Source organism: Ptychodera flava, chromosome 11 (genome assembly GCF_041260155.1).
Source record: "Ptychodera flava strain L36383 chromosome 11, AS_Pfla_20210202, whole genome shotgun sequence".
Lineage (NCBI taxonomy): Eukaryota > Metazoa > Hemichordata > Enteropneusta > Ptychoderidae > Ptychodera > Ptychodera flava.
The window spans coordinates 28,288,928-28,341,609 of record NC_091938.1 but is presented as its reverse complement, the minus strand read 5'-3'; the positions used below and the strand labels follow the sequence as shown (position 1 = coordinate 28,341,609).

At 36.5% G+C, this 52,682-nt stretch overlaps 1 protein-coding gene and 2 long non-coding RNA genes across 3 annotated transcripts; all 3 read left to right on the top strand.

The window, feature by feature from the left end:
- The first annotated feature begins 5,825 nt into the window (after nucleotides 1-5,825).
- LOC139143100 (uncharacterized) lies at nucleotides 5,826-10,721 on the top strand. The gene is made up of 3 exons (XR_011554529.1): nucleotides 5,826-5,946; nucleotides 10,229-10,310; nucleotides 10,607-10,721. It is a non-coding gene; the product is annotated as an uncharacterized lncRNA (long non-coding RNA).
- Nucleotides 10,722-11,536: 815 nt separating this feature from the next.
- On the top strand, nucleotides 11,537-15,810 carry LOC139143098 (uncharacterized). The gene is made up of 4 exons (XR_011554528.1): nucleotides 11,537-11,647; nucleotides 12,418-12,528; nucleotides 13,775-13,888; nucleotides 15,483-15,810. It is a non-coding gene; the product is annotated as an uncharacterized lncRNA (long non-coding RNA).
- Nucleotides 15,811-16,218: 408 nt separating this feature from the next.
- On the top strand, nucleotides 16,219-49,646 carry LOC139144466 (uncharacterized). The gene is made up of 32 exons (XM_070715164.1): nucleotides 16,219-16,267; nucleotides 16,940-17,278; nucleotides 19,121-19,459; nucleotides 19,952-20,038; nucleotides 20,450-20,572; nucleotides 22,377-22,595; nucleotides 22,968-23,174; nucleotides 27,720-27,818; nucleotides 28,317-28,439; nucleotides 28,782-29,058; nucleotides 32,144-32,211; nucleotides 32,813-32,932; nucleotides 33,513-33,632; nucleotides 34,395-34,514; nucleotides 34,970-35,124; nucleotides 35,736-35,829; nucleotides 36,479-36,799; nucleotides 37,042-37,227; nucleotides 37,870-38,265; nucleotides 38,983-39,408; nucleotides 39,535-39,744; nucleotides 40,396-40,465; nucleotides 41,318-41,532; nucleotides 42,159-42,581; nucleotides 46,333-46,455; nucleotides 46,713-46,832; nucleotides 47,221-47,337; nucleotides 47,587-47,871; nucleotides 48,161-48,277; nucleotides 48,847-48,963; nucleotides 49,201-49,306; nucleotides 49,574-49,646. The coding sequence occupies exons 1-32, from the start codon at nucleotides 16,219-16,221 to the stop codon at nucleotides 49,644-49,646; spliced, it is 5,844 nt and encodes a 1,947-aa protein (XP_070571265.1).
- The last annotated feature ends 3,036 nt before the right edge of the window (nucleotides 49,647-52,682 follow it).

The window sequence follows — 52,682 nt, the reverse complement described above, 5'->3', positions numbered from 1 at the left end:
ACATGCGTTTTTCTAGCAGTCACACTGTGAACTTAAGAATACCAAGGATAAAAATCTTCGGCGCCTTTCTTTAAATAATTGGGTAGAGAAAGTCACAGTACGCACTGACATTTCAAAATTATGTTGTAATTATTACTTGCCATGATGAATAGGTCGATTAAGTTTGGTCCCGATGGAAATCATCGACTTTGGCTCTACTGATTAGTTTGAATGGTCGCACGCTCCTAATGTCAATGTGTAGGTTTTTTTGTCTAGAGATGTAGTAATTGCTGCAACGTTCTTTGTTTATTTCCGGATGATAGATTTTCATCGTTGGAGTTTGAATTGAATAATCTTCATTAAACATTCATTTTTTTGCAATCCATTTATCAAAGGTTTGAAAAGAGTCTTCCGCAAACATTTATCTGAAGCACAAAAACAGAGTTGATTACATATATTGAGGGAGATCATGTGAGTAGGCAAATTTGTACAAAAAGCAGGTAGTTGACCTTCGGTTTGATCCCATCGGCGTCTTCAATAATTTACACCAAATAGGATAAATATTAAATATACATGCAATTTGCGGCAAATACGCATGAAATTTAGTATTTCAAGCTCGACAGCGCCTTACAGACTATAGGTCCTTTGAGTGGATGACCACGCAATATATACAAGCATACATCTAACGTAAACAAGGTACAAGAAAATCTTTGTAGGAACATCATGAAAAGGTTGACAAAGACTTGTAATAAAGCAGAGTTTTAAAAGCTTGGACACTGGATTCAATATTGTTAAGGTGAAAAGAGTATTTTAGGTTGGACCTCAGATGTATTCCAAGTCGTTTACGCTAGAAACACATTCAAGAAGTTTGTTACCGATTTTTCCTTGAACTAAAATTTAAACTTACTAATTTTCAGTGACAATTTCCAATTTTATACCAAAGGACAAGTATATCGAAACCCATTAGTAGCATCAGTGTAACGGTTCACAATCAACGGGAGGAGGAGATGTCACATGATAGTACCTTAAAGCGTAGTAGCCTTGTCGTTCGTTCTTTGATGGGCAGAATGAGCTACTGGTGAAAAGCGGTAGTGGTAGTGAAAGTGGACCCCGTTGCACTCCTGATGTGGCAACAGACCAACTTCTGACAAGTTACCGCCGAATACTCCTTACTATCGTCCCATATACTGATTAGAAACCAGTCAGCTATAGAAACCTCTCAGATATTAAATGTGGCTTCTTAGTACATCATACACTGTCAAATCCTTGCTGACATCTTTACAGTTTGGATCAAGTTAGTGTTTGTTTTTATTGAAGTGGAAATTATATGTGTAAGTCACTCATTTTCTCGACGGAACGTGATATTAGATCCTGCTAAAGTGGGATATGTTTTTTCTTGCGACTTTCCAACACTTACATAATATATATTACGTATAAATGCCCATTTCCGTCTCAAATATGATGTTTTGGATTCTCATTTAATTGTAATGAGTAGACGTACCTAATTTTGCCTTCGTGGGGAAAAACCATGCAGATTTGTGTAGTTCATCTGTAGGTGGTTATGTTTTGCTTGGAATATCCCTGAAACTGATTATCGGGAATTGATTGTCATCAAGCACCTTCAGAGACTGTACAGCTATTAACAATCAATTATTCAAGATTGTGGCAGACCATTTCATATCTGCAAGGGCTTCCATATGCATGTTTCAAATCGCACTTTCAGCGATGATGTAAATTATACAACACAGTTTGTGTGAGTGCTGCAAGCAGTGGCGTCGCAGATTGTATATTAATAATAAATCGCCTTCAAGATATCTGCGCAAGAAAATCGTATTTGCAAGATTCTGTATTTCATAGAATAACGTAATTGTTCAAAATTGTAATATGAGTTATTACAAAACAGGCCTACATAATCATTTTAATTACAGACAATGTATAAGTTCATTTTAAAGAAGAATGAAAGGTTTTATTCTTGTTAACGACAGGTAAAGATGTTATGCCTAGAATCAAATAACTGTCATGCTTTTTCACCAGTAAATATTTGAATGTTGAATATCAAAGTTAATTACTGTTTTGTTAGACTATATGTGGCAGTTTGTGTTTCATACATTGTCTTTAATGTAAGATTATGTTCTTAGGGGTTATGAATGTTGACTTTTTAACATACACATGAATATAACGATCATCAAGCTTTATTGCCACTTCAAGAGTCTGAATAATTGTCTGAAGCAGCTCATAATTATGCATTTACTTACATATTTACATTTGTAATGCTAGTCCTTGCCTAGGTAGTTTTTTGACAATCTATTAAATCAACGCATTTTTTGATGAAAAGCTACCGGCAGGAAAGAGATTCGGTTTTGTCATTATACAGTCAGAAATGCATCTTGCTACACAGTTTTGAAAATATCAATGTTAATAATAAAGCAAACAGTAGTCGAAAAGTCTTGTCGAAAATGGTTTCTCTCAAACAGCGCAAAACCAAAATAGTCTAACTACTGGGCACATCAAAATTACTTGTTTATGAAGCTCAGTGAATTCTTTGACAGAAATCTATAGAAGCTACACAAAAGAGCAAAACCTGTCCAATGCCTTTATAGAATGCTCTATACAGGTATATCATTAGTAAAAGACGCTGTTACTTTTATGAAGTAAATTGACTTTTTCCGGTATTGGAATACATATTTTTCACGGTGTTTACGTTACAGAATAACCTTTAATAAACTCTGCTAAGCAAGTGACATAATATGAGCGCTCAGTTATTATGCAGGTTCTATCTTGATAAAAAATCCTATCGATTAATATTGAATAACAATCTTTGCCGCCGTCGCGAATATGTCGACGCTAAACGTTGCTGTTGGTGGACGGATTCTCGCTTTAAGGTGTACTTTGGAATTGCTAGCTTCGACGAATAACGTCCATTTTGCTGCCATGACAATAATACCTGTTTCGGGTTATTGAAAGGACATCCGCGACGTTTCAGCACGTTTGCCCGATTACACGACATTTTAGGTGGCCAAAAGAAGAATTAATGATACCTACAGAAACTCTGGAAAATATTGGGTTAGCACTAAAGGGTTTCCATAGCCACGTATTATAGTTACATTAAAATGATGGCATAGCGGTATAAAGATATCGCTGACAAGGAAAATGAATTCGTGTCCGTCGGGAAATTAATTACCGTTTCTCTTCTATATGTCATTGTTATACGTCAGACTGTAGAACCAAACCCCTTTGAATGAAAGTTCAATGTCATAAACCGCATGTACATATAATCCACATTTTGTCATTTCTTCATTATAACAATCTTGACAAGATGGCCTCGGGGACCTTTTTCACATAGCTGTCGTCGGCACAAAATGTAATTTTCTCGTAATAAACAGCCAAGGCTTGAGATTGGTTTGAATTGTGGAATTCGCGTATTGCTCTGTTAAATTATGCCACAGTTATGATACGCGTGTTGGTCACAAACACTGTGTCCCATGTCTGAATCTAGGTAATGGATGTTCGTTACTCTTGTTAATTTTGAAAACACGTCCACTGAATTTGGGCATGCATCACAATACGGGAGCTGAAAGTCACGATATTTTGAGTTGTTTATGCGTACAAATCCTCATTTATTGAACAAGTTAAGATATCATACCTGCTGAATAGGACATCCACGAACAAAAATAATCGTTTGCCATAATAAAGATAATAGATGAAAGCTACAATATTTGGCAAACTTAATACAACTTATCCCATTAAAGTAGAAAATAACAGCACATAGTGACGATCGCTGTATATGAATTTGGCATTTATAGCACACATCTTCACACACGTAAGCTAATGTTGCAGCGATGTCTATCTGTCTGTCTTTCTGTCTGCGTGTCTGTGTGCCCGATATCTCAAGAACGGCTTATCAGATCAGACTCAAATTTTGTATTGACATTTTGTTTGAAAATCGAAAGAACTAATTACTATTTATGGGTGTGGCTTGCATAGTTTTTGCTCATTTGCATAATCAATGATTTTATTTAAAACAGACATACAATGAGGACGGCTGAATATCATGGAGATTTGCTACAAATGTTGATCAAACGAGGATTTATCTTCCATGAAAGACATAAATGTGTGACATGAAAGTTAATTGCTAATTTTCATATTAAATGAACTGTCCTAATTGGGTATATATCTGAACTGATTCAATCAAAAATGACAAAACTTGGTATGTTTATTGAAAATACTATGATTTAACAAAACTGAAAGTCATTACGCATTTTTACTTTAGCCAATTTCTCATTTGCATAGTTCATGAACTTTTCTAATTACGGTTATATATCTTGATTGCCCTTACCAAAGTGAGCGAAACTTACTATGTACATGGAAGACACTATGATACAACATCATTGAAAGCTATTAGGCATTTTTACTTCAGCCAATTTCTAATTTGCATATTTAATGAACGTTCCTTATAAGGGTCATATATCTTGATTGACAAAATGTGCTATGTACATTGAAGATACTTGTCATTTAGCATTTCATTTAGCTGATTACAAGTTTGCGTATTTAACGAATATAACTAATTTGGGTTGTATATCTAGATTGATTTGACCGAAGTTGACAAAACTTGCTTTTTACATAGATAGTAGATGACAAAATATTACTAAAAGTCAGTTTTGATTTTGTAAAACATTTTTCTACTAATTTGCGTATCTAACGAATTTTTCTAATTAGGTATAAATCTTGATTGACATCATCAAAGTCGATTTTCCTGCTATGTTCATTAAAGAGTTATTGTAAAGTGTAACTGAAGGCTAATTTGCATTTTTCTATCATCAAGCTACTAATTTGCATATTTAACTTACTTGCCCAATAAGGGATATGGGACATGAAGGACTCTAAAAAGTTCATGAAACTTAGCATGTGTATGAATGAGACAATTATATTGTATAAGTGAGGGATATTTTGCATTTTCATGTCAGCTAATTTATAGTTTGTATATCCGAGCTTTCACAGTTTTGCATATATAGCTTGAAGGAAGGACATGCCCAAAGGCTATTACACTTGCTGTATAATGTGGTGATACAATGACAGCAGTCAAAGCTAATTACATATTTATATACCTAATGACCTTTGGAATTACTTTGTGGTAAATATTAATCATGATATTGATCATAACACTTTCAATGAAGTTGCAAACATGTGGTAAAATTGTAAACTCACAGACAACTGCAGTATATACTGAAATACGTGAGCATTTTCATTTAAGATCTGGTCATGTGTGCTTGCTCGTACAGAGAAAGAAGACAGAATCATAAATTGTAAGTTATGTTTGGAAATACGATCAAACTCAAAGATCGGATTACACCATAGGGTTGTTAGATTATCAAAAAGAACTTATTTCCTTGCACTGAAATTCACTCCTAGCGTATTTATGTTCGCAGGGCATTATGAGTCACCGACCGAAAGCGAGACGTCTGTGACTAAGTAATGTTTTAGGTTGAATTTTCGTCTCGTTTGCAATTGTTGTTGTTCTTCCTCCGATGCGTTCGTTTGTTTCACTTTGAACTTGCGGTCAATAATTTTTTTGAAGCAAATTTACGTTGAAAAATGCAATTTTTTTTCGATAGAGTCTGTTTCTCGTAATAAATGCAATATATAGTATCAAGAAAAGTGCCGAGGAGTTACTGGATTTTAATGCGTGTTTGGTCACAAAATTATCTCTTGTACGCAAAACCAAATTACACCTTTCAAATATGATTACGATGTAAGCTCGATTGGCTGCTGAACAATTAATCATCCGAAATAAATAATGAATAAAAGGCTGTGTTGATTTCAACATATCATCAAACGCCTCACGGCAGCCTGCGAGACGAAGTATATCGCAAAGCATAGTATATCGCTCGTGGTTTTCTTTTCGACGTCACTATATTTCTTCGTCGGTTTGAACATTTTGGTTTTTCCTCTTAGACATGCTGCACTTGGGTAAGTTAATTACATTCATTAATTCCTATTTAACTTAGGAATGAGAGTATTATATTTTCACCGAAACGATTTATCGCAAGCCAACACGTTTTACCGATGTTATACGTGTATATACATGCAGTGCATTCGAACTAAGTTTTATGGTTAGTTGTGACAGACATGTGTTCAAGTGTTGCACTGTCGTAAAGAAGAATGAGGCCACATATACGTCACGCGTGGCGGTGCTATTCCGAAGTCCATCATGGTAGCAAAGACATTTGTGGGTTTATTTTAAAGTTTTACAATTTAATAGTTGGCCGGCTTAATGGGCACTTGAGTTTTGAAGTACGCCAAGTGTAACGGGCAAATATATGAAACTCTTTTTCAAAGCAGGTATCCCGGGTATGTTAGGAAGCGGCATCTAGATTGTAGAGATCGCCTGAGTAAAGCAAAGCAACTAGAAATCGATGATTCGCGTAAGACGTTTTAGTTCATCTTTTTTGAAATGCAAAGGATTCGTATTTGTAATAATTACAAACACGTCAAAAAAGTCAAAGTAAAACATCGGCCAAAATTTAGCTAATACGAGTAGTAATACTATATATTCAGATACGCCTTTGTAAATATGTTAGGTAAGATCTATTTTCCGAAAGAAACGTTTCTAGTTACTTTGTATGATCGAAACATTACCCCCAAGAAGAACTACAGGTTTGTCCTTCAAGGCAAAACTGTTCCGCAAACAAGTTACGCAAATTGCAATGTAGACAGAGGAAGCCACTTGAAACTTTTCCCTTCTACTGTACCTTGAAACAAAATCGGTTCACAAATGTGAACGTGTTCAATGGCTTGACAACAAAATAATGGCGAAGTAAAGGGTCGTATGGTAGAAGCCCCTTTGAATGGTATTGCACAGCAAACTCATGTATATATGTGCGAGTGCTTCAAAGTATTACTTTCTGCTTTGTGGCAATGAAACCTCGTGAACATTTTGTTGTGGTACTTTATCACTCTTAACTCGATTAACACTTTTAGCCTTCCTTTACACATCGGTCTTCTCTGAAATTAAGGACTTAGCTTTGCTCACGAAATGAATTAGCATCGGCAAAGTTAATTGCATATTTCTTCTAAAATAGGCAACCTGAAGAGAAACCTCATAATTAATGTGCACTTAAAACTAGGAACACATCCAATTGACAGGTAGGTTAATTTCACACTTGGGATCACCCGAGGACACTTGAAGTCACTCTACGGAAAACTAATCAATTGGTTCAGGTTGTGCTGCCAACGCAGTTTTTAAAGGAATATTTTTTATCTAAGATGACAAGGAAACCCCCTCATACTAAATATTTTCAAAAAGAAGAGAATATAAAGTTTACACTGGTTGCAATAGTTTACTCTAAGCATAAAGGGGGTGTGTATTTAGGGTAAAAAGCCTTAATTTTGGTATTAATGATAAACATTAAGTCAAAAACTTGTAACTGTTTTCTGAAATGTAATATTTCACTTGGAACAAGATTATATGTAGAAAAAAATACTATTTCATTTTGCATTATCTATATACTCATTCAAAAATGGTATAGTTTGAAAGACTGACACTCAAAAAGGGATTAAAACATGGTTAAAAAATTATAATGCCTCCTATTCAAAATGTAAGGCCTTTATTGCCAAACAAAATATTATTGTTGTGTATAGCATTTAAAAAACACAATGTGAAAAAATTCAGAAGATGGTTGGTAGTTTCTATACCCTGGTGCAAAAATTAGGCAGATATAAAACTACTCTAAAGTTTATAAGTTCTGGCAATTTATTTTTAATACTCCACGAAATGTTGAAGCTTCAATGAGTGTTTTGACACATTATAGAGGGGCTATGGTTTTGGGTAGCGTATAGTAAGCATGGCCGAGCATATCTCTTTCTTATGCACGTACAGACTGTCTCATTATACCATTATAGTGTGCTAAAAGATGGTGGTTGTGCGTCTGATAACTGCTGTTCGAAAATCGACGTTAACGTTTATGGAGATTTAGACAGTTATTCTGTTGGCCTTCATCAATAGAAGTGGTCTTTGGTATTTAAATATCTAAATATCTACTGATTATAGTAATTGGGTGGGTCATTTCATGACAGGCAGTGACGGGCAGTGACGAGTTGGAATTAATAAGTAGAACCCGAACATTCTAAATTCAGGCTACCAAACCTACCCTTACTTTCAATCACCGACCATTAACATTTTACAGTCATACGTAAACGAGGTAGTGAAAAAAATTAATAATAAAAACATGTGAAACTTTGCCGAAAATTACAAATCCACGATAACTTCCCCAGGAGTTTCGTTCGAAAAAGCAAGAGGGGAACCAGTGAAGTCAGTAAGGTGTATAAATCAAATTGTCTCAGCGAATACAATCATGGAGCCGTAAAAAAATTAGTCGCTTCTAACAAACATACTTGCAAATTATTTTAGAGGAATGTCAGCTAGGTTTTGTTTATCGTACAACATACCCTTTGTTGAATAATAGACCCTGTAAAAGGTGACCTACAGCAGTGTGTAGATACGATACTGCCAGACTGTTGCCTGAAGTGCAGCACTACTGTCACTACCATGCCATTTGTCGAATGCTGAACCTGGGCCTAAGAGGTCCAGGGGCTCTTGTAAATGCTGAAATAGAACGAACACTTCAGTGTGTCTCGGTAAAGACACGGGCGTTAACCGAAAGCCTCAAGTCTACTCTGTGTAATTTCAACAACATAAAAAACTCGTTCACCGTGATTTTGGCGAACTAGTCGAGAAATGAGGTTGTCACACGCTGACGCTTGCAACAGGATCGCATGGAGTGGAATCAAATTCATCATACAATCCAAGTGATGTTTACCCAAGCTGGTCAGAGAAAATATAATGGACCTATAAAATGGACGTATGAGTGCAATACTCTTACCAGTCTAAGGCAAAGAATACCCACTCAAAACACTAGTAAACATACATGCACTCAGTGAATTACCGAACGATACACGGTCTACTCTTTTAGGAACATGGTAGTCCTGAAAGGGACTGTTCGTCATGTGGTCCTGCGAAGGACTTTTTCTAGTACTTCTCACAGCACTTTTGGTATATGAGACATATGAGACGCCTGAGGTGTTATTTTTTGGTCGTAGCCAAAAAGGTTCGAGACCACTTTAAACATCTTTCTGTAGGCATACAGGTTTTTTTTTCAGGCGAAACCATGGTCTATGGCGTACCAAATGATGAAAACGATGATCGTCATTTCAGCGGAAATACACGTAAGCTTTTATAAACATCCTGCCAACGTCGGCTGATCATTGTCGGGCAGGGATCGTATCATGGATATAGTCTTCGGTTCTGCCAGAGAAATCCTTTGGGAATATGCCTATTTTAACTTTTATTTTAGTGCTAATTTTCGTTTCACTAGCTGCGAGTGGCCTGTGTGTATTTTCGTGTTTCCGACAACACGCACTCGCTATACATTAGTCATTTTCATTGGTTTGCGTCGATCACAGTCAGTCGATTTTTTCTTTATCTCAGCGTCGAAGCGGTATTCTACTCGGCATTTGCACTGACTGTTTGGCAATCGGGAGAGTGGATTTACTAGGGCTCTCCCGGCTACTGAATGATCATGCTCAGCGGTGACTCCATGTTTACCCATGGAGACAAGTACCTTGTCGGCTGATTCCAATGCATTCAGACAGAAGGTTGTAACTGAATGCTCCAAATCCTCTTTTGTGTGTAACAGATAGTTTTTGACACCCATCATTTACACCAATATTTAAAAATATCCTGTAAAATGTATGGAAATTACTGCGTCATCAGTAATTCACCATTGAGCGCCCGTGGCCCTGCATATTCCCGTTTAATAACTTGAGCGAATGAGATCTGCAGTAAAAAGTTACCGATAGACAAATGTTTACCTTGAGATAAAAGACATTGAATAACTATTCGTATCATTTTCAAATTGGCCGTTATTTAGTGAAGTAAACAAAACGATTTAAATATGAATCGCAGACAAAAAGAATCTAGCAATATTGAAATCTTTTTTACTTCTTGCGACTTTAGCCTAACCTATCATAAATATCAATTTTCGGAACCCTTAAAAACGTAGCCCACGTTATTATGTTTTCAAATAGACGATTGCGTCTCTTTCGTTTTTCTACGGCGAAATCTACTGTATGGACAATGACGGTCTGTCGGTTTTTGTTCCCTGACGTATAAAACAAAAATCGACTCGGAAGTCCTCATAAAACACGTACTACTCGGACAGGTATTAAATCGTTTTCATCACATTTTATGCAGGTTACCAATGCCACCAACTACGACAGAGATGAAATCCTTCTTTGTATTTTTCCTGGCATGGTTTTCTATTCCCTTCTGCAAGGTAAGTTCGCTATTAAAGTACAGAACTATTATCAAAATTCTATGCCTTTGTACAAGATAAGGATGCCTGAAGAGTGCAACTGTGAAACTGTTAAGCTAGTGCGATTACAATAGCGAAACGTCCAAATAAATAACGATGGTGGGGTTTTTCAGGGTCCTAGCATGGACTGTACCTCATTCATGGTCAGGTTTTTTCAACTAATATCTTTTCTCCCGCTAATTGCGCTTTGATACATGTATGTGATACAGAAGAAACTGCAGTTCATTCACAAGCTTAATTCTCTTATATTTCCGTAGGGACAATACTGTGCTGAGCCAAATCCGTGTGACCAGATTTGTAAAATCGGCATAAATGGCGAAAATATCTGCAGCTGCCGCGACGGATACTTAGCAATCAATAACGGAACCCAATGCCAGGGTAAGTGTGGTAACGGCATCAGACAACATCATTTTATTCGTTCCTTACAGCGCCCCTATGACACCATGTGATAAATAAGTCATCATTTCTTATGCAATCCCTCTCATGATTCAAATCAGAGGAGGCACTTTCTAGACGAATATAGAAGCAACAAAAAATGCCGACCGAGGCAATAAAAATTATAATCTGTAGTGTGTCCTTTAATATTCTCCTTTTATTTTCGCCATAATATAGACCGCCTGGTATTTTTGTTTTCTTCTCCACTATTCGTTGCCGCATACAAACAATGTATCAAGCAAAATGTGTACTTTTACCTGTTCCATGATGCAGTGCGCGCCAGGATAGTGACGAAGCGTACGTTAGTCAGATAACTTTTCAGCCGTGGGTATATGTAGGGTATGTTACTGTTAAATCACTATGACAGGTTATACACTGACCTATATTGTCGTCGCCGACGAATGTAAAATACTCGATGTATATTTTTTTGCATTACAGATTTGTGTCATTTTTGTAGAACAATCCATTGTAAATCTGCATTAATTCACCATCCAATTATCCAAAATTAGGTCCAATCGTGTTAAAAGTATACTTCACAATTTCTCAATCGCAGACACAGGCTATCAATTTATTCGCAATGGATGAACTCAACAACGAGAGAATAAGTGTTTCACTGCTACCTGATTCCTTGTTCAAATTAAACTTTCGTTGGATAGACAGAATCTCGGTTTTGGGCATACTGCAATATCGATCTTTAAGTTCTATTCGATCCTTACAAAATGTGCTCTTTTCAGACATTGACGAATGCAGTACAGAAAACGACAGAATTTGTAATAAGCTGTGTAACAACACGCTTGGATCTGTCACCTGCGAATGCCTCGATGGATATCGACTCCTTGGCGACGGTTTAACATGCAAGAAAAGTGAGTCAACATTTCATAGTCATTGACCTAAAACAATATTCCTATCGACGAAATTATAGCTCTGTAAATAGAGAATTAACAATGTTGTTTGAGTTGCAGTAGATAGTAGAAGGATTTACGATAGCACTAGTATCATAAAAGCCGCTACACTTGCACCAATACTGACAATTTAACACTACTGTGACCGTATCATATGATGTTGACTGACCTACAATTTTAAAAATGCAAACTTTCATTCTCCATGACATGGAGAATGTCGTTTAGAACCCGGGGATGAACCATCCATCGGTAGTTTACTTGAAAAATAAATTACGATAGAAGAGGCTAGATATGGTTGCCGTTCACGTCAAAAAGCTTACCAATCATACGCTTCACAAACACGGCTTGATATTTCAGTGATACACACTGTAAAACTATTTCATATCATTAATCAGGGTATTCATTCATAGACGGTGAAACATAGGTATGTAAAATATATTATGCATCGAAAAAGCAATGACACTCTTACTTTTCTCAAACTCATTTAGATTTATTATTTTAACGATATGTTGTTGCACTGCATTTTCGATGATAAAATAAAAATAGTGAAAACCTACTGCTGAGTTCGAAATCGCCTCTATTGCGGAAATGGTGCTGACGATGTTTGAATCTATGAGCTTAGAATAATAGGTCTGCCCGAAAATATATAATCTAATTAAAGTTTATTAAATGATATAAAAATCGCATATGATATGATGGCAGAGGACAGTGCACGAAATATTTTCTTTTAGTTTGTGAGAGATACGAGTTTACATGTTTGGACGGAGTCTGCATTTCTAATCGATTGGTTTGTGATAATCGACAAGACTGTGAAGACGATGAAAGCGCTACAATGTGTGACGGTGAGTCGACGAACACAGTTACTGTCCATCTTTTAGAAATATTCCATTTTATTCAATCCCATCAAATATCAATATTACTTGTGTGGTGAAATATGACGCATATTTTGATTAAAACTTAGGTTTTAACATTAAGTACCAAATTCATGTCACTTTACTGACATTTTACATGAACGTTAACTTGATACTCAAGTTTGATCGCTGGCATTTAACTTTAATCCGTTGCAACAGTGATGTACCTGAACGACCTACAATACCATTGATATGTTGACATACGGTGGCGCTGCACGTAACACAGCGTATTTTGCTAAAATATCTTTTGATGCAAAGATTCATTCAATTTTAAGTAATTTGTGAACCTAAGATTGAAATATTGGTCGGGTTTACCTTTTAGCTAGTCAAGCAGTGACAATTAAGGGTAAATGTATGCAAATGTATGTTAATCACTCGATTCCCTTACTTCTCTTTTCTCCTAATTTCAAAATGTCAAAACAATTTGACTCCATTCTGGCTGGGTCAAATTTTATGAATTTTTCACATGATGTTTTAAATACTACATGACAAAAATGTCTTCTTTGTTTGGCAATGAAGTTCTTACATTTTGAACAAGTAGCCTTTGAACTTTGCTTATCATGATTTTATCACTTTTATAGTGTCAGTTTTTCAACCTCAGATATTATTTGAAAATGAGGATAGATAATGCAAAATAAAACTCTTTTTCTTCTACATATACTCTTGTTTCAAGTGAACTATTCAATTTGAGAAAATAGTAACGAGTTTTTTAACTTAAATTACTTATGATCGTTAACACAAAAATTGAGGGTTTCTACCTCAAACATATACCAATCTGTCCTTCAAGTAAACTATTGCAACCATACTGAACAATCGTTTCTCTGCTTTTTGAAAATATATAGTGTGAGGGGGTCTCCTTGTCATCTTTTGTGACAAAATTCCTTTGAAAATAACTCAGTTGGTTACAGCAACTCCACCCTAAAAGATTCTAACATCCACGAATATGCAATAATCGATGCAAATTGTATCACTATTCCAATCTTCAGTATTCTATTAGTTTGACTCTGGGCTGGTTTTGCGGATATGATCTTTGTGTTTGAAACTCTAGTTTCATGAAAGCACAATCTTGACCAGTGTTAATTAAAAAGAAGATCGTTTATGCATCTTGAGCGATTCAGTGCCATTAAAAACCGATCACGTCTCTGGTCGTAAATCTCTATTTCTAATATTTTTTAAGGTTGCGCAAAGAATCAGTTTTCGTGTGGAGATGGTACATGTGTTGGTAATCAGGTGGTATGCGATGGATTGTACGATTGCACTTCGGGCAGAGATGAACTGTACTGTTCACGAGGTACAGTATGTTTACTGCATAACTGATCTTTCAATTTGCAAGAAAACTAATTATGTATGTTCATGTTCAGAATCACATTTTGGTCATTCCTAGCAATCACTGAGAAGGCTTGCACCACAGTTTAAGGTATTGTAGAATTACAAATACTAGTAAACATCTCCCCTCCTATCATCAGTATCGAGAAGTTTTCATGTCAGAAAATGTAGTAGGTCCACAGTTTGCATAATGTATGCCGAGCCAAATGTAGTACATTGCATTATCCTTTGACATTGCATACAAACACACAAACAAGACGACATGAAAACACTGCACCAATGACATGTGTCGGCAAAACATACAAATTTTAAATGCGTTCGTTTGTATGTTTTTGGTACAACTGTACTTGTATCTAAGTGCAATGCCCGTGAACTGACTACAAACCACAAAATTTTGACCCTAATCACAATGACGTTTCGGAGTGTCATAAGTCCTATTCGCTCAGCTGTTTTACATGTATATGAACATACCAACAAAGGTTACGCGTACCTTTAAGTAAGTCGGTTACAGTGAAAATATCATTCGTATTTTAACATGTTAAAATACGGGTTCATATCAGTACCGTCTAAACAATAGGAGAATGACAATACCGGCATAACATGTATGATAAATAATATAATCGACTTTAATCTAATGAGTATAGTATTGATGGGATTGTAACTCCGAACCAAAAGTACCCACTCTCACAACAACGAATGGCTAGAGACTAGAAACGGTTCTGTTGGAGCTTTTAGTGATATCGCATTGTTCAGTAACTTTACTTCGTGGCCTTCGAAACATACGTCCGGTAATCTCAGTATACCTTATATAGTAGTGAAAATAATATTGTCACCGAAATGATGAAACAAAAAAAACTATGTATAGGTTATCAAAGGCAGACGGAGTGTCAACTTGTCTTTTCAAGAGAAACTGATGTCTTCGCGATTCTGATGTCGAATGGCACTCATGATGAAAACAACAGATGCACACTTGCTTTGCGCTGTAGACCTGGTTAGCCGTAAACACCAAACGTAATGCAAATTGAAAACCAAAAAAAATTGCCCAAGTAACTAAATATCATACTTGACTCTTTCGAAGCCCACCGTAATCAGTAAACTAAAAGAGAAAACGAATGCAAGCAATACCTGAAGCCCTTACAAAAACTACATTGAAAGACTTCCCTTAGCCCGTTCAAATGATCTAATTAACTTATGTGGCATTTTACATCACTACATCACATCTGCTGCCATTTACCATTCTTTGTTGCCTGAGGTCAGTCATTGTACTACATGTTATAAAGGGCAAATTGAGACGAGAACGTACAACCTTCTTGTTGATGACACTCCTATTGTCTCAAACCACCCTATGTGATTCAATTAAACTCCATAAATAGATTACATGTTTCTAGTGAGTATATTTTTCTTTTCATTATGTACGTTTTGCACATTGACAGTATCAGTTGCACGATCCACCCTTGGTCAATGAAAATTTTAAGTACATGGCCACAATGTACGTTTGAAGGGTTCAGATTCAATTTACATCATCTACATTTAAAAAGACGCATTCTATTATCTTGCAGGTTGCGGATACGATATTTCACTTGAAACAGGACAAACGTTTGTAGTTGATTCACCGCATTATCCGAATAACTACAGCGATAATACTGACTGCAAGTGGACCTTGACAAATACAAATGGCGGTAATGTGCAACTTGTTTTCGTCGGTTTCGACACCGAGCCTTCCTACGACTATGTACAGTATGGCAGTGGAAGTACTCCGAATGCATATGCTGATAAGCATCATGGGAATGCAGTTCCCCCAACGTTCGAGGTACCTCTGAGTCTCTGGGTGACATTTCATACAGATGGGTCTTCTACACGCCCTGGATTCCGAATCGCAGCAAGTGCAGCTGGTGGTAAGTAAATATATTGAGTATTGAGACACTAAAATACCTTTAACTGAAATAAGTAGCCGGAGATCATGTATAATTCTTAGCAACATTGGAATATCTTACATATATGTATAATTATTATTTTTCCAAAACATAAGTGGCACTGTTTGATATATATATCATAGAATCTTCAACATTAGGAGGCATTCATGTTACATTTTCGTAATCAGGAAGCTATACATAAAATTAACCCTAAGCCAGCAAAAGAAAACAACAAGCATGTAAACAGTTTTACCATTCTTACCCTTAAATGTATTACTCTCTCCTATGGTTGCCCCGAGAAGTTAGAAAATAGTTCTAGGGATCATTCAATAATGTTCAGGAGTTGCTGTTGACTATGGAAGCTTACTGAAGATACCCTAAAATGCCAGAAATGGCAGGTTCAAAAACACTGAACTATTTTACAGTAGCAGGTAATGTTTCAAATTGTGAGGTACCTTACAGGGAGGATGCCGTCTATACATACGACGTCGCATATGACCGATATAAACACTGTAGGTGCTTTGACGATTCATGGAAGTAAAAGTATCTTGTCATAATGTATATATTAAGTTTCATTGTTGCAGTTATGATGACTTGCCCCATCTATATATCACGCATAAAATACACTGTTTGTAAACAGCAAGTCACACAGGCGCAGCTTTTACGACCTACTCACTTTAAACTGCATAAAAGTTTTTTCAAGCCTCGGCACTCATAAGTATGACGTAGGCGATCTAGAGGTCTACCTACATAAAAATATAAGCTTATAGTGTTACATTGTCGACAATAATGACAGGGAATAAGTACCTTTAACATTTGGGGAGGACAGAGTTATATGTTAAATGTCATGCTAAGTGACTTCATAGGTGTAAAATATGCTAGCTGTCAAAGTTAAAAATTACTCTTTACATCTTAATTTAAATTTTGCCGAAATCAAGACATTATACGTTAAAGCTTGTCAGTAATGTTTTGCTTAAGAGTGCATTAGTGTAATTTTTTACCAGATTTAACGGTTGAGCGGCTGAGAACAACATTTAATTTACTGATCGTACCTCAGGTAGGTAAAAAGGTACTAATTTATGGTACACTTTGGATCGTTGCAGAATGTCGTTATGATCGCCGGTTCAGAGCAAGGGGCAATTCTGTCATAACCTCACCGAGCTACCCAAGCGACTATGGAAACAATGTCTACTGCGTATGGACTTTTACGAACGAAGAAGGCGGACGGATAATAATAAATTTTGACAGTTTTCAAACAGAGAGGATATATGACTATGTGCAGTTTGGAACTGGAACGACTCCTGATCCCAACGCCACTTTGCATCACGGGAATGATATTCCAGAAACATTTATATCACATGGATATGATGCTTGGATTATATTCCATTCCGATGACTCATTGACTAGGTCTGGCTTCCAAGCAACTGTTAGTGCGACAGATGGCAAGTACTGACAGAGTGTTTTAGTTTGGTTTCTAATCTATCATTTACAAGGATTCTTTTCAGCTTGCATTGCGTCATGTGTAAGGTAGAATACACCTCGGGGACAGTCATTCGAACTGTCAAACTTTTACAATTATTTTAATTTCTTCCTTTTGTGAGACTCTTTTTAAGCTCGTCGTGCAAGAAAAAATATCACCGTCTGAGTTTTCGAGAATCGAAAATTTTATTTATCCCCATAGAGTAAACACTTCAGGATGGTGACCATTTTGAATTTCAAATATAATTGGTAAATCTTGGATAATTTGTTTCTCTAGTACCAACATTTATAGGGTAACCATCGATTTTTATCCATGATTTTGACAAAGAATGGCTGAAAGATTCCTCAAGGAAAGTTTGAGCAAACATTGAAGTCTTCCATTTTCGAGGTGCGTACAACCTGAAATCAAGGTCAAATACACTCAGTGTGACAGTTTTCGGACGACCTGTTTTCGGACATTAAATGACATGCTGTTCGTTGTATTCACTTCGCTCTGTATTGATAGCGTTTTACAAGTCATGTGACAGCATATTAAATCAAGTGACGCTGCTGTCCCATTTTGGATAGTTTTTTTCGGTACAAACTATTTTTGGTGAAGTTAGCCACACCGTACGATACAAGGTGTCGAACGCAACACACAGAGACAGCCCATGTCAGATATGTAAGCGCCATACACGTCGATATAGTTGGGTCGTCTATTGATTAAACGTAACTTATTTATCACGAAATATTTACATACAGTTTTCTAAACACACTGAAATTGAAAATCGGGGGTTTGAAGTTTCAAAATATCAATATTTAGCCTGTATAAGCATATTCCAAATACAACGTCCGATTACTGCGATAGCCGTCCGATTACTACGCCCTCAACATGGGGTCATAAATTTTGCAACTTTGACCCCTTAATACCACTTCTGTCGTGTTAAGAGTTTGAGGATAAACACAATAAAGTTTGAAAGGGTATGGTAATACGATTTCGTACTGCTTGCCATTTATGAAACGGCTTTGGGCGAAATTTACTACCCTGTCCAAAAACTGTCACACTGACTGTAGTGTCGCCGGGTGGCAACCATTAAGCTGTTCTTGGAGTCGATCGACAAGTTATGCTATTTCAAACTGAAATGTGTATACGGGCACTTTACAAACGTCATGTAAAATAATTTTCACGTTTTCTGAGTCCCACTCGTCGCAGCACCGATTCTAAATTACTACTGTAACGGTTCTGTAAATAGCGCCCGCAATGTGACAATCATGAAAAGGAAAGAGTGGTCACCATCCTGAAGTGTTTACTCTATGGGGATAAGGAAAGAATGCTGTCGATAATTTCTGATATTAATATCATACCCAAAATCAGGAAATAAACTGTTGAAATATGATTATGAATTTTTTTAAGTAAGTTCAAATAAACGTGACGTCATTTGTTTTCCATTGTATGCCCCAGTAGGACTCATAACTGTCCATATTCATGATGTTTGCTCTACAGTATAGTAAAAGAGATACATACTGCGCATGCCTTCATTCTAGACATATACAAAGTTAGTGCGTATATACATCTTTCTGAAAAGATCAGCATATCCTCCTATGTATTATCAAGGAGTCAACATGACCATTTAAGTATTTGCTGAAATTCAATGTAGTTAACAGCGGCGACTACAATTCAGGTCACTTACTGCTGCGTAATGCTCAGTCCAAATTGTGGAGTGAAATCATGAAAACACAAGAGTGAAAAAAATCATTCAGGAGTCATGTTAATCCAATAGCAATTACTTCAATTAGCAAAGGTGTCGTTTATCATATCATTTTAGAGTGTGAATACGAGTACGAGTTGAAGGAAAATGAAGAAATAGTCATCACTTCTCCAAACTATCCGTCCAATTATCACCCAAACATCGAATGTACGTGGATCATTATCACAAACACACAAGGAGGGAGAATTCGACTGATCTTCCAAACTTTTGAAACTGAGGACGGTTACGATAGTGTCAGGTTTGGAAGTGGGACGACTCCTAATTCGGATGCCGACGTGCATCACGGGAATGTCATTCCGGATGATTACACGTCAAATGGAGGTGAAGTTTGGATCGCATTTTATTCAGATTATTCAGTCACGGAAAGGGGTTTCCAGTTTACTGCTTTTGTAATACGTAAGTCTAATACCGACTTGTTTTCCACTAAATTATAGGATCATTCGTTTCGTCAGTTATGTCAAGGATAGTTGGCAAGGATCATGATTCATACCACGAGATACAGTCATGTGACCATGCATTTTGACGATATCTATAGATTATTGATACGGACAAATTTATTTTACATGGACAATGCGACTACTGTTCAGTGTTACTCTACAAAAAGAGACGAACACGATTGGAACTAATTTGGGAGAATGGGATCTTTATATTTTTCAAATTTCTCAAAAGTGTTGGGTGCCATATAGCTGAATGCTGCAATATTACAAATTACTCATAAAAATAGGTTTGCATAAAGAGGAAAGCAGATGAGCTTATATTTGCAGATTAAAACGACATAAGTTCACAATCCAGTCATCAAAAAATTAGTTTCAATAGTGTTGACGGTAGCTTGACAAACTTTTGACTTCTGTGATGCGTAACAACATACAAACACCTTTTTCCTATCAGATTTAAATTGCACAAGTGACGAATATATCTGTCCCAATAACGAATGCGTGGCAGATCCCCAATTATGTGAAGGTGGCGGATATTCAGGTAAGTGTATATAACTGTAATATAGCTGTAATAAATGAAAAAGATTGAAATGTAGACATTTCGAAGCTTTTCTTGTAAATAATTTTATTGAAAGACTGTTACTGCATAAAGAGAAATAAATGTTTAGGTGATTATGTGGCATCATGTTTTAAATCTGGCAAATGGGAAATATAATGACGTTCAAGAGCATTTTTCTTCACTTTTTCACTCAGGGTAGTACTTATTGGAGTCCTATTTGCAGTCCTAGTCAAATGAACGGTCCCTTAGAAATATCAAAGGTTCATCCGTGTCAGACATTGTGTAAACTATCAATTACATGACAGCATTTCTTTAAATTGGCTTGTGAGAAGTGAAAAATAACGTACACTTAGTGAATTAACATCATGAGAATTAAACTGATTTACTTATCAGATTTGGAAATAGTATGCGGTGATGATGAATACGAATGCATTGACGGCAGTTGTATATCAATCAATCAATTGTGTAATCTTGAACAAGACTGTTTGTACCGTGAAGACGAACTCGACTGTGCAGGTAGGTTCATGAAGTCACGTTTCACACAATATTTGACGATTCTTGGAAATGGATTTCTTATCATAGCATCACGATAGGAAAGGCTAGGTAGTATAGTAATAATTTACATGGGAATAAATACAGTTAACCATAATATCGTGTTGGTGTATCATTTCCCGGGAGCTCATTTTAGTTTGCATCAACTTTATTCTTTTGAACAGCAAAGGTGAAGAGACAGAACAGGCTGCTACTGCAAAGGCGATGTTGTAGCGTTGATTTATCCTACTAATGTTGTTTGAATGCATATGACTGATTCAGTGCCCACAGAGGTACACCTTGGTTCAAAATTTACTCTCCCCACCAGTCTGTAAAAAGTCCTGTCATAAACAAATACCAAATTTTTTTTTACCTAATACAACCTTTTCTCTGCTTTATGATGTCCATCGTATCTTTAAAGGTACGTCAGGTACTTGACTTAATTTTCATATCACACTGAACTTGTGATATTCAACCTAGTTTGTAATATAGATCAGGTTACGCCTATCCCCGACCGTTTTCAAACAGTAACATTTATCACTCGACAAAATTTAGTATATTATCTACTATCAATTAATCGAAATTGTTATATTGTGCTGGAAAGCATTGCTTTTGGCGGCCGTACAGAGCCTCCCGAGTAGGTAAAAAGATTTGACTCTAGCAATTTATAGCCTCACCCTTATCAAGCCCCTATTTGAACTATCGCAATCCCATAACAATCACACGGAGCTGCCTTTAGTATATCTTAGTCACAGCGATGCTGCTGTCAAGAAAGAGTACTGAAAACCAAAGTTAGCAGTAACGATTATTACTGGCTCTCGGCTCACTTGCACAGCTAAATATAAGCACCACTTATATTTCCTGCCCTTTTCGTCTTTTTTGTCATTATGGGTGGGAAATGGACTTCTGCTGTAATCCATAGTATCTATACAGAACATTGGAAATTTAGCTCTGTCTTGAAACATTGCTCATATCGCTTATTGTCTTTGTTGCGTGCCCAAACGAAAAGTGCACAACTCTCATTTATATAGTTCCTTAAAAACGTGATCCGAAATGTGAACATTTTTTTTGTCTCAAAGATAGTTTCCATTAAACGTCTGTTGTGGTATTTCTTTCAAATGGTTACAGCATTTAGAGTTGAAATGGACATGTATGCCTTATTTCTAAAGAGTTACTGTTGAAGATGTTGAATGCCTCGTACCACCTTTACAGTCACTTTTTTTGAACGGTTCTCTCCCAAACTAAAATAGTGGAGATAAGTGTTTGTTCGCCCCGTTTGTTTGTTTGTTTACTTGTTTGCGTTTGTTTTGTTTTTATTTATTTGTTTTTTTTTTGGGAGGACGAAGTACCCTAGCCTTTGCCTATTCTGAATATGTATACATCATCATGCATTTGGAATTGTAACAACATTAAAGGCGCTGGTGTGATAACTAGAGTTTTCATACGAGTTTTGCAATCTCCTAGCGACCACAGACTGACTGCTTTGACTAAACCTTACGTTATTTTGAATATCAATTTTTTTTTCTTTTAAAATTTCGATTCTTGTTATAACTTTTAAACCACGCTTGTTGTTTTTCTGTTGTACTCTTCCGATCATTCATAGATCGAATATCTAAAAAAAATACATGTTTACGCATATGGGAACCACTTTGTAAAATAAAGAAAAGCTGGAAGTAGACCCGCCCTTTAAGTTTCTATCACATACATGTATATCCCGTCAACATATAAAACAAATCGCATTTATTATAAGAATATAGTGATAAGCGTTTTACGTTTACGCACTGTTCAGGTGAAGATGTGAACCTAGCTCTGAAGAAACCAGCCTATCAAAGTACAGATTTTGCAGAGCATCGCAAGGCTGAGAAGGGCGTAGATGGTATCAGAGCCCATAATGATCCAGGTCGTTGTGCACATACCTATGAAGAATTTGAACCTTGGTTCATAGTTGACCTAATGAAGTCATATCGAGTACTTAGGATCCATTTGTTCAGTAGGAATGATGTATTCGGTAAGTTTATATACAATCACACTTACATCACATTGTTTTAAATGACAAAAAAAGTTGATCACACATTGTCTCAGTGTTTATGAATTATACAATTTCGCCAAATAGTGTAAGAGGGCAAGCGTTTTTACGTATACCTACTGTAATATACATATACCTACTACAACAAGTGGATTACATGGAATTGCGCGTAAATATCATTATAAATGTAACGACACCAATCTTTTTTTCTGAAAATTTATTTTATTAAGGGTCACAAATTGCAGGATAGATCTAGTGGATTCTAAATACAAGATAAAAAAGGGGAAATGCGAGAATATGATGACTTGTCATTTATTTGACATTCATTAGTGGCTGATATGTTTTTATTTGCAGATTATCGCATGATTGGCGCTCGAATGCGCGTTGGAAACAATGAAAATCACTTGCGTAATGCTGTTTGTGGCAAATCCATCGGTACAGAGACTGGGGGTGAAAATATCATAAACTGTCCCGGGAAAATGATTGGACGATACGTCAGTGTGGATATACCAAACCGTGTTGAATATTTGGGTGTTTGCGAAATCGAAGTATATGGTCAAGGTATTCCAGCAATGTTTCCAAATAACTTCTTGACACCATATCGCAAGCTACTACACTGTAAAAATAGCGGACGCTAGATGCGTCTTTACGCGTTCAAAATGTACATGTCAGTGTTCAAATGTGAACGGCTAGTCTTCATATTGTTAACTCTAGTGTTCATAATATTAACAATGATGTTCTAAACCTGAACACTATGTGTTAACAACGATCTCCTTCAAGTGTTCAAAAACTCAGCATCACAGAAATTTTACAATACTGTGAAACAATTAACAGTCTTTTGTGTTTTTTACTTTACAATGGCTATATTAAATTTACTATTGCTTCATTGTCCGGTAAACGTACACGGATTTTGGTGTAACGAATTTCACACTAAATGAAAAATATTTCCGGCCTACAATTGCTGAAAGCATGTTTTTTCTAAAAAAGGAAGTATACAAAATAATTTTACACGTTTATTACGGGTTGAAAGTTTAAAAATTAGAAAAGAAAATCAAAAAACCACCATGAACGTTTTAATTTTAACAAATGCGTGCAAGAGGCGTTCTACTTCTAAACACTTGGTGTTCAAGTTTGGTGTCTTTTCCTATCCCATGATGCATCAAAACGGAAGTTGCGACATTTTTCTTGTGAGCGCACCCTGAAGTCGTGATCGTGCGGAAGCAAGACCAGAAAGGGTAAGTTTCCTCTCCAAAATAGTAAAATGTATTAGATTTTTGAAGCATCTATATTATCGTCCTTTGAAATTAATTGTATTGTACCTTGAAATACCTTAACTACGTGAAGAAACCTGTTTTTCTTTCATTGCTGCTATACCAACTAGCTGTGACTACGCAGTCGTACTTTTGGCCATAGCCTATCGATCGATCTCACTCGGGTCAAGGGTCATCAAAACACAACTGTAGCGATAACCCTTGACCTGAGCGCGATCAATACGCCTTGCATAGTACCGCTGCGTAATCACAGCTAACACATGTCTTTTAGTAAACACAATCGCATGTAAAACATAAGTTAAACATCGTAGAGTATACAATGTCTTGTTTCAGCATATGAGAGGTTGGCTTTTTATTTTAATCAGTTGATGACAAGAAGCAGCAAATATTTTGTAACAGTATTGAAGAGAGGCACTGTATATGAAAGTCTCCCCTTTTCCTTAACCTAATCAGCCCCTTGTCTTTCATTTAAAGTTTCATCTCGCCATATTACCTATTGTTGCATTTTTTCAGGATGTAAAAAGTTGGATTTAACTGAAAATCGAAGAGTTGTTACAGAAGCTGGTGGTGCAGATAACTGTCTGGAAACAAGCTTGAGAACCTCAGTTCATCTCTAATGTAGATTTAAACTTCCAAGGGTCAGTAACTGAATTTTGATAAATTTCTGTATTTTTGTTCTGAATTAATCCAAGCTTTGGTGGCATGCTATGATCAACTAACTATGTCGGAGAATAAGCTTTCACAGACGTGTAGTCTCCCTCATTGAATCAAAGCTGAAAGCGACAGACCATTCAGAGTAAAATGTCCACTCTGAATTACTGATTTTTCTGAAATTTTCACTCTGAATTTTCTGTCACTGCACTTTCTGCTTCAATTTTTCATCCCCCTTGCATCTGATGAAGGAGACTTCACGTCTTTGAAAGCTTATGCCCTTGTAACATTTAGTTGATCATAGCCTGCTACCAAACCGTAGATTATTTTGTATTGTAGCTCAACACGTCTCTTGTACTTAGCAACTGGTTTTTAGCTTTGCTGTCAGCTAAATAGGTGGATGTGTAGCATTTTCCTCAAATTTGTACATCCAAAGGTTTTTCTTAAAACCAGCCTTTACGAATCCTTTAATATTTGGATTACATGTCCCAAGGGATTACCCTAATCAGATAGTTCAAATTATGATGAAATATGCAAATTTATATTTTTGAGGCTAATTTTGCTATTTTTTGGCAAAAATCTTCTTCTCTTTTACTGCCGTCTTCAATATTTGGTAAACATGTCCCTAAAAATGACCTTAGTCAAATTTGTGCTAGTCGTGATGAAATATTCAAATTTGTATATTTCATGGCAATTTTTGTCATTTTTGGTCAAAAATATCTTTAAAAAAAATATTTCAAAACTGCTAATCGAACAGCTTTGATATTTAGGACATAGATCTCTACTGATAGTCTTTTTCAGATTGTTCAAATTATGCAGAAATTTGCAACTTTGTATTTTTAGGACATTAAAGACATTTCAGACATTTTAAAGACATTAGGGATTACCAGAATGTGATATATTCAAGTTATGATGAAATTTACATTTTTTCATTTTAAGGGTGATTTTTACCATTTTGGTAAAAAAAAATTGTATAAAAATTAAAAGCAGGGTACACCAGCATTCGAAAGGTCTTTACGAATATGTTTTAAATTTCTGAGAAGTATATTTTTGAAATGTCACCCATTTATTTCAGGGTTTATTTAAAGATATTACAAACAAACGAACCTTTTTGTTTATGAAGGACTTTGTTGGACAAGGAAATAGGTTTTACCCTGCCAAGGACCCACTTTCCCCACTTTCTGCATATTGTGCCTTACTCTGACACTTTGACAACTTGACATGTTGTGTTTACTTTAGTGTGGATAACTTTATACCATGTGCACCAGAGAAGCCTTGACTAACTTCTTTTTTCTTCAAAATTTACAATTGTCTATACGAGAGGAAATGTCTTTAAGAAACCATCTTACAAGAATGGAGTATGCATTTCATACATATGCTTCTTTTCAACACAATAAGTCTCCCAAATTTTGAGCTTTTTCAGATGATTTTTGTACATTTTAAACAAGTGCGAACATAAAACGTCATCCACAATATGGTGATTTTTATTGCTTATGTTTTTGATAGGAAGGTCTTAACACTGTTGGTTTTTTCCTCTGACAAACTTTACATACAAAGTTGCAATGTTTATTTGCCCATTTTATAGTAAATTATTGTATTTTACTCTAGAAATGTTTCGTGTATTTTTAGAATAAATAATTTACTGGATATCAATGGTCTGTAATGTTATTTCAATTCTTGAACACCCCGTGAACGCCCAAAATTAAAGGTGTTCAACAAGTGCGCATAATGTGTTCTAGCCTTTAACACACTTATCGTTGAACGGCGTCCATGCGTTCAAAAAGTGTTACAGCCCTTTGAACGCGTAAAAGCGTTCAATTTTTTGAACACATCTCCTGTGCAACGTGTGTTCAGATACGGAACACCATAGTCTGATGAACACGTAGCGTTCAAAATCTGCACACGTATGTTCAAAAATTGAACGTTGGTTGAACACGTAGTGTTAAATTTCTGAACGTCTAGAGGCGTTCAAAAAGTGTTACAAAAAGGCGTTTAATTGGTGTTCTATCCTTGAACACTTAACTTTACAGAGTAGATGACAAAGAATCACGAGACAGCAGATCAAATGACGTAAAGTGACATGGCAATTAGGGGGAAAGGACGATATCTCATGAGACACAGAATTTATCAACTAAAAAGCCGTAATTCGGTTGTTTTTTATTTAATTGAGACACCGTACGATTCCTGATAAGCTACTGAATCAAGAATCTCTCTCAAGCATTCAACACTAGTTGGTGTCAATGACATCAGGCTACCGATAGAGGCAAAGATGGGCTTGACTTGTTTTAACGCTTGAAGATATGGCACAATTTTTTTTACTTGGCCACTTGATACCATTGCCTGGCAAGGTGACAGAAAATAAAAATAGATACATATAATCGAAGTGAAATGAAAGGTGATATGAATGCATAGCCTTAACAACCAATATCAGAACAGACACATTTCAATAACAAAACATAGTCTGTCTGTCTGTCTGTCTGTCTTTCTGTCTATCTTTAACTTTCTTTTTTCTTTCTTTTACTCTTTTTCTGTGGAGGAAAACACGTATGACCTGAACTATATGCTCTTGCCCTATCAGATATATTTTGGTATTTTTATTTCTTGTGAATTCGTGCACTTATATGATTTTGATAAAAGTTGTGACCAGTTTTACTTCCCGCAGTTTCTTCCATGAAACGCCCTCCACCAAAGTTCTGATACTGGAGTGTTTAGTTCATTCAAATTACGCTTTCATTTATATTAAATTTTAAATTGCGAATATAAAATAGCACTGACGATATGTGATTTCAATAACAAACAATATTGTATCCAAATTGCTATATTATACGCAACAAACTTTGATGTGGCAATAAACAATTCAACAGTGTTAGTATATGATGACTTAACTGACGGTTTGCTTTGCACCGCAAGCTGATTTTTTTAGAAATTATTTTATAATGCAGTGTCAAAGCATAAGACGGTTTTTAAAAACGTACAAAAACAAACAAAACGTTATGTCGCTTAACTAAAACAGTCTGCCATAGATTTGATCATTGCTTGTATTCGCTTCACCAATTGTTCTCTGGGTAATCTCTGCATTGAAATGAACGATATTTCATTCTACTCAACCTTTACCAATCTACGATCTTAAAAAGGTGCAATGTATTATTTAAAATATAAGAAGTCTTCACTTCTTTATTTCCAGACCTAAGCAACTGCTCAGAGGTAATATCCAATAGTTCTACCGACTTAAATAATGTTCCGTGCTGTGCTGGATATGAATCGAAGAACCGAACATGTGAAGGTATTACGTTTCGAGCATTTATTTATTTCGAATCGATGGCATTTCTGATCCGTGTTTGTTGAAGAATATTGTTGAAGGATCTTCACTTACCATTACATGACCCATACACTGTTGTTTGACATGGGCAATATAACACTAGAGGTTTTATGTAAAATAGATAGGTAAGGAGGTATTGTCGAAGAGTAAAAAGATAATCAGATCTCAAAGAAGGAAATGGCACAATAGGTGTCATTCTCAACACGAAGACTTTCCGATTGGATACGACGTGAGGCAAACTCACAGAATAACTTGTCAGCTACCCTCGATAAGCTTAAGTATTGAATATCCAGGATGAAGCTTACTACATATGTTAGGCAAGTTTTCGATACTTCGGTCTCAAGTAGGTATTTATCGGTAACGTTTCTTTACGTTTCACTAATGCTAACTTAACGTAACCACGGGGTATATTACAGGGTAAATTAGCTTTTAAACAATATTTAATACAAATATATAACACAGATATTGATGAATGTGCATCTTACGGAAGCTTGTGTGAACATAAGTGCATCAACACGCCTGGTTCCTTCTACTGTGACTGCAACAATGGTTACAAGCTACGTTCGGATAGAAAGTCATGTCAACGTAAGTTACGAGTGATTTTAGAGCTTGGACTTTAATAGCATCACCGCATTGGAAGTTCGGCACAGTGTAAAATATCATTTAAATGAATGTTTTATTCATTGATTGATTGATTGATTGTTTGATTGATTGCAATTGATTTATTGATTGATTGATTGACAGAATGAATAGTTTGTTGGTTTATTAATTGATTTGATTGATTGATTGATTGATTGATTGATTGATTGATTCATTATTGAATGGGATCGATTGATAGCTGGTTGGTTATTTGCTGATACGTTTATGTTTGATTGGTGGCAATAAGGTTTTCATTGCATTTAAGGTTGACGTATTTTTGTTTTTAAGGTTCATCAGTATTCGTGGCAGTTACGCAAACAAAGAAGGTGCACTACGATGCAGCCTTGGTTTGTGAGGGTTATAATATGGCTCTTGTAAAGGACGACAGCAGTGTAAAACACCAACAGATCAAGAACAGTGTTTACACTTCTGGAAGCTTCTGGTTCGATGCTATAATCTCCATAGACGGACAACATGTAGTATCGAGCGATGGTACAGTCTTGGAATGGCTAAACTTTAACCGAGGAGAGCCCAGTGGGGATGGCAGATGCCTGACGATGGCTACGTAAGTGATACACCCGTTGCGATATCCGTTATTATATCATACCAGTATATTGATGGTGCAAATACTGCGATCTGATTGGCAGTAAAGGGAAAGCAACTCCACACATCGTTCATATTTGGGTTGTTTGTGTTTTATGTATGATATCGTGTGTAATATAAGTGTATATCCTGTTTGGCTGTTTCATGTAAGTTGTTGTTTTAGCCATAGCGAGACGTACCCGTAATCTACATGTCTTGTGTTATTCCGGGTTGGGGCGGAGAGATTACTGCGACACTACGATCCTTTGGCGCTACGTTTCGAAAACAGAGTTTTCTTCATCAGTCGCTTAAAATTCAGTTTTGTTCAGTGAGACGTGTTGAATGGTTGATTGTTTTTATTTTGTAATATGTTGTTCCGCTTGAGTTTGTTGTTCAAATAAGGAAGCTAAACTATCGACTGTTTGATCTCGTTGTGTTTGTATAGGTTCTTGTGAACCTGAGTTTGAGCTATTGTTGTTTTTGTGAAGTCTGGCGCTTATAAGTGTGTCGCCTATATTTCTGTTCCTTCTGTATGCGATTATTGGTTTGTTTTGGAACAGTTTTTTTAGTGTTTCGTCTTTTTCAAGTTCATGCCAGTTTTCTGTCAGGGCTTGCTTGATTTTTGTTGTTTCTATGTACGGGCTGTATGTTGTTATGAAGACTATTGTATTATTGGTGGCGTTATTTTTTTCTTTTTGTTGTTCAAGCTAGGTAGTAAAGGGAAAGCAACTCCACACATCGTTCATATATTAGTGATTTGCGTTTAATGTATAGTAGTGTGTATTTTTTGTTTCACTGTCTTGTGTATGGAACCGATTAGGCACGGCGAAGGACCGTGGTGTATTGGCAATATACCACGGCAGGCATACGCGTGAGCTCTCAGCTTGAGCAAAAATCCGTTTATGATGTTCCACGCAAGAATTTCAATATACTGTTATGATATAATAGCAATAAATCACACCCAGCGACGGTATACCACTAGATTTTGACCAGTTCACTTCATATATGCACTCGCTATCGCTCGTGCATATATGTCGTGAACTGGTCAAAATCTTGTGGTATACTGTCGCTAGGTGTGCTTTATTAAACATTACACACATGTTAATACTTGAAATGACGTTAAATAATAACAACGGGGTGAGTTCTCAGGCGATCCGTACTTTTCAATAAGAAGTCAAAAAACAAAATAGAGAAGAGTGTCCAAACTAAAATTTGTAACGTGTGTTGAGGTTGTCGTTTGGAATCACGTCTGACATAAATCCTCGCAAATGTGTTAATATATTCGAAAGTCGAATTGTACATGATACGCATTTTTGCAAAACATTATTCAGAGCTAGAATGTATAACGCAATTGCAGGTTTAAAACAGTAGTGCCCGTTGTGAGGCAATGTTCATGTTGTCAGATCTAAGAGCACAATGACAGCTGAACAGTTTTTACTCGATCATAATTACATGTACAAGCTTTTTGGCATTTATCCTCTGGTCGCTCTCCTTCACGACAACCTGCATCTATGTCATCAGTTTTGGTGCGTCGGAACTTTTTTGCTTGGATCTTCGATGTGCCTTTTCAATGTATTAAACAAACAGTATGGCGGCTGGGATTTCACCTCCTACAATCGAAATTTGTGTATGATGGTAAAAGTTGTAAAAATCAGATATAATTATAAGAGACTGACAAAATATATCCCCTTGCGAATTGTAAGTCTCTGTGTTTTATTTTGTCGCCGTATTCAAATATCTAGACCGAACCGTCTGAACTTTCATGCCGTACAGTAAAGTCCCACAATCACTGGTATCCGCCAAAACAACGGGGGTCATTCGCTGCATCCACGTTGCACGTTAAACTTCAAAAAGTCGTGCCGTGAAATCAGTATTTCAGTATTTCCAGGCACTGTACAAAATATTCAAAAAGGCGTATTTTCAATGTACTGCACAGCAATCTCTTTTTGAATTGGTTAAATTCTAAGCAATTGAAAGTATGTACATGTACTACTTTCCCCCAATGTACCATTTAGACGGGAAGTTACGGGATCGTGGGCGCACAATGGGGGACTACTGATGACGCAGCCATTTGCATACACTTGGCGGGAGTTTTGAATCCTCATAACATCGCTTTGACTGTATGGTAAATTTTGAATAATCATAATGGACACTTTAGTGACGTATGCAAAGAGGGGTCAAATGGTCTTACAGGCAACACATTTTGAAACACGTGCGTTCACCGACAAAAAACGGAACATTTTTTCAGTTCGTTTTCGACTCAGAAATCATATGCAAGATTCAATGACAATATGAACGCTAGAAACATGGGGCAAAATCATGGGATTCTAGGACCAAACACAGCAAGTCTGTTCAGTAGCGTGGTTTTTAACATTTGCATAAATTTACGATAATCCGGCTTTTATAGGGAAGTTTCTGTAAGAGCCTATTTTCATCCTGACATTTATCCATAATTTGCCGTGATCTGTTTATCTTATCTAATACGCATACATGTAGGGGGCTCACATATTCAGAAACAAAGTTTCCCTGAAAATCACATCGAATTAACAATGTCAAGAGAAATAGTTATTCCTATAACATTTCATTGTACAGGGTTTTTTTAATCTCTTGAGTTGAGAGTAGCAGTACACTGAGACTGCGTCTTTATGAAAAACTGTCTTTGCATGATTATTAGTCATAATCTATGGTTTTCTTCGCTGACTTCGTCAGTTTATCCCAGGTCAAGTCGTTTCACATCAGAGTTTAAACTTTATTTGATTTTTGTTTAATTACCTGGGCTAATAAAACCGAACAAAACACTGACAAAATATTTAGCCACCTGACCTACTTTCAGACAACCGTGTACGCACATCATTATTTAAATAGTCAGCTACAGACAGATGGGTGACGACTGATGTAGCACATGTTACGCCAAACGTCATTCCTTATGGGCAACATACTATGTTTTACTTCATTACAAAAGAACGTACAAATATTTTAGTGCATTTCAGTATAAACAACAGGGTTTTCGGAAACAAAATTTCGTGTTTCATCGGAACACTCCTTATTATTTTTCTACATTTCTCTAGGGGCAACGATTTCCTTTGGAACGACTACAAATGTGAAGAGTCTGTACCATACATATGCGAGACTACTGGTTAGTGAAAATAATTATTATATTATATAGAATTCGAGCGTGGAGGCCTTTAATGATACATAGATATTCACTTTAGCCTTTACTTAACAAGAGAAATGAGCATTTAAGGGCATAATTTCCTTCAAGATGTACACTGTCGGGAATTTTAGGGATGCCACTGACGTATTAGTTACTCACATTTATCTATGTATTTCCTGTAAGATAGAAGTAATGGTGGTCTAGCTAAGTTTTCAAGCATATCATTTTTCAGTTATGAACTATACTACAGACTATGACAGTATAGTTTTCGCATCTTCTGTCCATTTGTTTTGATTAACCGTAGCTCGTATTCAGATTTCGAAATCCGACTCGAACTGTTTAGTCTCGCAATACACTCTGTTCGTACTCTTCACACGGATATCACTGGGCATGAGCTTGTTATCACCAATGTCACCGCTGTCATTGTTCTACGCAACCGGTGTGTTTATGTTTATCGCCATATCAGTTATTCTTCTCGACCTCATTATCTACAAATATTTTCTCCGCATCAGTCTACATAACTGGTTCATTCTTTTTCCCAACCGGTATAGATTTAACAAAAAATATCGCTACCTTGTTTCAGATAAATTTGACTGCGCAGTTCGCACATTTGCAAATCAATGTGACCTTATCTGCGAGCATAGACTTGGAAATTTGTTTTGCCCTTGCGATGATCCAAACTCAACGAATAACCCATGTGCAGGTGAGATGTAATGGGTCATTAAAATCCAGATGTAGAGATATGTATGTAGTCCAGCTTTTCTGTATTGATCGCTCGGTGTCAGTTATCGTTACGTACATAAGATCTTCTTTAGTGTAACTAGAATGGTTTCCTACCTGGAGACCACATTGCAATTATAGGCATTCAAAACCAACAATAAATCTTGAAGGTATTCGTTGAACGAGAAATTGCAATTGAATTCAAAGAGAGGGAGCACATTCGTGCCGTGATTTGTAGTGTTTAATACTTTATTCGACACTGTCTTGTTGATACCATCTTGATCGTGTAATTTTTGTTGTCTTTGTAGAGCACATAATAATGTTGTTGTTTTTTCAATTTGTAAATTACTGCTTTGTCAAATATCTTGCCTTTGGAACCAGTTAATTAAATTCAAGGTTACTCGCGTACAATAATCTCCACTTATTTGACTCCGTAAGCTACATTGACAAGTTGTCTAACGCAGACAAATTTTTGGATTCAAACAAATTAAGAAAACTGACGAAGTTTTCTTTTTGCCAAAAAAATACTAAAAATCACGTTAACAGATAGGCGTTTCTTGTAGGTGTTTCTGAATGTGCGTTCGGGGGTAAGGAAAAGAGTCCGTGTAACTGTGTCTGTGTAAATGAAGCAGTGTCGGCTGACTGTTATTGTCGTTCACAATCCGTAGATTTTGGATGCATAAGTAAGTGCTTTTAATTTGTCTCGTAATTCAGCATAATTACATGTTCAGGCATAAGTTCATGTGAACACGCAACAATCGGGCTGGAAACTTTTCAACTATTTCAGATCCTACTTCGTTTGTTATAAAATTTCACAGTGTGATTCGCAATAGGCAAAATTTATTACTTGTACTCTGTTACGCCAAACTGTAAATATACCTGTAGAGGTTGGAGTTCTTTTAGTAGGGCTTATATAATCCTCATGAGGACAAAATTAAAGTAAATGTCGATCAGCATAGTATACAGACGTTGGGGAGCAAATCAAACGTCTAACTATGTTAGAACGGAACCAAAGACTGGCAAGCTGAAAACAAGCTAATGCCTCATACAAATATCATTCTTAATGCTCTTTTATAACTTTGCCCAGATATGCTTACATCTTTCGTGGTGCATAAATAGCAAAACCAAATTTCAGTAGCTTTGTCCGCAGATAATGTCAACACATTCGGAATTAAAGTAGACAGTTGCTAGTTTCATTTACAGCTTCGAATCTGCGACGTACTTCAGTTTTATTAAGGACACAAAGGGGCAACAAATCATTATCATTATTTTAATCTCAAGGAAAACTATTTTAGTCCATCTCTTGATGGTGCACTTCATTACTACCTGACTATAATATACAACTTTAAAAAGCTCTAAACTGCCGGATGTAGGCGACTAAGCGGTTCCGGCGAATCCGACGAATCGGAGCAAATATGATGACTCGTAACGTTTTATTTGAACAGTATATGTTTCTAAGTGTGGTTTTAATGAAGTATTGGATTTAACTGTGAGAGACGTTGGTCTCATAACCTACCTATATTCTTGGAATACACGATGTGAATGGACTGTCAAGGTGCCAAGAGGTGGGTAAAATATAAGTCTCTTTGACATTATTTTACATAGTGATAGATCTCAGTTTGCCTGTGATATTCCTCAAGTTTTCGCTTTAAAAACGCTCGATGCCATGTCACACGCGTATATATTAGGCGCGATTTGCTATCTTGAGCCATTTTCTCGGAAGAACTCCCACAGAACCGAAAAGTACTCATCGGACAGCACACTTTTCGGTTACAGCAATTTTCAGAAGACAAAGTATGATGTTGCATTACCCATGATGCAATGTGGTTGTGCTTTGTTGCACAAAACGTGCTCTGATGGAGTTATTTATGGTGGATGTTACACATAATTGGCAAGGGTTTGCCACTCAGTCCCTTTATATCAACACTTAATTATGAAAACTAAAGGGTGCGATTATACTTTGAAAGAAAATCATGATACAACAACATTATATTTGCCGTTGTTTGTCATTATCTGAAAGGGAGCACCATCGTGGCAGTTATTGAATATTACAATATGGTTGGAGACTGCGTTCTGCCAAGATGTGATATCGATCTACTTGAAATACATGACAGAACCGATACGGGTGATGACAAAATTACATCTATATGTGGAGATGAGACAACACCTAAAGAGGTAAAAATCATTACATTATATTGTCACAGATAGAAAGACTGTGGTTTTGTTTTTCGAAACGGTAATTTTGTCCTATTTTTTCTACAGTCATGTTACTGGCAACGAAAGACACGTAATGCAGAGAAAGTGTTCAAGTTGCTTTACTACTTTGACCCAATACGTTGAATTAAGTAAACAAAGACCATTAAGAAACCTTATGATCTGTTATTTTCATACAAAACATGTACACAAGCAAACAAAGGACAAACAAACAACAGAAGTATAAAGACGGTAGCTCGGGGAACAAATCAGAGAGAGAGAGAGAGAGAGAGAGAGAGAGAGAGAGAGAGAGAGAGAGAGAGAGAGAGAGATTAATTCTTCAGTAATCTGGCATTGCGTGATTGCATTCCTACAAAAACATCTGTTTGTATGAGTGCGTTTACGTCGTAAAACACAGATATAGACATACAAAGGCACGAGTTATTACATTACTGTGAAACTTGAATGTAGCGAAACAGTGTCGTTTTATTTATGTCTAAAGATTTGTTTCACAGAAATTAAAAGTTTTTGTAGTAAATAATTTACCTAATGGCTACACATTGGTATTTATGTGAATTTTGGATGTTTTACAGATCGTTTACAGCAGCAGTAACATTATGTTAATTACATTCACAAATGACGACATGTATTTACAAAATGTATTTCAACTTGTATTCATACCGAGGGGTAAGTTTTCTCTCTATACATTCTGGTCAAGATTAGGCAATATTATGGTGAATTTCAAAATAGCATGGAATTACAACGTACTTTGCTGATTAGAAAAAAAAAAACATTTCTGGTGATAGAAAGTAACACCAACGGCATCCATTGCAAGCGTTCTCTTTTGATAGACTAGATTTTGCAACAATTTAACAAAATCCGACGTCCGCTGGTCTCACTTACAGAACACGTTCAGTTTAGGAAGTACCAATCGTTGTACAGACTCGTACACACTGTAGCGGGAGAAACCTATCGTTAGCGTTCTGTGCAGTTTCATGGACGGGAAGCGTGATAAAGGCAATATAAGAATGTTCAAGCTCTCGGTGTATATGTGTCGATGGGAGAGCGGCAACACTGACAATGTTAAACGTCGTATTAGGTTAAATTGTTGCAAACTTTATCGAAGGAGAACGTTTGTAATGAATGCAGGTGGTGTCATTTTCTATCGCCAGAAACGTTTTTCTTATCACCAAGGCACGTTGTAATTCCAAGCTATTTTGAAATTCACTATAACTTCTTAATAATTTGAAATTTTTAATCATTTCATCTATTTTTCCACCTTCAGCACTCAGAGTGGTTGTGTTTCTCATTGTTATGTACATTTTGGCAATTTCAGATATTCTTCAGTGCCCGCATTATATTGGTCGGAGAAGCGATGTCCACAGTCATTTCATCGAACAGTCTGGTCCGGTCGTTTTCATCGATACATCTTCGAAGTTTACCTGTGCTGGCAAAATAAACAAATGGGAAATAAACACCGAGTGGGCAAATGGATCTTCCTTACTTTTCCATCCTGGCATTTATCGTCGTCAAGAAGACAATCACTATGTATTAATCGGACAAAGTGACGTAGAGATTACTAACGCAACAGCTGATATGGTTACTTTGGAGCTCTCACCAGAAAACTTTCTTACATTTCAGCCAGGAGATTTTCTTGGTATGTATGAACATTTTTACCTACGTATCTACGTATTGACATAAGTACTCACATATGTATGTATGTATGTATGTATGTATGTATGTATGTATGTATGTGTATGTATGTATGTATGTATGTATGTATGTATGTATGTGTGATGTCAGTCAATAAAATGAAGCATTGGCTGAAATCTGCAATTAAAACATTTGCATGTCGTATGTTTGTTGACGTTGACGTTTACGCTTTCGGTATCTTTTCAGGCTTAATGTGTGAGTCTTCATGTCACATTCGTGGTACAAGTGATACATGTTTTCAATGTCCTGAATGTCCTGTTAACAATATCCGCAAGGCTTTGATAAGAGGGAATTTGCAGGAAGGACAAACGGTATCTGTCGACGATGTGCCCGGTGCTTTCTCTCTACCCATCGTTGCCATTCTTCAAAACTGTAAGTCACCATTTAATCCCTTGTAAAATAAGCAGAGCATATCACTGAAGAAGATGAAATACAGTTTATTGGTTATTTTATCAACGAACATTAGAGTTATACTACAATTGGTGGCAAGGAAAACTCATGATCTTATCGACGTGTGCTTATATTGAAAATAAAATCACAAACGCCATAAAACGGGAAGGTCAATATGGCAAACTTTGTACAGCAAACTTTAAAGAAACATCGGAATTCCCAGGGCCTTTGCAGAATACATTAACGTGACCAAGAACTGCAAAAGAAACTGTTGGATCGTTAGGAAAGTGCGCACTTTGTGGGAACTCAGAAAATATTCACAAATCTTACTATGCGAACTAAGACGTGTAGTTTGTCCTGGCCGCCCAATCCATGGTAACCTACATTCTACAGGGCCCTGGGTTGTTCCATAATCGAAATTATGAAAAGAATTTCCAAAAGGAAATAACTGTTATACACCACAATGCAAGCGTATTATGTTGGTTTAGCTTTTTGGTAGATTGTTATATTGTATGAACGGAATTGAAATTGGAAAACAAGGGTGGACAGTCAGCTACCTACTCAGTCTATATAATCCCATGTTTCGGACCTCTCGTCTTCTGTTTTGATTTTGTTTGTCCGTAGACTGCGAGGATGGTGACTGTTCCGGGTGTGGATCTCCCCGTACACTGACAAGCACAGCTGGTTCCGTTCATACTACAAACTATTTGACCGGAGATCTGCATTACTACCCGGACACTTTCTGCAAATGGACCATTGTCGCACCGTCTAGCCAGTACATTCATGTTAAGTTCGAATCTTTTGACGTCCCAAGTAGTCACAGTGGTGACGGCCAAAGACATTGTGCCAGCTACGTTGCCTTATATAACGGCTCAGACGTCAACGATATAGACCTCATGGATACATTTTGTGGATCTCACATTCCACTCCTTTCATCCCTGTCCAATGAGTTGACTATCGTCTTTTCGTCGGATCAAACTACCTCCGGAAGAGGTTTCTATGCTACGTACCACTTCACAGGTAATGCACGCGCGCCCCGGTAATTTTAAAAACAATACGATTTCTTCTGAAAATAAAATATGTGCCTGGCAAATGATGGAAGCTTTGACACACCAGGGGAATTATACGTCCAGGTCACAATGCGTTAAAAAATAACTACGTCAAACAATTTATTATCAACAATCTATCTCTGTACGTTATTCAACAAACAAAATAATGGTGAACATGTTTATGCACTTTACATGTCTATATTTGTAGAGACAATGCTTTTAATGTCTCACAAAATGAATCCCCCACAGATAACCAACATAAACATTAAACAGTTTACTTTCATTATTTCCTACATAATTTAAAACAAACTTACATAAAAACGACAACGGTTTACTTTTCACTCTTAAGATAACACAACCTTCTGGGTTGTAGTAATTCATGATGAAAACACAGTGTGGTTCACAATTTTTAACTTTATCTATTTTATTTTTCGAAGTTGCCCTTTTCTGTGCTTTGGATTTCAATGTACACGATCCGGATATAAGGCTTTACATGTAGGACCAACATAATGTGAACGTGAGGCCCTCCCTTAGAAATAATATAGTGTTTTAATCTATACATATTAAAGATACATTAAGCTTCTCCTGAAAAAAGTGTACCATAAGCAATGTAAATATAGCTTATCGCTTTTTGATATTGATAATAGACATCTTAAAAAACTGCACTGACATAGCAATTTATTATTAGATTGCCAAGGCTATGGAATGGATATGTCGGAATGTGAACATCATATACACGCTACTTCAGAATGTGGATATTTCAAATCGTCTGGATACCCCCATCCATACCAATCGAATATCATGTGTAGTTGGAGTATTGAAGTGGCTGATGATGACGTCATTTTATTTGAATTCCTCGATTTCAATGTTGGCGACAGAAGCTGCGAGCGTGATCTTGTGAAAGTTTATAGTTCGTTAACAGCTGATGACGCGTACTTGTTCCATACCTTGTGTGGAGATGAAAAGCCTAGTCCTATCATATCGCCTTCATCAACACTGTACATAGAATTCCAAGGAGCACAGATGTCGGACGGGGCTAGCACTGGTTTCTTGGCCAGGTATACAGCCATTCCATACCAACTGGAAATCCCGCAACAGCAACCAAGTGACCTGCGTAAGTACTTGTATAGCAGAACCCCTAACATTGCCTATATTCAATGACCTTACATCATGCAAATTTCAATAAGGCTATATTCAAATAAATATAACATTTTTCATAAATTTTAAATTTGTCTTTTAGACTATACATGTCTGGAAGATTGGAAACTGTATGGAAGGAAATGTTATAAATTCTATAGACACGATACAGGGTTGTCGTGGAGACAAGCTGAATACCGTTGTAGCGGAGAGGGCGCTCATCTTGCGAGCATACTGAATGAGGACGAATCGAAATTTATTATGTACTCGCTGATCAATGACTGGTGGTATGGTGACACCTCAACGTATATAGGTTAGTGATAACCTGATGGAATACAGGACAATGATATCCTCGTAACAGTTAAACAACACGCGTTATTTGATTCATACTATTGTATAATGCTAGAGAGTATGTGACGAGGGTAATTTTTAAAGTAATTTCGCAAAAACATCCCGATATCCTACGCTTCCGACATAAAACAATGAAATATTTGAGGCTATGATTTTAGCTCTGACTGGAAACAATGTGATGCCCGAAGAGAATATTTGGGATTGAATTCTTTGATGAGCTGCCTAACCTGATCAGTACCTGAGCATGCGTCGGCGCTTTTTCCTCGTCTATACATACATTTCAAATTTCAAACGATCTCTGAAAAGGTCTGTCGACAATTAAGAGGAAAAATTGTTCTGACTTAATGTGAAAGCAACTTATTGCACTAAAATATTACAACATTTTATCTAATGGCCAACTGCAAAGGTACGTTGATACAAAACATTACCAATTGTCTGAATATATGAAAATAATGTCTTCCCTCTTGCATTGTCTACGTCAATATGCGTTTCACTAATATCACAATTGATATGCTTCCTCAATATTTAATTGTAAAAGTGTCAGTGACTTTAAACAGTAAATGTATAGTTATATTCTGTAATATGCCACTCACAACCGCTATGTTTTGTGAAGGTCTGGCAGATGAAGCTGTTCAGGGACAGTATCGGTGGACAGATGGAAATCCAATGAGCTATGCAGACTGGTATGTTCCATTATTCCTATATTGTTTGGAGTTATAATTTGTTATTTGTCGCGCTCTCCTACGGGTGACTTATTAGTTCATCTTCGGTTTCGCTACCAGCGCAGTCTTTCTTCATGGAAGTATTTTCGGATTCAGTCGAATGATAGATGTCTTGAGAGCCACCGAACAAAACGAGGGGGAAGATATAATACGATACAATTGTTTTATTATAGAGTTTTCAAATACTTTTTGAGCCCTGAAATGGCCTTCACCAAGTTTCCTTTTTTTGCAAGTTAATTGTACCATCAGCGCATCTTTTTATGCGAAACATTCTAAATTTTAGATAACTTTCCGTCCTACACAACGTATTTTCAGGGTGCCCTGTTTTTGTAATCTTCATATATAACGATAATAATAAAACATTCTTTTTTCTAGCGAGTGATTATAAAAAATTATCTTTGAGATAAAAACCACCTTCACACTGATCACTGGACATAATAGTGTTCTGATGACAAATATAAAAACTGTCGAGCATGCGTCAAGTTACAATAATTGTAATGGTGTTTGTATATGCGGTTCACGCATGTATGTAGTGAGTCCGTAAAAAAAACATTAAATTGTTAAAATTCTTGTTCAGGGAGTTGTTTTTCATTCCCAACGAGTAAGATACCTTCTTAACGGCTACATGAAAAAACACAACTTCTCTGTCTTCTTTGTAAATTGAAGGAAATTTCATAGAGAACAGCTGTTAAACTTGTTAAAAATTTAATTCTCAAAGTTTAAATATCATGGACCCTATTTCTTTATTGTGTCTTCGTCGGTGAGGAGAAGCCATGAAAGGGAAAGTTAAATAATGCGTTTGTTTTGTCTCAGGGAAAGGGCCCGGACTAACACTGGAACCAATCAACCTGATGGTGCCAGGTTTGAACAGTGCACAAAGATCGAATTGTCTGATTTTCATCTCACCGACCACTGGCATGATATTTCATGTGTGTCAAACACAATGAACCAATATATATGCAAGCGAGATGCGGTACTCGATGGTCTGATAGAAGAAGTCGACCACTACCAAGGCATATCCGTATACGGTAATTATAATGAGGACAATAATAAGAGTATAATAGTTATTAGTAAAGTTAATGAGATATGCAGTTTTAAAAGTCCATATGGCAACAAGAAATTAACAAGACTAGTGCGTAACAAGGTATAGATCGTCAGGTGACCTTATGTGCCTGTAAACTTTTACTGGATGTTCTGTAAATCGTTCTTTTTATTGGAAGCGTGAATTTTAAACAAATATGAATTAGTATCCTCATTCGGATATTGTTTGTCCATTGCGTTAGACGGCTCGAGCATCTCAACTGTTTGGTGTTGTATAAAATATTCGAGGATATGAAACGGTATGGATTTTTATTTATATTGTGTTATTATTTTATTCATTCTTTGTGCGCTAATCCATTACGAAACATTTTATTAATTAATTCTTTTTTATCTATTTCGGGGTAGGTTTTTAGTTTTTTATCGTTGCAATGGCCAAAATTGCTTGAAGTTAAAAAAAATAATACAAATTTACACTCAGTCAGATCTTATTCTGGCAAAGTAAATGTGCTGTCAAACTGATTTCGGAGATGTTTTCTTATTTAATCGACTTCAATGACAAAATTTTATTTAGCAAAATCCAAACTGACATATGGGGGTTTTTGACTATTTTCAGCTTGTGATGACGATTCTTGGGGACGGTTTGGCGACGTCTGCTTCAAGCCTAAATCTGCGTTGTCAAGTGAAGCCTCCTGCGAACACGCAGACTTAGGTTTCACGGAAATCTCGTTGGAAGAATTGATGATTGTGAAATATTACCTACGATATGTTTTGTCCCATCATTCATCAGGATACATACTAGTGGGTCAAGCAAATATAATAAGCGCTGACGTGATAAAAATGATCGTCGATGACTGTAGAAACAGCACACTTGATAACACAACGGTCTGCTCCGTTGGAGACCACGCCGACAGCATAACCGAGTCTCTGAATTCTTCCAACACCTGTCTTGTATTCAACTCGTCCGAATGGTCCTTAAGATTGATTTCCTGTGACCATAGTCGAATTAAAGACATTCTGTGTGTGAAAGAAGCTTCTGGTAAATTAATTACTTTGGAGTATATTGATACATAAAATAAATGTAATATTCCATTAGCTAACCGAATAGAGAAGTGTCTCGTTGGATGGGTGAATGGATAGATTGGCAGATGGATGGATGAATTTGTGGTTATAATAATAATGGTTTATTGTAAGCACTCAAAGGTGACCGACGGTCAAAAAATATGAGTTACAGGGAAATAAAAAGAAGTATTACATCTAGAAAATACTTACTGAATAATATAAAATAAAATAAATTATTGCGTGTAAAAACACTGACAGAGTAAAATAAAATAAAACAAAGTATTACATCTAAAAACGCTGACTGATAAAATGCAGAGAGATAAATGCGTTGTTGAATAAGAAGACTGAGCATTACAAAATCATGATGACTGATTGTTCAATCTAATACAATGTACAATGGGCTATTTTCCATTCGTGTTGTCCTACATTTAAAGGTTAATCTATTCTTATGTCGGGTCTCGTAACCATGTGAATGGATATTTGGCACTAAGTGATGTAGCTTGTGGTGTTCATTTGTTACTTCAGACCCAAATTTTCTACAAATTTGTTTACGCCTGTCTTCTAAACTCACAATTCCCAAACATTTTAAAGCATCGTCATAGTGAGTGAAAGGCAAGATGATTCTAAGTGCTCTTTTCTGGACACTCTCAATCGCCATTTTCAATTTCTCGGTGAGCCAACCTTCCCAAACTATGCAAGAAAATTCCAGACATGATCTAATAAGTGAAATGTAAATCCGTTTTAGGTCCTCCGTTGTTGCCCCATATCTACATAATACTCTCATTAAATGTAATCTCTTACTGGCTTTAGATATAATATCATCAATGTGTGAATCCCATTTAAGCGTGTCAAGTAATGTAAGACCAAGACTTTTGTATGAAGTTACAACTTCTAAAGCAACGTTGTTGATGTTCAGTGGAGGAATGAATATTTCAGATTTTGAAAAGACTATTCTCATTTCTTTACACTTTTTAATGTTCAGTTCCATCTTGTTTCTCTGAGACCATTTGTAAATTTCATCAAGGTCTGACTGTAGAGTTGAATTTGTAATATTCTTGTGGCAGAAGTGTTCTGATATGGTTGTGTCATCCATAAAGATAAAGTGAGAGTTCCTGATTATAGTATGAAGATCATTGACCATAAGTACAAACAAAATTGGTCCAAGTTTAGTACCCTGAGGTACTCCGGCGATAACAGTTCTCCAACTTGATATAGCGTTATCTATCACAACTCGTTGCTTTCTGTTAAAAAGGAAGTGGGCAACCCATTTGATTAAATTTGTATTGATTCCTAGCTTAATCAATTTAGACAAAAGAAAAGTATGGTCAATTTTATCAAAAGCTTTGCTGTAATCGAGATAGCATATTCTGACCATGTGTCTCTGGTTTTCAAGGCTTTGAGTCCAAGACTGTAACATGTCGACCATGGCAAACGTTGAAGACGACTTTCTGATACTTGCATACTGTTTGGGGTCAATTTTCCCCTTCACTTCCTGTTTGATCCACTTCTCAACTAAAGACTCCATTATCTTGGCAATAGTATTGGTCAGGGAAATTGGCCTAAAGTCACTCAATGAGCATGGGTCCTTGACTTTGGGCAAAGGAACAATGTTCGCCTCTTTCATTGATGACGGAACCAGGCCTTCCGAAAACGAAGCGTTATAAATGTCAACAAGTGGTATGGCAAATTCCTCAGCAAATTCTTTGAGAACTTTATTAGAGATTCCATCAGGGCCACCTTTCTTATGTACAGGTACAGTTTTTATTAGTTTCACCAGTCCGTTGTACGTCACCGGTGGAAGGTTTTGCCCTTTTGGCATGGCGGAATGAATGAATCAAGGTCTAACGGGTTATAGTCTTTTGTTATGCTAATGAAGTACTTGTTAATCGCATCTGCTAAGTCGTTACCATGGAGACGTTTGCCGTCAATGTCCAAGTCTACAGTAGATTTCTTGTGATTACGACCAGTTAGGTTATTTACCGTTTTCCACCACTGTCGGGCATCACCAGGTTTGGTCTGTTCTATTTTGTTCTGATAATATCTCTTCTTACTGTCATGAATAGCTTTCTTTACTTTGTTTCTCCAGTACCTGTACACCAATGACTTTCCACGGCTATAGGCTTTCTGTCTCTTCGAATCATTGCTTTAATTTCAACAGTCATAAATGGCTTATCGGATGTGTAGATTTTGGTTTGCTTAAGTGGAAAGAAGCTATCTATTGCCATTTTTGTGGTATTAAGGAATTGTTTAGTCTTTTCCTCGCATGAGTTTTCGCTGAGTACTTCATTCCAGTTATGCCCAACTACCCATTGGCCGAACGCTTGTACAGCCGATTCTTTCATTGGTCGAGTTGTTATTGTTCGTGGCGGCACTTTTAGGGATGATTTCGAAGACATGATAACGGTTGAGTGATCAGAGTTAGCTATAGGAGCAATGGATACAGGTTTATTGAAATGTTCGCCGATGTTGGTTAAAATTAGGTCGAGAACCGCGTCCTTCCTAGTCGGAGACTTGACGGCCTGTTTTAACTGACAGGTGTTCAATACATTACGTATATTTGCACGATTAAAATCTCCCATGATGATTATACCTGTGTAAGGTGATTTCGCTCTGACTTTGTCAACTGTTTGAATGACGTGGTTTGTCAGTTGGTTATTATCGTTTCCAGGCGGGTGATAGATACATCCTATTAATAGCTGTGAAATGGATCTTGGTAGCAAGTAAGGGCGAGCTGTACACCATGTTGACTCGATGTTTTCTCCACCAGCTAAGAAGTCACTTTTCAGGGATCTTGATTGAAAATATTCATTTAAATACAAACACACTCCACCGCCCCCTTTTTAAACACGATCTTTACGATACAATTTATAGCCTTCGATGGATACAGCATCATCGATGATTTCGTCATTAAACCAAGTTTCTGTAACTGCTGCAACCAGGATGTTATTACTTATGCATACAGACTGTAATTCGTCAACTTTTCGATTGAGTGATCTGGCGTTGGTTAAAAGTAAGTTAGGCAGAATTCTAGGATAGACTGCTTTCCTGCATTCGACCAAAAATCTATGACTTCTATTATTTTGTTGGACCGATGGAGGTCGATGAGTAATCATCACTGGAATTCGTCGCTGTTTATTCCTACCAGAAGAACACCCTCTTTTTGTAGGAGTAAAAAATTTACACACTTTCAAATCCTTTAACCTTTGCCAGATGTCGAGTTTCAGCCTTGCTTTTATCGAATTCATTCTAATGTTAATGAGACTCACTCTGCTGTACACAAGACGTGATGACATTCCTCCAGGTGTTCAAGTTCTATCAAGTCCAGGTCAAGTTGAACCAAACCAAAAACTCAGTTTGCTTCTTTCTGTAAATTTCCTCAGTAGTTGTGAAAATGGAAACACGAATCGAGACCAGTTGTATCTCTGAACCTTAAAATACCACTCAGTTGTGTTAAAACTTGAAGCAAACGGCAAAAATGGCATTGAAATTGTAAAATACTGGAGAGCAGATTTTTGGTGCTGCATGAAGCGCCACCACTATCACCTAAAAATGATGGGAGGGAGGGAGGGTGGTTAGATGAGCAGAGGGACTGACAGACTGATTTGTTTCTTTGTTTGATTGAACAGAAAACAAAATACAAGTCAGGCGACGGCTCAAAGAATATGTCAATACTTACTTTTTCGATTGATATCAGGAATAATATTTGCTATATTCATATTACCTTTCAGTCTACGAAGCAAAGATTTGTGATGGTTACAACTACCAATGTGGAAACAGCGACTGCATACACAATGTATACGTGTGCGATGGCATAGACGACTGTGGAGATGGTTCCGATGAGCAAGAATGCGGTTGGTTCATATTGTGTCTTATTGTTGAAATGAATATATCATGAAATTAATATTAATTTATACGAAACAAACTTTCTAATGTACAACAAATGTCAGTTCAAAATCAGTGACATTTCTTGCAGCAAATGCGGAGAGCATAATATTGCATTGATAACTTGTTTCCAAGTTTCCCTCTCTATTGTATTAACACTAATGGTTTACGGTTCCATGCGAATGGTGTATTCGCTTGGCTAACAGTAACCTATGCTTAATTACAGATATGGCAGGGCCGTGCACAAGTGACAGTTTCCAATGTTCAAATGGTCGATGTATTCCAGTTTCGTTTTACTGTGATTTTATAGACCAGTGCGGCGACAACAGCGATGAAGAGACCTGCGGTTTGTATACTTGTTTAAGCATAAGCAATTATTACTTTCATTTATATTGTAAGAAATTTATAGTAAGCATATAAATGATAGAAAATTGAAATTCGTTATGGGCGTAAATATTTCTTATGCATTGACAGGAGAAAGGCGTCATAAAACATTCTGCTGTAAAGCAAAACTCTATAACATTCTTTTGTTTCTGCATTTAAGTAATATGACTATGTATCGTATTCACGATACAATACCTATTTTACGGTGCAGTGTGATCGCTGTCAGACGAAAAAATGACCTTATATGAAACATGTTTATAATATCCGTTGTCTATATCACTACTTCATAACATGCACTATCGGTTATTGTATAGTTTTTGTTGATACAACTTCCGTATCATCACATATAGTTTACCGAAACTGTACAGCGGACCAGTTTATGTGTGATAATGGACAGTGCGTGGATATCTCCAATAGATGCGACTTCATTTCAGATTGTATTGATGGCTCTGATGAAGTACTTTGCGGTAAGTTACTAATTTCTGTCATTGTCAAGACAATAGATGACCATTGCGTTTCAGCAAGTGTTTCATCGCACACTAGTGACATGTGTAAATTGTAAATGGATTAGAACTATAAGCTCGTCAGTGATTCAATAAATACGTCTATACCTGCCCCATGGTAAACTACGCAATGCTCATAGTATGAAATAACCTCGTCCCGAAATGTAGGTTTTGATGATTTTCTTTTAATTGTAATTTTCTCGACCAATTCAGATGTATGCAAGGGGTTCCTTTGCTATTACCTTGACTGTTTACCAAACCGAGCAAGGTGTGACGGAGAGAAAGACTGCGCTGGCAGCGAAAACGAGGATGAAATGAATTGTATTCATCGCAACAATACACACAATGTTGATATTGGCATGCAACTTTCATGTGGATCAAATGGTTTCAAATGCAATAATGGACGTTGTATCGACAGAAAGTGGATGTGTATTTATGATTTTGATAAGTATGGTTACCAGCTTGGATGTCGTGACGTCACTCATTTAAGGCAGTGTGGTAAGTCAGGTTTTTTGCCACAACTATTTCAATTAAGTCTGCTTTGAATTTTGTTCATTTTCAAACTTGTCAACTTCCCACTAAAGATGGTAGCGTTCATTTAAAATCACATTTCTGATGGGGGTATTAAACGACTTTATGAAACGATTCCTGACATTGCAATGTCCGGAGTCTGCGCATTATCCCGTGTATTCCCTCTCATTTGTCAGCCAGCAAAAAGAGATTAAGCGTGATTTGTTTTGATTTATGCGTTTAATCTAAAAAGTGAAACGTACTTCTAATTCAACAGAACATTTTAGCTGTCCACCTACCATGTTTAAGTGTCCTGACAGTTACTGCATTCCATTATATCGGCGATGCAATGGTATATTCGATTGTCCGTATGGCCTTGATGAACACAACTGTGGTAAGCCAACTTTGCTATCAGACTGAGTGTGAAGTATGTATCGTTAAAACAGATTAAATTATAATTGATATGTTTGCAGCTATTATGAAACAAAAGTCGCCTTATAAAGTCGATATCAACTTGATGTAGAGCTTAAATCGTCAAAAATTGAAACGATAGAAGATTGAATGTGATCGGATATCTTTGAACTTAGTTATAGCAACATTGACGATGATCCACGACGACTTGCATTTGAATTATCAACATCTTGTATTAATTTTGTACTCTTCAAAAGAGACAGTACTTTATTCTGCGTATCTTTCTGAGACGTGCCTATAGGTAATCGATCACAAAATGATGACTGCTCTCATTATCTTGTAAAACAACGTATAGGCACGTTATCGGTGCCCTTTTGCGTGCTATATCGCGAGTTATGCCAACGTGTCTTGAGTCCAGTGCTGCTTTCTATTGCCATATAGAATATGTGGAATGCATTATGGCTTTAAATATTATCTTATCTTTTTACTGTAGTGTTATCAATTACATTGTTACAATATTAAATTATGCTTTTTCCTGTTCAATTTATGTAGAATCATACAACTGTTCTGGTAATTACCGTTGCCATGGAATGAAGAATTGCATACCGTTAACGGAAAGATGCGATGGAATTAAACAATGTCTGTATGGAGATGACGAGCTGTTGTGTGGTAAGGAATATTATGGAATATTAAATGTAGAAACCTATATCTCAGCTTTTTATGTTACCATATTCAATCGGTAATTAATATGGTAAGATAATGTTGCAAAGGTCAGACTTTAATGATTTCAGCTATTTCACGTCAATGACCGACGCTGAACTACTTTTTATCTATTTCGAATTCATAAGTCAGAAATTTTCAACCTCTGCATGGTCTCGACTTATAGTTAAGCTGTATTCATTCCAGATGATTATTGCCCAGATTTTTGTGAATGTCATGGTTCTGCAATTGACTGTACCAACCAGGAGATCGGTGTCTTGCCAGTCTCTGTCGGTCAAAACACGAAGAAACTGTAAGTATAATTGTTGACAACGGCCAAAGGTAAAATCGCAATTTTAATGAGAATTTGATGATAATGAACAAGCCTCAACGATGGTGAGCTTAAATCAGTATTTGTATCAAATGCATATGTTTATGAAAACATGGCCTGTAATTCCTTCAAAACCCGAGTTGTTTTGGCATGTCAGCAGAAGCACAAACGACAAATATTGTTTCACAAAAATTCTCATCGTCGTCAAGTCAGTCATCAGCATTTCTTGCTTTTTTCAAATATGTACAGAAATTTATCCGGAACCTCATTTGATATTGAGGAACAAGACTTTGAGGATCTCCGAGTGTTAGCAGAATTGTGAGTACAAATTAAATATATGCATGGAACGTAATATTACCAATCCTGAACCCGAAATGGTCAGTCTCTCCAGTCACCTGCATCAAGTTGTACCTATATATCTGTACACTCTAGCCGGACACCTGTTACTACCACCTGTCATTTGTGACAAATTGTTTTTCGTGATATATGCTTCATATTGAACCATCAGATGGATAGATAAACAGATGGATAGACAGATAGATAGATAGATGGATAGACAGATAGATAGATAGATAGATAGATAGATGGATGAAAGGAAAGGACGGACGGATAGTAAGATAGAGATAAATACATCATACATACATACATACATACATACATACATACATACATACATACATACATACATACATACATACATACATACATACATACATACATACATACATACATACATACATACATACATACATAAAGTCAGTCAGTTAAGCTATGTACTTATTGCTTTGATTTAAGGTTTGTAAACGATGCGTGATAGCGAGTCGGTTTGCTGAGGCTTCATAAAATGTACAGCGCGAGGAGGTGTCATTTTAAAAAACTGTACCGTAACAGCTATAGCTCGGTTAATGAACCACTACATTTAAGGGTGACTAGGTGCCGAACGTTGTGACATCGAATCCCATCGCAAATCTTCAGAAAAAAACGTACATACATGCGTACATACTTGATTGTTAAAAATCGATGATTGGTGTTTTTGTTTATTTCAGAGACATATCGCATAATTCAATAACTCTAATCCGACCGAAAAAGTTTAGGTTCCTCGCAAATCTATACCTGCTGTAAGTATACCTATTGATGTCATTCGCTACCTGTTTCTAATATTTTAATACATGGATATTAAACCACCAGTTTAATGCATACGTAATGACCTTAATATTTTGACATTCTAAATAGGGCGACGTTGTTTATTTCCGTTTAATGTCGTCTTTCTGCTAACCCTGGTTATTATTTTGACAGGAATCTTGAAGCAAATGACATTCAAGTTTTGCTTGAAGACACATTTCATGGATTGCACAACCTGAAGAAATTGTGAGATTATTTTCTATTATTATTTTAGATTTCTTGCAAATTAAACCATTGTAAATTCATTCGTAAAATGGATAATGGATTAATGTATTCACCTCAATGGAATGTCAATATCCCTATATTGATCTGAAATTGTCCTACTGTAAATACTACTCTGTGACACTGCCAACAAGTATTTGAAAAGTTCACTGACAGTGAACCTTCATGAATAGTACACAAATAAGCTGAATCTGAAGTGTAAAACTTTCGTAACAGTTATTTTCCTATGTCTGTCAAGGTTTTATTGCTCTCATAGTTCTTTACCGATACTTAGATGACTTAAGACCCCATTTATCAAATACAAATTTATACCGTAGTTGTGTGCACTTGCCACTCTTAACCTTTGGCAATCAGAGTGAAGCAGAAATGTACTTTGAGTTACACATATAGAGAATGGATTTCAGAAAAGCATAATATTGAATCCTGTGCTGCTTTCTGTGGTGTTGGTCCGTCGGACTTACATGTTTCGTTCTTGAAAAAGTATCCTGTTGCAAGCGAAAGTATTGTTCGTCCAAATAATGTCAAACTCGAGCAATATGTTACGTCTACGTTTATTACTTCAGTGCAATTGTTTTGACAATAAAATATAATATGGTGATATAACGATATCAATAAAGTATACAGTGTGCACAGCAACATTGTTTTCAACTTATAATACGAGAGAGCACGTACATTTGTATTTTTGTTTATCTAACAGCATATGTATTAAATTTTACTATTGAAATATCCACAATGAGAAAACGTACTGTTTTTACCGGAAATTGACCAAGGCTTAGTTGAACATGATCTTCCTTGGTTACACGAAATCACTCTCGTATTCACTTGATTTGCGACTTATTGTCATTTTATACTAATTAATATTTAATTCGTCTCTAGATTCCTGTCAGGAAACAAAATCATGATGATAAAGATTGGTGCGTTTCAAGACCTTGGAATTCTCCGATATCTGTAAGACTTCAAACACAAACACGTTTTATGGAAGCCATGTGCTTTAAAGTACCGTATCGCCTAGTGAAAGTCGCCATTCAGCTACCGTCCATATTACAATCACATCATTGCATACCAACTTGAAAATAATGCCGGAGAGATTGTTGGTATCTCACGTTATAGATATCATCGAATTGTGGCTGGTAAAGTCTATGATCAAGTCGGACCGGAGTCAGAACGCCATAAGGCATTTAAAGTTTTGCCATAGCTAGTTCTTTAACATAGTCAGCTTTCAAACACCAAACCTGAATTTGACTGCCGGAGTCATGCCAACATGCACTTAAACAATTTGCTTTCTTCAAAGCGCAGCGATAATTCTAGATTGCAATATACTATAGCATAAACGTGAAATATACATCAAAAACCAATTATTGACTCGAAACTACCTACTTTACGTAACTGATCGAATAATTCGATATTTATAGGAACGTTACAGAAAATGTATTTGACGTAGAAAGCACCTCCGTATTTCAACCGTTGGAAAGCTTACAAGAAATGTGAGTACCTTATTCATGCCCTGCCACATGCTTCAAACTTTGCTTCTCTTCAAACAAAAAACAAAGTATTTTCTCGTGTGGACAACGCACATGGAAGTTGTCAGTCAGAAATTTCTTAACGCAAGCCTTGTTGTTAATTCTTGTTGCTTAGCTCTCGACTTCATTCATCCATGATGTTACTGAAACACGGTTGTACTGCCTTGCAAAAACATTTATATTGTTTAATAATATTCTGTCATGATTTCAGACACACTGATGCTTACCGATATTGCTGTATGGTCAGAAAACACCAGGATGTAGATGTTTGCACACCACTTGCTGATGCATTCTCCTCTTGCGAAGATCTCATGGCCAATCAAGTTCTAAGATGGTCTATTTGGGTCCTCGGAATATCAGCTTTTCTCGGCAACATTTTTGTTATCATTTGGCGTATCAAGGAAAATGACCTAAATAAAGTGCCTTCGTTTCTA

Excerpts from the sequence above, each read along its gene's own strand:
- LOC139144466 (XM_070715164.1), top strand. The coding sequence starts at position 16,219 with ATGCCAGAAATGGCAGGTTCAAAAACACTGAACTATTTTACAGTAGCA. Across the intron at positions 16,268-16,939 it reads GAACTATTTTACAGTAGCAG|AATGTCGTTATGATCGCCGG; the intron begins GTAATGTTTCAA and ends GGATCGTTGCAG. Across the intron at positions 34,515-34,969 it reads GACTGTCAAGGTGCCAAGAG|GGAGCACCATCGTGGCAGTT; the intron begins GTGGGTAAAATA and ends ATTATCTGAAAG.